Source organism: Jaculus jaculus, chromosome 14 (assembly GCF_020740685.1).
Source record: "Jaculus jaculus isolate mJacJac1 chromosome 14, mJacJac1.mat.Y.cur, whole genome shotgun sequence".
Classification (NCBI taxonomy): domain Eukaryota; kingdom Metazoa; phylum Chordata; class Mammalia; order Rodentia; family Dipodidae; genus Jaculus; species Jaculus jaculus.
In genome coordinates, this window is record NC_059115.1 from 19,586,718 (window position 1) to 19,656,153 (window position 69,436).

Here is a 69,436-nt window from a genome sequence, read left to right on the forward strand (position 1 = left end):
GCGCACACGTCTGGAATCCCAGAATTTAGGAGGCAGAAGCAGGAGGATAGCTGTGAGTTTGAGGCCAGTCTGGGACTACAAAGTAAGTTCTAGGTCAGCCTGGACTAGAGTGAGACTCCACCTCAAAAAAAAAAAGAGTAGGGCTGGAGAGATGGCTTAGCGGTTAAGCGCTTGCCTGTGAAGCCTAAGGACCCCGGTTCAAGGCTCGGTTCCCCAGGTCCCACGTTAGCCAGATGCACAAGGGGGCGCACGCGTCTGGAGTTCGTTTGCAGAGGCTGGAAGCCCTGGCGCGCCCATTCTCTCTCTATGTCTCCTGTTATCTGTCTTTCTCTCTGTGTCTGTCGCTCTCAAATAAATAAATAAAAAAAAAATAAAAAAAATAAAAAAAAAGAGTAAAAAATGTAAAAGAAAAAATGTGGAAAAGCAGGCAACAACAGAAAGGCATCTCTTACAGCTCTGGAGGCAAGGAGTCAGGAATGCAGCTGTCAGCTGGTCAGCTCCCACTGAGGACCCCCTTCTTGCCTCTCTCCACTCCCCAGTGGCTGAGACTCTCTGGCCATCCTTGTTTATCTCTGCCTTTGGCTCCCTTCAAATCTGAATCTCTCTGCCCCTCAGGTCCTCTCTCCATCTCTGAATTTGTCTTGACTTCGGAAGTCTTTCCCCTTTCCCCCCACCTCCTCAAATGCAGCTAGCTCTCTCCTTCCACCTCCGAGATCTTTAGATCTTCCTGTTACTCCCTTAATCTTCCCTCTTCTCGTAAGGATCATCCTGCTGGATTAAGGGCCCACCCTACTCCAGTGACCTCATGTTAAGTAATTATATCTGCAATGTCCCTATTTCTAATTTTTTTGTTTTTGGATTTTTGAGGTAGGGTCTCATTCTAGCCCAGGCTAACCTGGAATTCACTATGTAGTCTCAGGGTGGCCTCAAAGTCATGGTGATCCTCCTACCTATGCCTTCCAACTGCTGGGATTAAAGGCATGTGCCACCATGCCTGGCTCCTATTGCTAAATCTTAAAAATCCTATTCTGAGGTACTGGGGATGAGGACTTCAATTTTTCTGATGAGAAGATGCAGATAAACCCATGACGTATTTAAATTATGGCTGTGCTCCCCAGGACACAGTGCTGTATCCATAAAGCTGCAGGACACTTTTCGGCACCAACTCTCTGGGGTCAGAGAGATGGAACTGTCACTTTGGGAGTCAGATCCTTCTAAGGCTCAGAGAGGTTAAGTACCTTGTCCAAAGTTACACAGTTGAGGAATTCGTACTGATACTCCATGCCCCGCGTATGGCTTTTCCAGGATGCCTGTCAGTTCCCTACCTTGCCTCCAGGTGGCGCGAGAGAGCAGGGATTTATTCGGATCACTGGAATCTAACATGTCTCTCCCAGGATGTTCAGCGGGGACATCTCCCACTTGAACGTGCCTGAAATTTAAATTTGCATTTCTGAACGCTCCGGGCATGCTGGTTCAGCTTGGAGTAGCCAGGGCTTAAGTGGGATGAGCACAAACCTGCGCAGACAGCTTGGGGATGCCCAAGTGTTCACAGAAGCCTCAGAGGCTGCTGTTTTTACAAGTCTGTTGTGCGCCTGGCTCAGGGCGCCCTTTCAACCTGCAAGGCAGCAGAACCTTGCGCCCACAGCCCTGGGCAGCACTGGAAGCAGGGTAGTATGGGTCGCAGACAGTGTGTTTCATGGATTCTCCCTTAAGAAACAGACGCTGTCTATGGGGAACCCAGGCCAGCGCAAGGACGAGGTGGGCTTTTACAGGCTGCTGCTAAGCCAGTGATGGGAAAGCCAGACCTGGTCCACCTCCCTTAAGATTAACTCCTTTCTTCACCCTTCTCTTCTTTCCCCGTCCTTTCCTCCCTTCCTATCTCCCTCTCCAAAGCTGAGGTTTTCTTTAAAATCCCTTCAAATCTGAATCTCTCTGCCCCTCAGGTCCTCTCTCCATCTCTGAATTTGTCTTGACTTCGGAAGTCTTTCCCCTTTCTCCCCACCTCCTCAAATGCAGCTAGCTCTCTCCTTCCACCTCCGAGATCTTTAGATCTTCCTGTCACTCAGAAATCTCTCCTATACTCCTTCTCAACAGTCCCGCCCACCCGGTCACCTCATGTCTCCCTGGCCTTGGCCTGTTTGTTGAGGTTGGCTGAGCTCCTGCTGTGGTTCTGGGCCAGCTCCTGCCACTCCTCTTGATTCCAATCACAGCTCAGCCAACTACAGAAACTGAGCCGAACTCTTCCATCCTCCTGCCCCTTGGCCTCTGGCCCCTTAGCTTCCAACACCTTGTCCTCCAGCCACAAGGGTTCCAGTGACTTGAACTCCCCACCTTAGCCTCCCATCCCTCAATTGTCTGTCAGGATGAAGAGAGAGGAGGACTACATACTATGAATGCTGCCAGGTACCTGGCACCCTCAGTGGAAGCTGTTGCCACCATTGTCATTATTATTATTACTAATAAAAGATAATCCACAGCCAGCCTTGTAGCCAACAATTAGGTACTTATCTAGAGTGTGGAATTCCCGGGGAGTGCCGTCCCCACCTGTGAAATCAAGGCCCCTCCCCAGCCAGATCATCCACCCAAGAGCCAGAGGTGGAGGGCCCGGCTTTCAGAGCCACTTTTGAGAGCCACACCCCAGACTGACACCACGGGTCCTCATGGAGGCCTCTTGGGGTCCAGAGCTGATTTCTGTAGAGAGAGACGGAGAGACAGAGTCAGCCCAGAATCAACTACAGCATCTCACTTAACAAGTCAGGGACACAAACTAACACCTGAGGGTGACCACAGTGTGGAAGGACTCACAAAGCACACACTGTGTCCCAAGACTCACTGGAGGCAGGCGGGTGGCTTGCTGGAACAGTGTTCGCTTAGCATGCCAGAGGCCCTGGGTCTGATTCCTAGCACTGCCCCCACCAAAAGAATAAATAACATCATGGAAAATGCTAATAAAAATTAAAAAAAACCATGAAAATCAAAAAAAAAAAGAATAAGTAACAAGCAAATATATATCAGGAGAAAAGTAAGAAAAGAAGCAAGGAAGAAAGAAAAGAAATAAGAGGGGAACTAGATGTGGTGGCTCATGCCTGTAATCCCAACAGTTGGGAGGCTGAGGCAGGGGGATTTTCATGAACTAGAGACTAGTCTGGGCTTTGCAGTGTGAGATCCTGTCCCAAGAAGCCAGCAGTAAGGAAGGGAGGGAAAGAAGTTGGGAAGGAAGGAAGTTATAAAGGAAGGGAAGGAAGGGATGTAGGGAGGGAAGAAGGGAGGGAGGAAGGAAGAGTTCTCCATTGGCGGTTTCTAGACAGAGAGCCATGCCCTCACTTAAGATCTTGTCCTTAAAAAATCAGAAAGAGGGCTGGAGAGATGGCTTAGCGGTTAAGCACTTGCCTGTGAAGCCTAAGGACCCCAGTTCGAAGCTTGGCTCCCCAGGTCACACATTAGCCAGATGCACAAGGTGGCGCACGCGTCTGGAGTTCGTTTGCAGAGGCTGGAAGCCCTGGCGTGCCCATTCTCTCTCTCTTTCCCTCTATCTGTCTTTCTCTCTGTGTCTGTCGCTCTTAAATAAATACACAAAAAATAATTTTAAAAAAATCAGAAAGAAAGCTGGGCGTGGTGGCACACGCCTTTAGTCCCAGCACTTGGGAGGCAGAGGTAGGAGGATCGCCATGAGTTCGAGGCCACCCTGAGACTCTGTAGTGAATTCCAGGTCAGCCTGGGCTAGAGTGAGACCCCACCTCGAAAAACCAAAAAAAAAAAAAAAAAAAAGAATATTAAAAATAATAAAATGTAAGAAGAAACGCATTACTTTGTATGGTAACTTAAAAAATTAATTTAAAAAGTAAAGAAAGGCTGGAAACATGGCTTAGTGGTTAAGGTACTTTGCCTGCAAAGCCAAAGGACCAAGGTTCAATTCTCCAGTACCCACGTAAAGCCGGATGCACAAGGTGGCAGATGCATCTGGAGTTCATTTACGGTGGCTGAAAGCTCTGGCATGCCCCATTCTCTCTCTATTTGCCTCTCTTTCTCTCTCTCTAACAAATAAACTAAAATAAAAAACCAAAGAAAACCAATTTCCCCAGTGAAGCTGTGCCCCAGGCCGACAAATGCAGTGGGCATGGCTTTACAGTTTGACAAACTCACCTTTAAATAGCTTTCGATCTTCAGGGAGATTATCATGTTTGACATCATTGCCATCACTCCTTGGTAGATGTCTTCTTTTATTGTTTTCTTCTTCCCTCTTCATTGTCCCTCTCCTACCGCAGTCTTACACAGTGTAAATAGTTACTCTCAGATGTGCATCCTCTTAATGTTATTTTTTTTAATTTTTTTAAAGATTTTTATTGATTTATTTGAGAGTGACAGACAGAGAAAGAGGCAGATAGAGGGAGAGAGAGAGAATGGGCGCGCCAGGGCTTCCAGCCTCTGCAAACGAACTCCAGACGCGTGCGCCCCCTTGTGCATCTGGCTAACGTGGGTCCTGGGGAACCGAGCCTCGAACCGGGGTCCTTAGGCTTCACAGGCAAGCGCTTAACTGCTACGCCATCTCTCCAGCCCCCCTCTTAATGTTATTGTCATGGCGGGATGCATCTCATCCTCTTCCTCACTTTTCTAGGTTCTCAGGACCCATCCATGTGGATAGGTGTTTGCATATCTGTCCCCTGCAGCTCTCTGCTGCCCAAAACCTCCAGGTGGTGTAGTGACGGTCACTACATGTAGACAGCCATTCCATTGGTGATGGACACTTGTTGCCTTGTACGTGGGTGTGTGAGCCTTGCTTTGGGATGTGTAGCCAGGAGAGAAATTGTTGAGTCACGGGTGTGTGTTTGCTTGGTGTGAGGGCACCCAATGAGAGCCACCATGTAGGAATCTCCACGTTGATCCCTGTATAAGTTTAAAATAATTATTTTTACTTGTTTATTTGAGGTGGGGGGCAGATAGAGAGAATGGGTGCACCAGGGCCTCTAGCCACTGCAAACGAACTCCAGGTGCATGTGCCACCATGTGCATTTGGCTTTTCGTGGGTACTAAGGAATCAAACCTGGTTCCTTAGGCTTTGTAGGCAAGCACCTTAACCGCTGAGCCATCTCTCCAGCAACCCTTTATAACTTGAACATGCTAAAGCTGTGAGTCCCTGACATGACCCGTTCTTATTTTCACAGCGTAATTGGTAGAAAGTGACATCTCACAGATGTTTCCGGTGCAGGTTTTGACAGTGACAGAGCCTGTCTTAGCTCTGGTTGGGTTTAGTTTAGGGGTTAAAGTGCTGGACACTCAATGGTTACTAGAACTTTCCAAGCCACTGTCTGTGACTTGCAACGAATTGAGAAGTGCAGGGGCAGGTTGAGCAAAATTTTATTTTAGAAAAGAAAGTAAAGCAAAGAGTTTCCAAGCTGGGAGGAGTCCCGAGGGCATGACCCACTTGGTCACTTGGATCCGGGGTCCTTGTATACTTAAGGATGTAAAGTAGGCATCGAGTGAGGGTGGATTGGGCTGGCTGTTTGCTATTTTGAACATATGAGGGGGTTCTTGATAAGAAAGAAATAAGAACACAAGGGCTGGTGGTCAGTGGACATCTTGGTGAGTTGGGGCTTTTTGGGATTCAGTTCGTGGATTCTGTTCTCTTTCTTTTCTATATCTTATTTTTATTTATGAGAGAGAGAGAGGTGTGTGTGTGTGTGGGGGGGGGGGATGAGAATAGGCATGCCAGGGCCTCCAATCACTGCAAACAAATTCCAGACACATGTGCCCCCTTGTGCATCTGGCTTACATGAGTCATGGGGAATCGAACCTGTGTCCTTGGGCTTTACAGGCAAGCACCTTAACTGCTAAGCCATCCCTCCAGCCTGATTCTGTTCTCTGCACTCATCATTAGTAATATTCCTTATGGCCCTGTAACCCTAACTATCTACAAAATGGGGGCTACCTTACTCCTAATTCCTATAATTTCCACCCATGTTTTACTGACAGCTAATGAGTAGGAATGCCACCTCATGCATGTTAGCTTTTGGAATTCTGCTTCTGCCAGCTGCATGTTTTTACCCCTGGATTCACCATCCCATGAAGACCATTTTGTCTTACAAATTCTTTCATATGATACATATAATTGTTTTTAATATTTTAGCATATTTCTTTGAGAGGGAGACAGAAAGAGGCAGACAGAAAGGGTGAGTATAGATGGGTTAGGGCCTCCTGCCACTGCAAATAAACTCCAGATGCATGTGCCACGTTGTGCATTTGGCTTTATGTGGGTATTGAAGAGTGGAGCCCAGGCTGTCAGCGTGCACCAAATGTCTTCAACCACTGAGCAATTTTTCCAGCCCAGAATACATATTATTCTTTTGTCTACTTTAGATATTGCAAATAATCTTTCCCTCTTAAATACCTCATAGTCCAGCTTACCTTCCTTTAAAATAGAGCATTTAATCCGGATATAATCAAATTAACCAGTGTTTTGGATTTATGATTTGGTCTGGAAGACAAAGTAGTTCATATTTCAGAGTCAAACATATTTGCCTTGTTTTCTTAATATCTAAACTTTTTCTGTACCTGTTTTTCTTTTTAATTTTGTTACTGTATTAATTTGAGAGAGAGAGAAAGAGAAGAGAGAGGGAGAGAGAGAATGGGCTCACCTGGGCCTCCAGCCACTGCAAACGAACTCCAGACGCATGCCCCCCCTTCTGCATCTGGTTTACGTGGGTACTGGGAATCAAACCAGGTCCTTTGGCTTTGCAGGTAAACGCCTTAATCGGTAAGCCATCCTTCCAGCCCCTTTCTTTTTAGTTTTGTTTTTATTTGAGAGAGAGAAGAGGAGAGGAGAAGAGAAGAGAAAAGAGAAGAGAAGGGAAGGAGGAGGAAGAGGATGAGGAAGATACAGAATGGGCCCGCCAGGGACTTTCAGCTGTGAATGAACTCTAGACACGTGCGCCCCCTTGTGTGCATGTGCGACATTGCATGCTTGCCTCAGCGTCTGGCTATGCATGAGACCTAGAGATTCAAACGTGCATTCTTAGGCTTTGCAGGCAAGTTCCTAACTGCTAAGCCATCTCTTCAGCCCCTTTTAAATTTTTTCTTAGGGTCTCACTCTAACTCAGGCTGACCTCGAATACACTCTGTAGCCCAGTTTGGTCCCAAATTTATGGTGATCCTTTTATAAGTGTGCACCACCACGTTCAGCCCTGAGTGATCTTGATTTTTTTTTTTTTTTCAAGGTAGGGTTTCACTATAGTCTAGGCTGACCTGGAAGTCACTCTGTATTCTCAAGGTGGCCTCGAACTCTGCCTCCCGAGTGCTGGGATTAAAGGTGTGTGCCACCACGCCCAGCTTTGAATATTTTTTTTTCAAGGTAGGGTCTCTCTCTAGCCCAGGCTGACCTGGAATTTGCTATGTAGTCTTATGGTGGCCTCGAACTCATGGCGATCCACCTACCTCTGCCTCCTGAGTGCTGGGATTAAAGGCATGTGCCACCACACCCGGCTTGAATATTTTTTAAATGAGATGGAGTGTCATGTTGCCAAGGCTGGCCTCAAACTTGTTATATAGCCTGGATGACCTTTATCCTCCTATCTCCATTTCCCAAGTTCTGGGATGACTGGCGTGCACCACCACGCCTAGCTTCCTAGTGACTTATTTTGTTTTGTGTTCGGCACCATCTCCTATGTAGCCAAGGCTAGCATCAAACTCAAGATCCTCAGCCTCCTAAGTGCTGGGATGTCAGGTGTGTGCCGCCATCCCTGACCCTAATGGTCTTTAATCAATCTCAGTCCAGTGAGATCGTTGTGTGCGGAGTCAGACAGGAATAACCTGGGTTTGGTTTTCTGTACACAAAAAAGTGGCTTTCCTAACACACTGTTTATTATGCATTCATGTTGCTGACTTAGTATATATTAATTCCAACAGTCTCTTCCTGACAATTGTTCTTTTTCCTCACCAGCTCACTTGTCTGCTCTTGTATGAGCCTCAATCTTTGCTTGGAAGATTAGTCTTGTTTTGCGTCATGTCCTAACATCTTGCAGGGCAAGGAGCTTATTTCTTGCACCACTGTGGCCCCTATTCTTCTCACTTACATCACTTGGCAGGAAAGACAAGGATCTTCTCCACCCTTGATGTTAAGGGACTGTTTATAGACTTCTGTCTTCTTTTTCTGGAACCTGCTTCTGTATTGGGAAAGACACGATCCCTACCCAGGAAGAGAAAGTCAAGGCTGCTGGGAAAATGGGCCCAGTATGTCAGCTCAGCTTCTACCTTCTAGAAGCTTCATTTCCGGGCTGGAGAGATGGCTTAGCAGTTAAACGCTCGCCTGTGAAGCCTAAGGACCCCGGTTCGAGGCTCGGTTCCCCAGGTCCCACGTTAGCCAGATGCACAAGGGGGCGCACGCGTCTGGAGTTCGTTTGCAGAGGCTGGAAGCCCTGGCGCGCCCATTCTCTCTCTCTCCCTCTATCTGTCTTTCTCTCTGTGTCTGTCGCTCTCAAATAAATAAATAAAAAATGAACAAAAAATATTAAAAAAAAAAAAAGAAATAGAAGCTTCATTTCCCACATCGTCCACTCTCTATCAATGTAGACGTCTAGCAACTATATCCCAGAACTGTATCCCAGATTGTATTCTCTCTGAAGACAGAAGCCCTTCTATGCCTGGAGCAGGAAGGAAGTCTCCGAGAGTGTGGGCTGCATTTGGCTTCTTGCAATCCATCTTCATTCTGTGACTTTGATCTTTGTGGTACTAGATGTTTTGTTTACCTCTGGGCACTCACTTTCCAGAAGAGAGGCGGAGAGGTACAAACATGATTACCTCCTTTCCATGGTTTTTGTTTCTGTTTTGATTTTGAGATAGGGTCTCACTATGAAGATCAGGCTGGTCTTAAACTCATGACCTTCCTGCTGCAGCCTCCTGAGTGCTGAGATTACAACTGTACACAACTACATTCACCTTCTCTGTTCTTTTTTCCCTTTATATTAGTTCAGTACAAGATTGAACACAGAACCTTACACATACCAGGCAAATGCTCTACCACTGAGGCACGCCCCCCAGCCCTCATTGTGGATTTCAGGCAGAAACTCTACCTCTGAGCCACGCCCCCATTTCTCACTGTGGATTCTAGGCAGTAGTTCCATCTGAGCCACGACCCCAGGCCCTCAATGTAGATTCTAGGCAGGAGCTCTACCGCTGAGCCATGTCTTCAGCTGTACTTGTTTCCTACAAAAATTGTATAGGAGGCTTCGATCCATAGGTTTCCACTTACTGCTTGGAACTGGGTTGACTACTGCTCGGGTGCATCCAGTCATGTACCTGAAAGCCTTGGCCGCAGCGAAGACCAGATCAGACCAGATCAACAAAGCTAGTTCGGGTTTAGTGGCTCAGCTCTCCAGCGAGGCTCGCCAGTCTCGAGACGCGAGGCCAGGGAAGTTGCACCGAGACCTAATGGAGGCCTTCTGACGACCCCGGGTGGGGAAGATGACATGTTAGGTGAGAGCAGGTCTGTTTCCCTACATGGCCTTAACTAGCTCACGGGAGCAAGCTGAGGAATGTCAGCTCTGTAAGGGAGGCAGGGAGCGGAGTCCTGAGACTGCAGGCCCAGACCATGCCTGGGAATGTGGGGAATGGAGCTGTTGGGTCTTTATTCTGAGCAAGGCCACCTAACATTCCGACCTTTTTATGTTCGTGGGTGCAGACTCAAGTCCAGGGTACTTCAAGCTGGTTGGAGTTAATGTGGGGGGCGGAATGGGGGGGAGAGTCAGAAGTTGACCGAGCCATGTTCAAGGGAACCTATGACTGTAGGAGCATTTGGTTGACAGCATCCCTGGAAACTTCGCCGATGCACTCCTGGAGGAGGCCAGGGGATATCAGAAGAAGAAGACAGATCGTTATTACTGGGCTCATGAGTAGGGCAAGCAAAGGTAAAGGCGTGGACGGCCACCAGCGTGGGGACGATGCCTGGCCAGTGAAGCGGCGCTTGGGATCTTCACCCCGCCTCTGGGGTGTTTTTACTCGGGTCTCCACAAGGCCCGATTCATTTATATGGTAGCAGCACACTTCCCTGAGAAAGAGACACGCTCCCCTCTCTTCTGCAGTGAGTAGGTCTGGAGCCCTCCCGCTTTGGCGGGTTACCTGTGCCAGCGAGGACAGCCGGAGCCGTGGGGCTCTGTGGCCATTGCGGTGCTCTGCACCATGTCTGTGAGCCTTCCACTTAGGTCAGTTAGCTCTTGGGAAAAGTGTTGGGCTGTCAGCAGGCTGTGGCCTAGGCCTCTGGCCACCAGGCCTGACGCTGTGACTGATGTGATTAAGCTCACCCCAGCCAGTGCTGCCAGTGTGGCTCCTCATCTGCGTCTTTGCAGCAACCCTGGGTTAATTGAAAATCGTTGATAATATGATTCGAATTCTCCCTGAGTCTATACTGTTAGGCTGGGGATCAGGGTGACCAGGATGCATGGGGCTTCCCGCTGAGGGGAAGCACAGTGGTAGAGTGATGCGTTGCAGAGGAACAACATCTCGGGGGGCAGGGACAAGTCCAGACAAGGTTATGGATTTGTATGGCAGGGGGGCCATTGTATCCGTGCTGGAGCCCGGCACTCAGAGATATTGAGGTATGGGCATAGGACCAGTGAGGAAGAAAGGGGATGTCTTTGGCAACTACCTATGGGGTGACATTGGTCATTACCGGAAGGAAGAGGAACAAAGGCAGGTCCTTGGAGTGCATAACAAAGAAAACATGTCGTGGAGTTTGGGGACTTGTAGTTTAGTTAAGAGTCCCAGGGACACAGAGAAGATTGTTTCCTAAGAGTCGTGCAGGGAAGAGCAGAGGCACTATAAGGATAGGGAAATGCCACGGCCAGCCTGATTGAGACTGCCAAAGCGCTCTGAGCCCTGGACCATTGAAGGGTTCTGACTATTTCGATCTCACCCCTCCCATCTGACCCAGAAGAGTAGTAGAATCCAACTGCTGCTATGCGGCTCTGCCGGGCACTGAGGTTTCGTATGATCAAGGTGACATTTTTCCGTTGATCTTGCCACTGATTCCGGGTCAGGCTTTTTGGTTGTTCTAATGCAGGTATAGTGTATGCAACGTTATCTGGGAATAATGACACACGTGTGATAGGTTTCCAGTAACCCCCATAAATTCTTGGCATACTCCCCCTGACAGAGTGGTAACTGCAGGACCATGAGGGGCAGCCTTCCCACCCCTTGGGGTCTTGACGATTCGAGGAGACTTGATCCTGTTGAGAACAAAGGCATACGGGGCTCGCTTTCCGGGTTCCTTCACCGGAACATTGGTGGGGGCATGCAGTGACTGCATCAAAGGTTAAGTGGACGACTTCACTGCAGGAACTAAAAGGACACAAAGTGTACTTGACTAGGGTGTCTGTTGTCCCTTATTGTCTACAGGTCAAACCTGACATTGAAACTCACAGGGAGGAGAAGTGCAGACAGAAGCCCCGAGGGTAGGGCTGGGTTAAGTAAGCAGGATGGCTAGAGAATCTAAGGGAGGTAGGACCTGTTTGCGGTACAGACCAGTCATTTTGTCCTGGAGCTCATTTGAGCCCGGAGATAGGGTACCAGCAGGAGTGTCCCAGAAGTTTAGCTGCTGAGGAGGTGGCGAGGATCACAGTGTGGGGTCTGTCCCACCTGGGTTCCAGGGGTCTGGAGCTCAGCTACCTGAGAAAGACTTGATCCCCAGGTGAGATAGGCTCTGAGGTAGTAAGGGTCATTTCTGTTGTATCAGTGGTTACCAGAGCAGGCAGGGATCTATTTGCCTGTGAGCGGAGGGGAGGAGGGAGGAGAGAAAGGAGAGGGAGGGGAGGGAGTTAGCTAGTGGGGGGGGGGTTGGGCAGGAAAGTGATTAGAGAATAGAAACCGTCTGTCTCACATACAGTAACTTGAAAGGGCTGAGCCCGGTGGGGGAGTGAGGGGCAGCTCACAAGCAGGTTACAGTAACAGGGAAGGAAGGGCCAGGACAGCTTAAGCTCGATAAGAGTTTGGTGAGCTGCTGTTTGATAAGACTGTTGGCCCATTCTATTTTACCTGATGACTGAGGGCAATAAGGGATGTGTAGTTTCCACGATAGGTTGAGTGCCTGTGAGACTTGTGAGACAGTCTTAGAAGTGAAGGCCGGGCCACTGTCTGCCTAGATGGTCAACGGGGCCCCAAGTCTCAGTATGATGTGTTCTAGAAGTATCCGGGCCACGACATTGGCAGTCTCCTTGGAAGTTTGGAAAGTTTCTATCCATCCTGTAAAAGTATCAACTAGAGTAAAGAGATAAGGGATTTTTTTTGTAGGGCGGCATATGGGTAAAGTCTATCTGCCAGTCTTCGCCTGGTTGATGTCCCCGTAATTGGTACAGGGGCTGGTGGAGGTGTAGGCCCCCTGTGGATTGGCTTGAGCACATATCCTACAGGTGGACTGGACCTGTGAGATGTGTGTTTAGAGGCTGTTGGTGTCCAGCAGGGGTTCCAGGAACCTATAAAGGGCTTTGGGTCCAATGTGTAAAGTTTGGTGAATGTCACAGATAATTGTAGTGGCCTGTTTCTGGGGGAGAATTAGCCGGTTGTTTGTAAAAATCCAGCCATCCCTATATCATGTGGCCCCCTTTTTGAGGAATTCATTTTCTAGTTCTGGCAAATAATTGGGTTGGTATGCCGGGGGCAGGAGACCGATTCATCCTGTGTTGGGGGCAGGTGACAGGGCTGGTTTTCGTGCTACGGAGTCAGCCCTGGCATTGCCTTGGGCTACTGGGTCTCTAGAGGTCTGGTGTCCTTGGCAGTGGATAACAGCCACCTCTTCTGGGAGCTGGAGAGCCTGCAGAAGCTTGGCTATGAGGGGCCCATTAATGATTGGTGTATCTTTAGCAGTGAGGAATCCTCTCTCCTTCCAGAGGACTGAATGAGTGTGCGCGATAGAGAGGGCATATTTAGACTCTGTATAGATATTAGCTCTTAAGCCTTTTGAGATATGTAAGGCCCTAATTAGTGCGACTAGTTCAGCCTTTTGGGAGGTGGTGCCCATTGGCAGGCGAGCAGCCTCTAGGACATCAGTAAGCGTGACCACAGCATAGGCTGCTTGTCGATTTCCTGAACTGTCAACTGAGGAGCTTCCGTCTACAAAGAGGACTAACTGAGGTGATGTGAGGGGCATGTCATGGACCTGGCCAAGGGGAATGGAGGGCCTCTACTATTTTAGGGCATGAATGAGGGGGGGACCCTGGGGAGGGGGAAGAAGGGAGGAGCATTGCTGGATTGAGGGTGGAACAGGTTGCTAGAGAGATCTGAGGGTTGTCCAAGAAGAGCAGGTGGAAGGTCTGCACCCGTGAGGGCCCAAGCAGGGAAAAAGAGGAGTGGCTCAAGAGATCTACCAAGTGATGAGAGGAGAAGACCGTGATGGTTCAGGCAGTGTGATCTTGAGGGCCTGTCGAGTCAGCTCTGCCACAGCCGCCAGGGCACATAGGCAGGGCTGCCATCTGCATACTACGGCATCTAGTTGTTTGGACAAGAAAGCCACTGCCTGGTGTGTGGTTCCAAAAGGCTGGGTGAGGACACCTGTTGCCATTCCTGATCTTTCATCTGTAAAGAGGTGGTATGGGGGCTGGAGAGATGGCTTAGTGGTTAAGCGCTTGCCTGTGAAGCCTAAGGACCCCGGTTCGAGGCTCGATTCCCCAGGACCCACGTTAGCCAGATGCACAAGGGGGCGCACGCGTCTGGAGTTCGTTTGCAGTGGCTGGAAGCCCTGGAGCGCCCATTCTCAATCTCACTCTCTCTATCTGCCTCTTTCTCACTCTGTCACTCTCAAATAAGTGAATAAAAAAAAAAATGAACAAAAAAATTTAAAAAAAAAAGAGGTGGTATGGTCGGTGGGGGGGGGGTCTGGGAGAGCCAGAGCAGGGCTGTCAAGGGAGCCTCATGTAACAATGAGAAATGACGACGGACTACATTAGGGTGGGATGGGGGCCCTGTAGGAGTCTCTTTCGCTGCCCGATATAGCACTTTAGCTGTGACAATGAAGTTAGGAATCCAGTGGCAAAAAACAATCCCATGAGACCAAAGAAAGAGAGGATTTGATCTGCATTCTCGGGAGGCTGGAGGTCACGGAGAGCCCGGATTCTATCAACTGTTTAGGCCTTTGAGCGGGGATTGAGTTGGGCTCCCAAGTAGGTTACCATAGGAGAACAGAGTTGAGCTTTGGAGGAAGACACTCTATAGCCCTTAGAACCAAGGAAATTTAAGAGGGAGGGATGGGCTGCAGAGTGGAAGGTCGTCCACATACTGCAGGACAGTGTTAGGACAAGGCTGCGTGTGGACAGGTCCCTGGCCAAGTCTTGGCCAAAGAAGTGGGGACTGTCCTGGAAGCCTTGGGGGAGGACTGTCCAGGTAAGCTGCCTGGAGGACTGGGTGTCAGGATCTTCCCAGCTGGAAGCAAAAAGGTGGTATGGGTCAGGGTGGAGGGGGGCTGTAAAGAACGCACCTTTGAGGTCTAAGGCTGTAAAGTGGGTGCTGTTGGGTGGGATGTGAGACAGGAGGGTATAAAGGTCAGTTAATACCAGGTGAGTGGGGACAACTGCCTCGTTGATTAATCAGAGGTCTCGTACCAAGGGATAAGCGTCAGAGGGCTTGCGCACAGGGAGGATGGGAGCGTTACAGGGTGAGTTAGTAGGTATGAGGAGGCCTTGTGACATGAGACGGGTGATGATAAGTTTGAGCCCTCAGTGGTGTGTTTTGGAAATGGGAAACTTAGGTCGCGAAGGGAAAAAGGAAGGGTCCTTGAGACGGATAAGGACAGGTTGATGATGTGTGGCAATTATGGGAGTGGAGAAGTCCCCGACTCAGGGACCAACTATGTCTGGGAGGAAAGGAATAGGACAGTCGGGAGTGGAGGTTTGAGAAGCTATTAAAGGAAGAAGAAGAAGTGTTTCCAGAGAGGCGGAGGGGGCTAGTTAGAGTGTGGCCCCGAGGCGGCTGAGAATGTCTTGGCCTAATAGGGGTACTGGGCAGTCAGGCATATCTGGCCAATGAGCAGAGGTAGGGTTTTTAGCAGAAAGGAGGGAACCCCATTAACTCCCATAACGGAGATGGATGAAGGGATGGTGGGGCCCAAGTGGGCAGGCAAAACAGAAAAGGTAGCCCCCATGTCCACCAGGAAGGTGATGGACTTACCGGCTACCCGGAGCTTTACTCTGGGCTTGGCAAGGGTAATGGGAGTTTCCGATTCTGGGCATCATCAGACCTGTGCCAACCTGAGAAGCTCTAATGCCGGGAGAGTTTGGAAAGCCTCACTTTGTGGGGCTGGACCTCCACGGCCTGGCGTGGAGGATAAGCCCACACGTGGGCAGTCCAACTTCCAGTGACCTGGTGATTGACATATAGGACATGGCTTGGTGGGTGGTGTTGGATTAGGGCACTTATGGGCCCAGTGGCCTTCCTGGTTGCATGTGAAGCAGGCCCCTGGTGGGATGGACCATGACTGTGCCCCGGCGGGATGGGGCTTAGGAGCACGCCCTTGTCCCCTGTGAAGGAAGATTGATGGCCTCAGGGCAGCTATCAAGGCTTGGGCTTGTAGGGTCGCCTTCTGTTGCATCCAAGCCTGCTGGGAAGACTTGGCTGCCTCTTTTTGGGTGTTAAAGACCTTAAAAGCCACCTTCATCAGGTCCTGAATGGGAGACTGAGGTCCCTCTTCTGCCCTCTTTAGTATTTTTCTAATGTTGGGGGAGAACTGGGAAATTAAAGGGGTAGCCAGTACTGTGGCCCCTGCCTCCGAAGCTGCATCTAGGCAGGTGTATTGGAACATAGCGTCTTGTAATCTGTTTAGAAAAATAGCTGTGTTTTCATATGAGCCTTGAGTGATTCCCCTAAGTTTATCAAAATTAACCACTTTGTTAGATACTGTTTCCATACCCCTAACAAGACAAGTAACTATAATGTCCCTTTGTTCTTCACCTCCTCATACCTCCTGATAATTCCATCCTGGGTCTGCGTCCAGAACCGCCTGTGTCCCAGAGGGAAAAGTTTGGTTAGTTAAGTGAGTCTGGTCAGTGTATTGTTTAGCCGCTGTCTGTATCCATTCTCGTTCTTCTGGGGAAACAAGAAGAACATGTCATGTTAGGCTATAGGCCTGAGTGAGGTATCAGAATTCTTTTTTTATTTAAATATATTTATTTGAGAGTGACAGACAGAAAAAGAGGGAGAGAGAGAGAGAGAGAAAGAATGGGCGCGCCAGGGCTTCCAGCCACTGCAGACGAATTCCAGATGCGTGCACCCTCTTGTGCATCTGGCTAACGTGGGTCCTGGGGAATCGAGCCTCGAATCGGGGTCCTTAGGTGTCACAGGCAAGCGCTTAACCGCTAAGCTATCTCTCCAGCCCCAGAATTCTTTAAAATAGGAAGTTAGGTTGGCTGAAAAAGAGCCAAGGCATTTTCAACTTGGGATCGGTCCTGGAGAGAAGATGGAACAGGTACCCAGCACGCCTTCAGCCCCAGGCACTTCCCAGAGGGGGAGAGGCAGCCAGGAAGGGGCTGTCGGGACCGGGTATGGGGGGTGACTGGAGAGGGGTCAGCTGGGTTAGGAGTCTCAGGAGCTGAAGAAATGGGCAAGTGGGGGTCGGGAAGCATGGGGTAGAGAACCGGATGTGGCTTTGGGGGAAAGGCTGGAACAGGAGAGGAGGGAGGAGGGGAGTGGATGGAGCGAGGGAGTGGGGGAGGAGACTGAGCATGGCGGATAGGATGGAGGAGGGTCCGAGGGCCATAGAAGGGGGTGAGGGGATGTGACAGGGGAAAGGGGAGGGGAGTAAAGGCCTTGGGGGTTTGGAAGGGCGGCCGCGATTGAGGGGGGAGCAGGAGATAGGGAAGGAGGAACTGGAGCAGCAGGAGGGGAAGAAGAGGTGCAGAGGTCAGGACAGGTGGGGGTGGCGGCAGGAGAGGGAGCGAAGGAGAAGGCTGGGATTGCTGGGAGGCCGCGTGGTGGTGGGTGATGCAGACAGGTTCGCATTGCTGGCAGAAATCACCCAACCACGAGAAGCTTGTGGGAAAAAAAAAAAGAGGTTTATTTTGGCTTCTAGGCTCCAGGGGGAAGCTCCACAATGGCAGGGGAAAAGGACGACATGAGCAGAGAGGGTGGACATCACCCCCTGGCCAACATAAGGTGGAGCACAGCAACAGGGGAGTGTGCCAAACGCTGGCAAGGGGAAACTGGCTATAACACCCATAAGCCCACCCCCAACAATACACTCTCCCCAGGAGGCTTTAATTCCCAAATCTCCATCAGCTGGGAACCTAGCATTCAAGTTTATGGGGGACTCCTGAATCAAACCACTACACCTGGCTTGACCGAAGTGAAGAACCAGATCAGACCAGATCAACAAAGCTAGTTCGGGTTTAGTGGCACAGCTCTCCGGTGAGGTTTGCCAGTCTCGAGACCTGAGGCCAGGGAAGTTGCATCGAGACCTAATGGAGGCCTTTTGACAGCCCCGGGTGGGGAAGATGACATGTTAGGTGAGAGCAGGTCTGTCAGCGCTGTAAGGGAGGCAGGGAGCGGAGGCAGGGGAGTCCTGAGACTGCCAGCCCAGACCATGCTCGGGAATGTGGGGAATGGGGCTGCTGGGTGGCCATGTTGGGTCTTTGTTCTGAGCACGGCTGCCTAACAGTACCAGCCTGAGCAGTGTCTGGGCTTGGCTAGCCACATAGTAGGGAAATGATAAATATGACCCAGTGTACCCAGCTCACCTCGTGAGGAGTCATACAAGTTCACAGAACACCAGCCTCTCCCTGGTTCACATATCTGTCTTTGATACCCTGTTGGCTCTTGACCCTGAACCAGAGCTCTACTGCTAGCAAGAAGCAGGTTGGAGATGGGATCTGTTCTTTGGTGTGTAGACACTCAGTCACATTGATTCTTCTGGACTCTTTCACCATAGTTAGAATCAATGTTTCATCGACCCATGGACCTTACGACTATTACGGAAACTAGAAGGCATGCAAATTTATATCCATAGTAAGAGTGGATTAACATATTGTAGAACATTTATACAGGAGCATATCAGGAGGCAGTAGCAATTTGAACGAAGCATGTGGAGCCACAAACGAAAGTCTGTTCAGGCTCCACAAATAAAATATCAAACAATAGAAGCCAAGACAAAATAATACATGAGACCTGAGGAGATGGCTCAGTGGTTAAAGGCGCTTGTTTTCAGTTCTCCAGTACTCATGTAAAGCTAGATGCATAAAGTTGGCATAAGCATCTGGAGTTCATTTGCAGCAGCTAGAGGCCCTGGCACACCTCTCAAATAAATAATATTTTTAAATTAAAAAATAATATGTGGTATCATTTTATATACATAAGATTATATGTATTTTATTTAAGAATAATTATTTAGGGCTGGAGAGATGGCTTAGTGGTTAAGCAGTTGCCTGTGAAGCCTAAGGACCCCAGCTTAAGGCTTGATTCCCCAGGACCCATGTAAGCCAGATGCACAAGGTGGGGCATGCATCTGGAGTTTGTTTGCAGTGTCTGGTGGCCCTGGCGTACCCATTGTCTCCCTCTCTCTCTCTCTCTCCGCCTCTTTCTCTATCTGTCACTCTCAAATAAATGCACTTAAAAAATTTAAAAATAGAAAAAAGAATATTTATTTATTTATGTGTGTGTGTGTGTGTGAGAGAGAGCGAGAGTGATACTGGGTGCATCAGGACCACCTGCCTTGGTGTATCTGGCTTTACATGGGTCCTAGGAAATCAAAACTGGACCATCAGGCTTTGCAATCAAGCACCATGAGCCATCTCTAGAGCCCTATATTTCTGTAAATTTATTATGTAAATAAATTTATTTTATGTACATGTAGTTCATAAGTGGGAGAAACTAATTTGTGGAGCTAGAATTCATGAATCTAGCTGGGTGTATGTAATACTCCATACCTGTGATTCCAGCAACTGAGAGGTGGAGGCAGGAGAATCAGGAGTTCAAGGCCAGGCTCAAGTACACAATGAGTTCAGGGCCAGCCTGGGATACACAAGACCCTTTCTCAAAAAAGCTATTTTTAAAAATTTTTTCTTTTAGTGTTTTTTGAGGTAGGGTCTCGCTGTAGCCTAGGCTGATCTGGAATTCACTATGTAGTTTCAGGGTGGCCTTAAACTCATGGCAATTCTCCTAACTCTGCCTCTCAAGTCTTAGGGTTAAAGGTGTGCACCATCATCCCCAGCTTCAAAAAAAAAAATTAAAAAGTAAATCTAAAAAATAATGAAAAGCTGGGTGTGGTGACACATGCCTTTAATCCCAGCACTCGGAAGGCAGAGATAGGAGTATTGTCATGAGTTTGAGGCCAGCCTGAGACTCCATAGTGAATTCCAGGTCAGCCTGGGCTAGAGCGAGACCCTACCACAAAAAACCAAAAAAAAAAAAAAAAGAAAAAAAAATCCAAAAATATAAAAATAAAAAATGAAAGCTTATAGATTTGGGAGAGGGACAGGGACAGCAACAGGACTTTACTACAACTTCTAGGGAAGATTTCACGTTCTATTACTCCATCCAGCTTCAGGTTACAAGGATGGGTTCTGACTGTTAAAATTCACTGGCATTTATTATACTTATACGCTCACTGCTGTATTGAGTAAAGAGCCTGGGCTACATGGTAAGAGCCTGTCCAACAATGAAAGAAAGGAAACAAGCAAGCAAGAAAGGATTGAAAGAAAGAAGGAAAGGAGGAAGGAAGGAGAAAGGGAGAAAGAAAGGAAGGAGGAAGGCTGGTGAGATGGCTTAGCACTTTTAAGTGCTTGCCTATAAAGCCTAAGGACTCCTTTTTCTTTTTTTAAATTTTTTTGGTTTATTTTTATTTATTTGAGAGCGACAGACAGAGAAAGAGAGAGAGAGAGAGAGAGAGAGAGAGAGAGAGAGAGAGAATGGACGCGCCAGGGCTTCCAGCCTCTGCAAACGAACTCCAGACGCGTGCGCCCCCTTGTGCATCTGGCTAACGTGGGACCTGGGGAACCGAGCCTCGAACCGGGGTCCTTAGGCTTCACAGGCAAGCGCTTAACCACTAAGCCATCTCTCCAGCCCCCTAAGGACTCTTGTTCGACTCTCCACGGCTTATCCAAGCCGGATGCACAGTGACGCAAGTGCACAAGGCCACACAAAGGGGGCGCACGCGTCTGGAGTTCGAGTTCAGTGGCTGGGGATCCTGGCGTGCCCATTCTCTCTCTCTCTCTTTCTCACTGCCTCATAACAAAAAGGGCAGTATGTTGGGCTTGCCTGAAAAAAAGGAAAAGAAAGAAAGAAAGAAGGATGGAAAGGAGGAAGGAAAGAAGGAAGGAAGGAAAGGAAGAGACAAAAAGAAGGAAATGAGAAGAACAGGAAGGAGAAAGAAAGAAGGAAAGGAAGAAAGAGAAAGAAAAGAAAAAAAAAAGGAAAGAAAGCAGAAAGAAGGAATGAAAGGGAAAGAAAAGAGAAAGAAAAGAAAATCTGCTAAAAGGGCTCTGTTTGCTGACTCCCTCAGGGTCCTGTTTGCTGACCCCTTTACAACCTTTGAGCCATGTCCTCACAAACTGTTGTGAGGACTTGGACCAGGGTGGTGGTGGGTGGCGGTGGGGGTGGAGCTCTTGTTGGTAACAATTATTACTAGGTTGTGTTTGTAAGCTCTTTCTTTCTTTCTTTTTTCTTTTTTTAAATTTTTTATTTATTTATTTGAGAGCGACAGACACAGAGAGAAAGACAGGTAGAGGGAGAGAGAGAGAATGGGCGCGCCAGGGCTTCCAGCCTCTGCAAACAAACTCCAGACGTGTGCGCCCCCTTGTGCATCTGGCTAACGTGGGACCTGGGGAACCAAGCCTCGAACCGGGGTCCTTAGGCTTCACAGGCAAGCGCTTAACCACTAAGCCATCTCTCAAGCCCTCTTTCTTTCTTTCTTTCTTTCTTTCTTTCTTCCTTTCTTTCTTTCTTTCTTTCTTTCTTTCTCTCTTCTTTTTTTTTTTTTTTGAGGTAGGGTCTCACTAGCCCAGGCTAACCTGGAATTTACTCTGTAGTCTCAGGGTGGCCTGGAACTCTACGTGATCCTCTACCTCTGTGAGCGCTGGGTTTAAAGGCATGCACCACCATGCCTGGCTTTGCTTTGTTGTCTTATACCATATTTCCTAATGAAAAGAATTCTGGGGCTGGGGAGATGGCTCAGTGGTTTAAGATGCTTTCTTGTAAAGCCTGAAGGCCTGAGTTTGATTCCCCAGTATCCATGTAAATTCAGATGCACAGAGTGGTGTATGCATCTGGAATTGCAGTGGCCAGAGGCTCTACAGTGCCCATACTCTCTCTCTCTCTCTCTCTCTCTCTCTCAAATCAATAAAAACATTTTTGAAAAAGAATCCTGCCCTTGGAAGTTCTCCTTCCCATCTTTTGTGTTGACTTAACTTCCTTTCACCAGAATCTATCACTGAAAGGTCTTAGCAGCTCCCAATAACATAGTTGGCTGAGGGCCAGTCTTTTAATACACAAGTCTTTTGGGTAAACTTAAGACCCCCAACCATGTTATAAGCTCGAATATTGCTAGCTTAGCGAACTATTAAGATTCAACATTTGAAGCATAGTTTTTATTGAATATACATTGTGAATTAACCATGAGTTGAATCATTGTGAGGTGAAAACTAAGGTAAACACAGTCATAGGCTCTAGGAATTAGGGTGACCACCTATATGGGATACCGTTATTATGCTGTCTGCTACACTCATTGACCACAGAGAGCCTTTAAACCCAGTGTTCCTTCTCTTCCCTCAAGTCTGCCATCTCCCCAGCCTTCGGTCACTATTTGTGAAGATAAGAAAAAGTAATGAGGGCTGGAGAGATGGCTTAGCGGTTAAACGCTTGCCTGTGAAGCCTAAGGACCCTGGTTCGAGGCTCGGTTCCCCAGGTCCCACGTTAGCCAGATGCACAAGGGGGCGCACGCGTCTGGAGTTCGTTCGCGGAGGCTGGAAGCCCTGGCGTGCCCATTCTCTCTCTCTCCCTCTATCTGTCTTTCTCTCTGTGTCTGTTGCTCTCAAATAAATAAATAAAAATTAAAAAAAAAAAGAAAAAGTAATGAAACACTGCAGGAGACTGCTTTCTGGGTAGGTGGATTAGGAAAGAGTGCTTGGTAAATGAAGATGGCGAAGGCAATCGTTTCTCCTTCCTGGCTTGGAAAAATTTTTTTCAGGGCATGCACTGCCTTTGTGGATGGGCTTGACAGCTTCCTGAGACCTTCAGAAGTACAAGACAGGCAGAAAACCAAGCACCTCTCACCTTCACTCAAACCAACAGATCCCATTCAATAAAACTCCAGGGCTGGAGAGATGGCTTAGCAGTTAAGGTGTTTGCTTGCAAAGCCAAAGGACCTCGGTTCCATTCCCCAGTCAGATGTGCAAGGTGGTGCGTGTGTCTGGAGTTCATTTGCAGTGGCTGGAGGCTCTGGTGTGCCCATTCTCTCTCTCTCTCTCTCTCTCTCTCTCTCTGTGTGTGTGTTTGCTTCTTTCTCTTGCTCTCTCAAATAAATAAATAAATAAATAAAAATTTAAAATAATCTTTTTTTTTTTTTTTTTGGTTTTTCGAGGTAGGGTCTCACTCTGGTCCAGGCTGACCTGGAAGTAACTCTGTAGTCTCAGGGTGGCCTTGAACTCACGGTGATCCTCCTACCTCTGCCTCCCGAGTGCTAGGATTAAAGGTGTGCGCCACCACGCCCGGCTTTTTTTTTTTTTTTTTTTTTGAGGTAGGGTCTCACTCTAGCTCAGGCTGACCTAGAATTCACTCTGTAGTCTCAAGGTGGCCTTGAACTCACAGTGATCCTCCTACCTCTGCCTCCCAAGTGCTAGGATTAAAGGCATGCGCAACCATGCTCGGCTAAAAGAATCTATTTTTAAAAAGTCCAGTTCCCCATGGAAACTGTGGATTCTCTGAGCTCTGGAAGCCCCCTCCTCCCTGAAGAGCCTTTCTTTCCCTTTCTTCCCCTCTTCCCCTCAAATAAGCTTTATTTTTTTTTTATAAAAAATATTGTACTTTATTTATTTATTCATTATAGAGAGAGAAAGAGGCAGATAGAGAAGGAATTGGGAGCACCAAGGCCTTTAGCCATTAAGAAGGCACTCCAGATACATGTGCCACTTTGTGCATCTGGCTTATGTGGGTACTGGGGAATCGAACCTGGGTTCTTAGACTCTCAGGCAGGCACCTTAACTGCTAAGCCCAAGCTTTATTCTTTTAAAATATTTTTCTGCCTCTTAATTGTTTTTAAATTTTTTTCAAGTTTTTACTTATTTATTTGAGAGAGACATGTAGAGAAAAGGAGAATGGGTATTCCCGGGCCTCTAGCCATTGCAAATGAACTCCAGACACATGTGCCAGCTTGTGCATCTGGCTTACATGGGTCCTGGGGAATTGAATCTGGGACCTTTGGCTTTGCATGCAAGCACCTTAACTGCCAAGCCATCTCTCCAGCCTGCCTCTTTATTCTTAATTGGCTGAGAGTATGAACCCTGAATTCCCCTCGACACTCCCTAGACAGTATCAGTAAGTTGTTTTTTACAAATGACCCAATGGAGCTCCTGAGGGGTGCAGGTGGTGTGCACAGCGAGGAGACACCCAGAAACAGCTTCTCTTGTCATGTTTTATTTTGGGGATTAAGTTTGAGTCACAGCCACAGGGACAGTTGAACTCTAGGTATGAGGCAGATCCACAAGGGACAGTGAGTTGTAACCCCACCCTGGTCACTGTAGAAAGTGTCCCCAGCCTCTAGCTGAGAGTGTCAAGGCCAGTCCACTGTGAGGGAAAAGGGGTGGTCCTGATGTCAGGAGGCATCCATAGCAGCTTCTGGAGAGACGGGGTAGGGAACTGTCAAGTGCCCTGGGCCCTGGCATGACTCAGTTGCACTTGATGGTATCCTCGATCCAGTTCGTGAACAAGCAGAGATTCGTGTAGACTCCCGGCCTGTTGCGTTGCGCGCAGGGGTAGTCTCCCCAGGACACGAGGCCCTGCAGCTGGCTGTTGCAGACCACAGGCCCCCCAGAATCTCCCTGAAGGGGTTGAGTGGGGCACAGGCAGAGGAGGGGAGGTGGTGAGGCGAAGCAAGGTGACACAGGAGACCCAAAGCCGATGCAGGAAGACCAGGACACAGGAAACAGGTGGACATATGGTGTGAAGGCGCATAGAATAAGGTGCAAACACAGGTGAAAAAGAGCAAGACAACGGAGAGAAAACATTATCCTTAATTCAAGCCAGATCCAGCTTTTAGGAGCCCCATCTCTCCAGCCCCTAACCTCTCCCTCCAGCTTCCTCTCTCTCTCCAGCATTGCCATTTCCCACTTTCTTCTTCAGAGCATCCTTAGTCTATTTCCCCGCCTCCCCCATTTTGCCTCTGCCTCTGTTTGCCTCTCCTCCCCACACCTGATTTCCCCCTACCAAACACTCCTCCCTGCGTACCCATCTGGACTGCAAGCCAGCACTCACGAGTAGAGGCAGGAAGATCAGTTCAAGGTCATTCTAAGCCATATAGCGAGTTCTAGGCCAACCTAGGCTATATGAGACCCTGTCTCAAAAAAACAAACAAACAAAAACAGAAACAAAAAAAACCCGTAGGTCAAGCTGGGCGTGGTGGCTCAGGCCTTTAACCTCAGCACTGGGGAGGCAGAGGTAGGAGGATCGCTGTGAGAGTTCAAGGCCTCCCTGAGACTCCATAGTGAATTCCAGGTCAGCCTGGGCTAGAGTGAGACCCTACCTCAGAAAAAAAAAAAAAAAAAGAATAAGTCAATAAAAATGTAGGTGGTAACCCCACAATAAGGGTTTCTCAATTGGGCACCACTGACCTATGTAATGAGACCACTTTCTTCTGTTTCTAGGGCTGTCTCAGGCCTTGTGGGATGTCTGCCAGCATCCCTGAGTTCTACCCAGTAACTCACAGTGATGCCATTCCTCCATGCCTCAACCAAAAATGTCTCCATGTGGCTCCCCTGAGGGATAAAAGCACCTGTTTCCTTTTATTCTTTTATTCTCCACGGTTTCCTGTGATTACCCTCGAGAGATACTCCCTACTGCCCCTCCCCGCTTTCTCCCCTCTCCTTTCCCCACCCCCTTTTTAACACGCTTCTTTTGCCTTCTCTGTTTATAGAAGCAGGGGTAGCCCAGGCTGGCCTGGAACTCCTCAATCACTGGATGACAGGCTTGAGTGGTTTCTCACTGATTTTTGCTTAAATGTCTGCACTGATTTTCCTGTGACTTAACTGCTCTCAGCCTGTTTAAAAAAAAAAAAAAAGGCATATAGTAATGGTTGCCTGAGCCGATGACAGACCAACATAAATGACTCAAAATAGCAGGCAGACATTTATTCCTGCTGTTATTATACTAGCAACAGATTGCTGTTGTGATTATCATCATTTGTTTTGTCTTGTTTACTTCTATTGTAAGACAGTCTCATGTAGCCCAGGCTGGCCTGGAGCTTTGGATTGTCCTGCCTCCACCCCTTGGGGGAAGCTGAGATGACAGGCAGGCATCACCATGCCTGGCTAAGTTCTCGCTCTAAGCTTTTGCGGGTCACCTCCAGACCACAGGCTGGCATATGCCCAGTGCCTGGTACTGATCTCATCTCAGTGGTTTAAGACCCAGGCATTGGAATTAGATGTGCTTTCAGTGTTTGATGTAGATCCCTCGCCCATCCCTATATCCAGGTGCAGAGTGTCCGATGGAAACGGGAAGCCGAGGAGTGCTCAACGTCAAAATCGCTCACGACACTCATGTGCTCTGATGGGAGATGGCTGACTTGTCCCTGCAGAGTCCTCCGGAGCCCAAGTGCAGGCAAAGTCCTGCTTCTTTTTTTAGTACCTTAACTCTTTCCTATGTGGGTGTGTATGCATGTGTGTATATATGTATGTGGTGCGCATGTGTGTGCATATGTGTATTCATATGTTTGTGGATGCAGGTATGTATGCAAATAGAGGCCAGAGGTTGATGGTGGGTGTCCTCCTCGGTAATTCTCAGTCTTATCGTTTGAGGCAGAATCTCTAGCTGAACCTGGAGCTCACCAGCTTGTCGAGCTGGGCAGCCAGCCCTAGGGATCCTCCTGTCTCCACCTTCCCAGTGCTGGGAATATAGGTGTGTGTTTACAACCTGGCATTTCTTTTTTACTTTATTTATTTATTTGCAAGCAGGGAGAAAGAGAGAGAGAGGGAAAAAATGGGCTTGCCAGGGCCTCCAGCCACTGCAAAAGAACTCCAGATGCATGTGCTACCTTGTGCATCTGGCTTATGTGGGTCATGGGAAATCAAACCTAGGTCCTTTGGCTTTACAGGCAAGTGCCTTAACCTCTAAGCCATCTCTCCAGCCCACATCTGGCATTTTTACATGGGTGCTGGGTATCTGAACTCAGTCTTCATGCTTGCATGGCAAACACTTTACTCACTGAGCCCTCACGCCAGGCCCTGACAATTCAATTTTAATTTCTGGTCATTTCCATAAACAAAGCTGCCAGGGAAATACAGAGGAACTATTGGCACTCGCTCACCTGTCCAGCCACACCTCCTACTGTCCTTCTCCCACAACCTGTGTGCCCCCCAAATACTGATTTCTTTCCACCATTTGAACCAGCCAAATTCCTCCCAAGGCCTTTACAGATGCCATTTCTATGCCCTAACCTTTAATAGCCAGGCTCCTGGGTGTCTTTTTGTCTCTGCTTATATCCCCCTTCTCTAAGGCAACCCTCCTCACTATAAAGACTACTCCCTACTGGGCATGATGGCGCACGCCTTTAACCCCAGCCCTCAAGGGGCAGAGGTAGGAGGATCATTCTGAGTTCAAGGCCAGCCTGAGACTATGTAATGAATTCCAGGTCAGCCTGAGCTAGAGAAAGACCCTACCTCAAAACAAACAAAACCATGTTTTGTTTCCTGGAGAGCCCTGATCATTCTCTCAAATGGCCCCATCTGTACAGTTTCTGGACAGTAAGGTTTCTGGTGTTTTGTTTTTCATTTTGCTCTTTCTGCACGTCCAATAATGTAGCCTGTTTAAGTAGTCCGTTAAGCTGTGCCACACGGGTTTTCTCCTTTCCTTCTTCAAGACATTCTCGTAGTGCATGTTGGAAAACTGTCATCTTATCGATTGTGTTCCAGCAAGACACTTGTCACCTGTTGCATGACTGAAAACTTCCAAAGTAAGTGGACACAACTGTGGTGCTCATCATGTAAAGGGTGCTCCGTAGGTGTGGCACCTTTACGCAGTGACAAAGTGACACCTTCCCCACCCACAGAGAGCACCCTGGATGTCTCCTTCCAGACGCGCATTGTCTACTATGGTGGTCACTAACCCCACGTGACTGTGGAGCACCCGTAACCTGACAATGGAGCTGGGCTGGCACTGTGGCATGCAGACTGGCTCCAGAAAAGTGAACTGCTCACCGGCATATTACATTAACTACATTGGGAAATGGTGTCATTTGGAGTACATTAAATGAAATACATTATTACTGTAAGTTTCATTTGCTTATTTTTTTCACAGTAATATGGATGGAATCCAGGGCTTTGCATATGCTAGATAGGCTCTTTAGTGAGAAGCCACGCCCCCAGCCCTCACTGTGGATTCTAGGCAGGAGCTCTACATCTGAGCCACGCCCCCAGCCCTCACTGTGGATTCTAGACAGGAGCTCTACCTCTGAGCCACGCCCCCAGCCCTCACTGTGGATTCTAGGCAGGAGCTCTACCTCTGAGCCACGCCCCCAGTCCCTCACTGTGGATTCTAGGCAGGAGCTCTACATCTGAGCCATGTCCCCAGCCCTCACTGTGGATTCTAGGCAGGAGCTCTACCTCTGAGCCACGCCCCCAGCCCTCACTGTGGATTCTAGGCAGGAGCTCTACCTCTGAGCCACGTCCCCAGCCCTCACTGTGGATTCTAGGCAGGAGCTCTACCTCTGAGACACGCCCCCAGCCCTCACTGTGGATTCTAGGCAGGAGCTCTACCTCTGAGCCATGACCCCAGCCCTCACTGTGGATTCTAGGCAGGAGCTCTACCTCTGAGACACGCCCCCAGCCCTCACTGTGGATTCTAGACAGGAGCTCTACCTCTGAGCCACGCCCCCAGCCCTCACTGTGGATTCTAGGCAGGAGCTCTACCTCTGAGCCACTCCCCCAGCCCTCACTGTGGATTCTAGGCAGGAGCTCTACCTCTGAGCCACTCCCCCAGCCCTCACTGTGGATTCTAGACAGGAGCTCTACCCCTGAGCCACGCCCCCAGCCCTCACTGTGGATTCTAGACAGGAGCTCTACCTCTGAGCCATGCCCCCAGTCCCCTCACTGTGGATTCTAGACAGGAGCTCTACCTCTGAGCCACGCCCCCAGCCCTTACTGTGGATTCTAGGCAGGAGCTCTACCTCTCAGCCTCTAGAGTAGGTGATATGGTAAGTCTGTACCATTACTTCCAGCTTTCTTTTTACTTTTGTTTTTTACAGCCATGTACCACCATGCTCTTTTTGCTTTTTAAAGTGTTTCCAACTGGGCATGGTGGCACTCACCTTTAACCCCAGCACTTTGAAGGGAGAGGTAGGAGGATCGCTGTGAGTTTGAGGCCACCCTGAGACTACAGAGTGAATTCTAGGTCAGCCTGGGCTGGAGCAAGACCTTTACTTCAAAAAGCTAAAAATTAAAAAATGTGCCCGCATGAACACTGAACATGGTGTGTGCATAATGTACTGTGTGTTTACTGGGCAGTGCTGCTGTGGAGAATTAGCTGCATGTAAAGAGGCATCCCCTGGGCTGGAGAGATAGCTTAGCGGCTAAGGCACTTGCCTGTGAAGCCTAAAGACTGAGGTTCAACTCCCCAGAACCCACATAAGCCAGATGCACAAGGTGACGCATGCGCTCAAAGTGGTGCACGTGTCTGGAGTACGATTGCACTGACTGGAGGCCATGGCACACCAACTCCCTCTCTCTTGCTCTCTCTCTCTTTCTGTCTCATAAATAAATAAAAGAAGCATCCTGATTGTCTTGGGTCATTGCTGGATTCCCAGGACGTGGCTGAGTCTAGGTTGCCTCTTTGACGCTCTCAGTAAATGGAGATGAGCCGGGCATGGTGGCGCACACCTTTAACTCCAGCACTTGGGAGACAGAGGTAGGAGCGATCACTGTGAGTTCTAGGCCACCCTAAGACTACCTAGTGAATTCCAGGTCAGCCTGGGCTAGAGCAAGACCCAACCTTGAAAAACAAAACAATAAAAAAAGAGAAAAGGGCTGGAGAGATGGCTTAGCAGTTAAGCACTTGCCTGTGAAGCCTAAGGACCCCGGTTCGAGGCTCGGTTCCCCAGGTCCCACGTTAGCCAGATGCACAAGGGGGCGCACGCGTCTGGAGTTCCTTTGCAGAGGCTGGAAGCCCTGGCGCGCCCATTCTCTCTCTCTCTCCCTCTATCTGTCTTTCTCTCTGTGTCTGTCACTCTCAAATAAATAAAGAAATAAATGAACAAAAAATAAAAAAAGAGAAAAAAAACCCCAATAAATAAACAGAGACGCATCTAGTCCTTACCTGGCAGGAGTCCCTGCCCTCCTCATCGCCCGCGCAGAACATGGTCTCATCTATCTGGCCTGGGTACGCATCCCGGCACTTGTCTTTGTTCAGCACAGTGATGTTAAGGCACTGGAGGACCTTGGGGAAGTTATCTGTTGAACAAGACACAATGAATGAAGAAAGAGCGGGCTGCCAGCTGTGGTGGCGCATGATTGTCATCCATACACTAAGGAGGCTGAGACAGGAGGACTGCAAGTTTCAGGCCAGTCTGGGCTCCGTGACGAGCACAAGTGTGCGCACATGTGTGCCAGGACATAGGGGCGGATTAAAAGGAAGGACGTATTTGGTACTCACTGTGGGAGCTGCTGGTCGTTCCCCAGCCAGACACCATGCATTTGGTCCCTTCGGAGGGGCAGTTGGATGAGATGTTGATGGGTCTGACTGAGTGACTGTCTCTGATTTTCTTATTCAGTTTGATGAGCATGAGGTCATTGGAGTGGCCAGGGTGGGAATAGCCAGGGTGTGGGATGGATTTGATCCCCTGATACATCTGCTGTCCAGATTCATAGACGGGGGACGTGGAATGGTGGCCCAGGCGGACCCTGTACACTCTAAGGAAGACAGTGATGATCACTGCTGGGCTGAGCCTGTCTCCATATCCAACACCACCTCAACCCTAACTCCACACCCAGTGTCCATGCTCACCTCAGCTCCCAACCTATTCTCATCCGATCCTCAAACCCGATCCAATTCCTCCCCTTCCAGAAACCATCTGCATGTCCGTTTTCAACCCCAAATCTCATCAGTCCCCACTCCCAATCAAACCATTCCAGCTGGGAATGGTGGCACGTGCCTATAATCCCAGCACTCGAAGTAGAGGTAGGAAGATCAAGAGTTTAAGGCCAGACTGGAGAGGTGGCTTAGTGGTTAAGGTGCTTGCCTGCAAGACCAAAGGATCCCAGTTTGACTCTCCAGGACCCATGTAAGCCAGATGCACAAGGTGGTGCATGCATCTGGAGTTTGTTTATAGTGGCTAGAGGCCCTGGCGTGCCCATTCTCTCTCTCTCCCCCTCTTTCTCCTAAATTATATATATATGTTTTGTTTTGTTTTGTTTTTGTTTTTTTTTTTTCTAAGGTAGGGTCTCACTCTAGCTCAGGCTGACCTGGAATTTACTATGTATTCTCAGGGTGGCTTTGAACTCTCCACGATCCTCCTACCTCTGCCTCCCAAGTGCTGGGATTAAAGGCGTGCGCCAATAAAATATATTTTAAAATAAAGAGTTTAAGGAGGCAGAGGCAGGAGGATCATTGTAAGTTCGAGGCCAGTCTGAGACTAGATACTGAATTCCAGGTCAGCCTGGGCTAGAGAGAGACCCTACCTTGAAAAACCAAAATAACAACAACAACAAAGAAAACCAGAAACAGGAAGTCCATCCATCCCCGTTAACTAACCCAATTCCACTGTTATCTCCACACTGATCTCCAGCCTCTGCTCTGTCACTGTCTTTATCTCCATCCTTCTCACTACCTCCCAGCTCCAACTCTATTCCTTCTCACCCTAACCCAGCGACGTGTGTGCGTCCAACTCCAAACCCAACCCTGCTCACTACATTTCCAAGACCTACTGGCCACTCCCGTTTCTAAACCCAGCCAGGTCCAATCCCTTTTCTGACTTTGACCTCAACCCAGTCTCCAATTCCAACTCATGGCCAGACCCCATCTCAACCTTGTCTTCATCCTGACCACATCTCTGTGTGTGTGTGTGTGTGTGTGTGTGTGTGTTCATATGTGTGTGGGCACATGTGTGTCATTGGACCACCTCAGGTGCTGTTCCCCAGTCTCTCATTGCTCTCATTGGCCTGGAACTCGCCATGTAGTCTAGACTGGCTGGCCAGTGAGCTCCAAGGACCCTCCTGTCTCTACCTCCCCAGCCCTGGCATTACAGGTGTGTGTCTTGACTCCCAGAAATTTTATATGTGTTTGGGGGACTGAGCTCAGGTCCTCGTGCTTGCAAGACTAGCATTGTAACAACTGAGCTATCTATCTCCCCAGTGCATACCCTGAGTTTCAAGCCTATCCTAACACCTCTATTGAAAGCCTTTGAACACACACACACACACACACACACACACACACACACACTCCACCTGTCCCTAAGTCCATGTCCAACACAGCCCCTTCTCTGGCGTATCCTCACCCCATGATCTGGTACCATCCATCTATCCGTTCATCTGCAGTCCCCAGCCCAGCTCTGACCCTTCCTGTGCCCTGTCCCCAGCTCCCGTCTCCTCACTCACGGCTTTCTACAGTGCGCAGCAGTGAGCAACCACTGCGGGTTCACCAGCACCGCCCCACAGTACAGCTTGTTGGGCCCGAGCAGCAGTGCCCCCTGCCACGGCTGTGCGTCCTTCTTGCAGTCTGCTCCATTCACAATACGGCTGCTGCTGTCATCATCCGACCTGGAGTCCTCGCCAGCCTCTCTTCCGAGGTCTCTGTTGCTCCCAGAGGGCCCGGTGGCAGAGGGGTTGTCACAGGAAGAGGCATCAGTGGCTAGAACAGGCTCTGGGGACACAAGATGAGTGGGCCATTGGCCTAGGGTCAGGACTTGGACAGAGATAGGGCTTAGATGCAGGAGGCAAGTCTTAGATTTAGGACTTGGGACCCAGCCACAGGTTGTCAGAAGTGATCTCCAGGCCCCTAGGCTGGTGGTGGGGGTCCAGGTTCCAGGGGCAGAGCCAGTAGTGGCTGGGCCAAGACTGGATAGGTGGGTCCTGGACTATAGGGATCTGGCTGGAGGCTGGGGGGAAAGGGGGTGGGTCGGAGCTGTGGAGGTGAGGTGTGCAGGGGTGGAGCCGGGACTACATGGGGGCTCAGGGCTGAGTGAGCGGAATTAGAGCTGTGGGCCCAGTGATGGCCGCAGGGGCTGGGCTCTGTGCTGTAGGGGCGGGGCCAGCTCTGCAGAGGTGGGGTCAGGACCCAAGGATTGGAGCTGAAACTAAGAAGGGGTGTCTGCAGAATAAAGGTGAAATCCCAGCTTGGCCAGTGAAGTCTGTATTCTAGGAGAAACTCCACGTTCGGGTGGGGTCCCTGGACTTCGTGGACCTCAGGAATTCTCTAGGAGTTGCCTGAAGCTCAGTGGGTAAGACCAGGGGAGACTACAATGGGTAGACTACAGTGGACATCCTCAAAGACACAGGCCGGCTTGAACTTTGGGGTCTAGTCTTGGGAAGTGGGGTCAGGAACCTACAGGCACAAACTGGTCATTCCACTTACTTGGGAGGCTGAGGCAAGAGGAGGTCAAGTTCAAAGCCCATGACTGAGGGGATTGGAATCTGTTTGGAGGCAAGTGTCTTAACCACCAAGCTATCTCCTCAGCCCCAGGAATCAGTTTGGAAAGAGGCAAGGCCAAGGTCACTTGGGGACTGTGGGAGAGTCCGAGGTCTTGGGTGGAGGTAGAGTTGGGGGAAGAAGGACTGGAAAAGGACTCCGCTTCGGGAATCCGGGTGGAGAGACAGAGCAGAACTGGCTTTATGAGTTCTCAGGCACAAATGAATCTTGTGACTGGTCCCCAGCGCCCACCTCGTCCCACACAGACCTGCAGGCCACAGGGACTTGCTCTGTCATTGTCCATGCACGCCACAGGCCATTCACCATCAGTGTCCATGCTGATGGCCCAGAGAAGGAAGGCCTCGGTGCCACCCATATCATGGGCACACTCCAAGAAACGTGCATGGTACGTCACAGACAATGGCCCACACACCCCCAAGGGCACAGCTGTGTGGTAGCACACGCTCCCCAGGCACACAGCACCAGGCTGCCTCACAGGACCTCAGCATCTGACATGGGCACAAGATTACAAGTGGATGCACGCCCACCTACTCTCAGCAAGGTACAGCACGAGACAGTCACTTAACAGTCACCAGCCACCAGATCCCTGGCTCCCCGCTTCCCTGTAGCTGATGGGGGGCGGCTGGGACCCGCCCTTGTGGCATGGAAGAGAGCACAGGGAGAGCAAGAATAGATCAATGCATCAAGAAGAGAGAATCGACTGTCTACCAGGAGATGGGTCACCTCCACCTCATCTGCCCGGGGTCCCAGAAGTCTTCATAAGGGAAGTGGTGAGAGAAATGCTGCTCTCACAGCTAGCCTGAAAACCGGTTCTAGGGAAATGGTGGCAGACACTGTGGTCACTCAAACCTCATAAGAGCAGAGACCCAGAGTCTACAGAGAAAGCAACACTAAATCAGATCCCTCTCTTGCCCACCAAGGCTCAGGGAGCGTCGTGGAAGAGGGGCTAGAAAGATTGTAAGAAGCTGGGTGTGGTGGAGCACACCTTTAATCCTAGCGCTTGGGAGGCAGAGGTAGGAGGATCACCGTGAGTTCGAGGCCACCCTGAGAATACAGAGTGAATTCCAGGTCAGCCTGGGCTAGAGTGACACCCTATCTCGAAAAACCAAAAAAAAAAAAAAAGAAAGAAAGAAAGATCGTAAGAGCCTCAGGGTGGGTGGGGCGGGTATAGCCTGAGACACCATGTTTCCTCCATCCCTGAAGAGACTGAGGCTTCTTGGTCTCCACAATGAATACCAATAACCCCACTGAAGTCCCTCAGCAGAATTAAGGTGGGGGAGAGGGGCATCTATGTGTGCAACCTTTTCATTAAAAACAAAAGTCAAGCCGGGCATAGTGGCACAGGCCTTTAATCCCAGCACTCGGGAGGCAGAGGTAGGAGGATCACCGTGAGTTCGAGGCTACTTTGAGACTACATAGAGAATTTCAGGTAAGCCTGAGCTAAAATGAGACCCTACCTCAAAAAACAAAAACAACAACAACAAAAATCAGTAAATTTGGGCTGGAAGACGGCTTAGCAGCTCAGGTACTTGCCTGCAAAGCCTAAGGACTCAAGTTCGATTCCCCAGTGCCCAAGTAAGCCAGATGCACATGGTGCTGAATGCACCAGGAGTTTGTCTGCAGTGGCTGGAGGCCCTGGCACGCCCATTGCCTCCTTCCCTCCCTCTCTCCCAACCTTAAAAATAAATAAATAAATAAATGAAACCAAGTTTAAACGTTGCCATCCCACAACCCCTTTGGCCCATTCACTCTCTTGAGGGAATCCAGACACACGGCCGCACTAACGCATACACAGCTGCGCTCACAGCCCCCACCCGCACCGTCACAGTCACCTGCACATACACTCTCATCCGTCACATCACCAGAAACACGGGCACCTGGGCACACCTGCCCATATGCAAGTCGCCACGTACGGTCGCACATTTTCCCGGTGACCGCCATTTGTGGCACTTCATCCTGTGACGGAGGGCAAGGACACAGACCCGGGCACCTCAGATGTCCGCAGTCATGTTCCAAGCCAAGGAGCAGTACACGGCCAAACAGGAGCACTCACGGGGCATTAGGCATGCGCCCTATGTAGAGCTGGACGAGAGCTGAAACGCACACACTCTCAACCATGGAGCCTGGACCAAGTCAGGACCGCCTGCTACACACAGTCCTTTGATATGGGAAAAGGCAGAGCTGGGAAAACGGCTCATCAGTTAAAAGCACTTGCTGGCTTTGGTCAAAGGCCCTCCGTGACCTGAGCATGGTGGAACGCACATATGTAATTTTAGTACATGGGAAGCAGAAGCAGGAGTTTGAGGCTAGTCTAGGTTTCAGAGTGAGATGCTGTTATGTAAAAAAGAAAAGAAGGGGCTAAAGAGATGGCTTGGTGGTTAAGGCACTTGCCTGCAAAGCCTGATGACCTGGGTTTGATTCTCCAGTACCCACGTAAAGCCAGATGTACAAAGAGGTGCATGCGTCTGGAGTTCATTTGCAGTGGCTGGAGGCCCTGGTGTGCCTATTCTGTCTCTTTCTCTCTCTCTCTCTTTCTTTCTCTCTCTCCCTCCCTCTGCTTGCAAATAAAATATTTCTTAAATATATTCTTATTTATTTATTTGAGAGTGACAGACAGAGAGAGAAAGAGGCAGAGAGAGAGAGAGAAGAGAGAGAGAATGGGCGTGCCAGGGCCTCCAGCCACTGCAAATGAACTCCAGATGCATGCACCCTCTTGTGCATCTGGCTAACGTGGGTCCTGGAGAATCGAGCCTTGAACCAGGGTCCTTAGGCTTCTCAGGCAAGCGCTTAACCGCTAAGCCATCTCTCCAGCCCGCAAATAAAATATTTTAAAAAGAAAAAAAGAGAATGAAAGAAAGATAGAAAAGAAAGAAAGAAGGAGGGGAGGAAGGAAGGAAAGGAGGAAAAGAGAGAGTGAAAGAAAACAAGCGTGGCATGATCGTGCCTGCCTGCAATCCCAGCACTCAAAAGGGAGAGGCAGGGGCTGGAGAGATGGCTCAGAGGTTAAGGCGTTTGCCTGCAAAGCTTAATGACCCAGGTTTGATTCCCCAGCACTCATTTAAAGCCAGATGTACAAAAAGGCACATGCATTTGCAGTGGTTGGAGGCCCTGCTGCACCCATTCTCTCTGTCTCTTTATTCCTCTCTGCTTGCAGATAAATAAATAAAAAAAATATATTTTTTAAGGCAAAAGACAGGAGGCTTGCTGGGAATTTGAGGTCAGATTGAATTACTATGTAGTTGTAGGTCAGCCAGGGTTGCATGGTAATGAGAACCTGTCTCAAAAAACTCAACAGAGGAGCTGGGTGTGGTGGTGCTTGTCTTTAATCCCAGCACTCAGGAGGCAGAGACTCCATAGTGAATTCCAGGTCAGCCTGAGCTAGACTGAGACCCTACCTCAAACAAGCAAAAACAAAAAACAAAACAAACAAACAAAACAACAACAAAGAGGACTGGGAATGTAGCTCAGTTGGTAGAGTGTTTGCCTAGCATGCACAAAGCCCTGGGTGCAAGACTGCCATCCTAGCAATGGGGAGGTAGAGGCAGGGGAGTTCAGAAGGTCAAGGTCAGTTTTGCTATACAGTGCATTTGAGACCAGATTGGGCTACATGAGACTCTGTCTAAAAAACAAAAGACCGGGCTGGAGAGATGGCTTAGCGGTTAAGCGCTTGCCTATGAAGCCTAAGGACCCTGGTTCGAGGCTTGGTTCCCCAGGTCCCACGTTAGCCAGATGCACAAGGGGGTGCTCCCATCTGGAGTTCGCTTGCAGAGGCTGGAAGCCCTGGCGCGCCCATTCTCTCTCTCTTTCCCTCTATCGGTCTTTCTCTCTGTGTCTGTCGCTCTCAAATAAATAAATTAAAAAAAAAATTAAAAAACAAAAGACCCCACCCCACTTAAACGCACACACTAGAACAGTCACACAACCACACACAGCTGCACAGCCACACATTCACCCAGATATAGAGACAAGCCCATGGCCCCCAACCCCTCAGACACAGCTAGTCCCGTACACACACAGGGGCCCTGGTTACCTGAGACCCCTAGAATCAGGGCTGTGATCACGGTGGCCAGCATCCACTTCCTGGGGGGTCCTGCCCTAGCCATGACCGCTGCACCTAGGGGACCAGAGGATGGAGAGGCTCAAGTGACCCACTGCTCCTGCCTCCCCTACCCTAGCAGAGATAGACCATGGGACACGGAGCCCTCCAACATCAGCACCAAGTGGGTGGGATTCAGCAGGGGAGAGCAGGGATGTCTCAGGAGGCAGGACAGAATCCTACCAAAGCCAGATGGGGTGGGTGGGGGATTTTCTCTCTTTCCCTTCTTGCTGAGCCCCCTCCCCAGGCCTCACCTGTCATATCCCCTGTCCCCAGGTGGTGGGTGGGGGCCTGGCTCCCGGCTCGGCCGCAGACTTCTCAGGCTGGCCCTCCTCACCTTCCTGCCGCCGCCGCCTCCTGGACTCAGGCACCGGCTGTGTTTTAACCACCCACTGGTCCCCGGGGCACATTCTCGGGTAGTGAGGTGCCTTGTCAGTCCAGGCCCCAGCGCTAACTCCTCCTGCCTCCCCTCCCCTCCACCCCCGAGCACCCCCCCACCCAGTGCCTAGTGCCACTCCCTCTCTCACTGGCCCTGAGGATGGGGAGGGGGGGGTCCCCAAGTCAGACCAGGTCCTCCCGTGTCTCCCCAAGCAGTGGGTCTCTCACCAGCTTTGGGGTGCTATTCAGACACAAGGATTCCTGGTCCTGTTCCTCATTCATCACTTCTGTCTGTCTCCCTCTTCACTTCTCTTTCCATCTTTGTGTCTGCTTTTGAAACTACCTCCTCATGGGGTGTGGTGGTGCACGCCTTTAATCCCGCCATGAGGGAGGCTAAGGTAAAAGGATTACAATGAGTTCCTGGTCCAGCTGGGCTGGAGTGAGACCCTGCTTAAAAAATAAAAAAAGTAAATAAAATAAATCTACCTTTTCATCTGTCTTTCCCCATTGAATCTTCCAGCTTATCAACATTTGATACCCAAGTCTCCATCTCCCTCAGCCTGACTCAGCGTCTCTCTATCTCTCTCAGTCTCTAGCTCTCTGTCTTTATGTCTCTCTCTGTCTCTGTCCCGTCTGTCTTTATGTCTGTCTCTCTTCCTTTCCCATTTGCACTATCTTTCTGTCTTGGCTGTGAATATTGGATTTCTTGCATCTTTCTCTCTTGCCCTGATTTTTACAGGAAGGAAGTCCCAGGCTATTTGCAACTGAACCCCAAGAGCCCCCTCCTGTCCCAGGGCCAGCACAGGTCAGGAGGGACTTGGGTAGGGCTCAGGTGCTTTAGACCAGGCGTGGGTGGCACAGTTGGCTGGGCACCTGTTGATGGAAAACGAGGGCAAGAGCCAGAACAGGGGTTGGGTGGCTCCTGGTACTTTAGAAATGGGGCACTGGGTGGGGAGCTGGAGGGCGGTGCCACCCTGCCCGGTCTCAGCCATTGGGCCACCTCTCCTGATCTCTTCTTTCAGTCTGTCCCCAACTCTGAGTCCCAAGTCTTTGTCCCCACAAGGTGGCAGGAGCCAAACATTCTTCAGCCGGGTGCCAAGCACAGATCTGTTTCACATGAAAAGATAAAGTGTGGAGGAGAGAAGCTGCATTCGCTTGGTCTTTCCTGTCCTGAGGGCAGGAGCCCAAGGCCTGGACAGTGGGAGATTTTAGCACCCCAAGGCTGGCATTACTGCATCTGGGGAAGAAAAGAAAAACAAACAAAAGACAAATAACAAAACCCCTGTCTGAGGTTTAGTGTGACTCCTGAGGACAAATGTTTCACGCATTGAAGTGACAAAACTAGAAATGTTTCACGCATTGAAGTGACAAAACTAGTAGCCCGGGCTGGAGAGATGGCTTAGCGGTTAAGCGCTTGCCTGTGAAGCCTAAGGACCCCGGTTCGAGGCTCGGTTCCCCAGGTCCCACGTTAGCCAGATGCACAAGGGGGCACACGCGTCTGGAGTTCATTTGCAGAGGCTGGAAGCCCTGGCGCGCCCATTCTCTCTCCCTCTATCTGTCTTTCTCTCTGTGTCTGTCGCTCTCAAATAAATAAATTTAAAAAATTAAAAAAAAAAACTAGTAGCCCATTTTCTTTCTTTCTTTCTTTCTTTCTTTCTTTCTTTCTTTCTTTCTTTCTTTCTTTCTTTTCTCTCTCTCTCTCTCTCTCTTTTTTTTTTTTTTTTTTTGGTTTTTCGAGGTAGGGTCTCACTCTGGTCCAGGCTGACCTGGAATTCAGTATGTAGTCTCAGGGTAGCCTTGAACTCATGGCGATCCTCCTACCTCTGCCTCCCGAGTGCTGGGATTAAAGGTGTGTGCCACCATGCCCGGCATCCATTTTCTTTCTTGATAAATTTCCCGCTTTCATAATTTTTTTGTGTGTGTTTGTATATTAATTAAAGTACTTAGTTTCTTTTTGTGGTGTGTGAGTAAGGGCACACACATGCCAGGACCCACTTGTGGAAGTCAGAGGCCCCCTTTCAGGTATGGGTCCTTGGCTACCACACCTCCTTAGAGTCAAAGTCTCTCACTGGTCACTACTCTTTTCATCAGCCTAGCTGGCCCAAGAGCTTCTGGGGAACTCTCCTGTCTCTGCCTCCCCATCGAGGCTTTAGAAGCCCACCACAACTTTCAGCTTTGATGTGGGGCCTGGGGCTCTGAACTCAGGTGCTCATGCTTGTGCCTCAGACACTGTATTCACCCTCCAAACCCACTTCCATGGTTTTACTTTTTTTTTTTTTAAGCTCAGCTTATAAGTGTTGTTTTGGTTTAATTAAATTAATTAATTAATTTTGAGGTAGGGTATTATTCTGGGCCAGGCTGACCTGGAATTCACTATGTAGTCTCAGGATGGCCTGCAACTCACAGTGATCCCCCTTACCTCAGCCTCCTGAGTGCTGGGATTAAAGGGGTGCACCACCACGTCTGGCGTAGAGAGGTGGTGGGCAGGGGTGAATGGATGAGCCTCCAGCCACTGCAAATGAACTCTAGACACACGCACCACTTTGTGCATCTGGCTCTATGTGGGTACTGGGGAATCGAACTTGGGTCCTTTGGCTTTGGTGGCAAGCACCTTAACTGCTAGTCCATCTCTCCAGCCCTTATTTTATGTTTTGAAGCAGGGTATCACTGTTTAGTGTACCTAGCCTGGAATTCATTCTGTAAACTGGTTCATTTTGCAGCTGGTGGCAATCCTCCTGCCTCAGTGTCCCAAGTGCTGGGATTTCAACTGTGAGGGATTGTTGCAAGTTTTCATACTGCCGAGTTGTCTGTCCCATGGTCACGAAAAATTAGGCACATGGATGACAAGACTTGTGTAAGGCAAAAGGGGATTTTTTTTGAGGTAGGGTCTCACTCTAGCCCAGGGTGACCTGGAATTCACTGCATAGTCTCAGGGTGGCCTTCAATTCATAGCGACCCTCCTACCTCTGCCTCCCAAGTACTGGAATTAAAGGTGTGAGCCACCATGCCTGGCAAAAAGAGGATTTCTAAAATATCTATTTACTTATTTGAGAGAGAGGGGGAGAGAGAGAGAGAGGGGGGGGGGGAACGGACACATCAGGGCCTCTAGCCAAACAAACTCCAGATGCATGTGCCACCTTGTGCATCTGGGTTTACATGGGTATGGGGGAATCGAACCTGGGTCCTAAGTCTTCCCAGGCAAGCACCTTAACTGCTAAGCCATCTCTCCAGCCCCCAAAGAGGATTTTTGAGAAGAAAGTGGGAAAGCCCCCAAATGTCAGGGCAAGCAAGCTTAGGATTTCAAGGAGCACACAAAGAAGGGAAGGGCAAAAGCAGAAGTCACACTTCGTGAGCTTGAGCTCAGAGGCACAGGCTGACTCAGCAGTGAGAACTGACGAGCCGCTGTGATGAGGCAGGGGCGACTGGGTCACAGCACACTGTCTCACGGAAGAGATAACCGTCCCTCCCACCTCCCTAGCATGTCTTTAGGAGGAGAGGTGTCATTGTCCCATGGGTGATTAACAGGCTCACTCCATTGGATTGATTTACTCTTAAGGGAGGGAACAGTAGTCTTTATCCAGAAGCAGGACATTTTGTTCTGGTGAGGAAGAAGTGGCCCCTCCCTTTTGTGTGGTATTTTATTCTTTTAAAATATTTTATTTATTTATTTATGAGAAAGAGACGGACAGAGAGAAAGAGAGAATGGGTGTGCCAGGGCCTCCAGCCACTGCATAGGAACACCAGACAATGAGCCCCCTTGTACATCTGGCTTACGTGGGTCCTGGGGAATCGAACTGGGGTCCTTAGGCTTTGCAGGCAACTGCCTTAACTGCTAAGCCATTTCCCCAGCCCCCCTTGTATGATATTTTAAACTCTATATAGGGGGAAATTGTGATGTTTCTCTTTCTTTCTTTTAAATGTTTTATCTATTATTTATTTAAAGACAGAAGAGAGAGGGAGAATGGACATGCCAGGGCCTCTGGCCACTGCAATCGAACTCCAGATGTGTGCGCCACTTGATGCAACTGGCTTCACGAGGGTGCTGGGGAAGTGAACCTGGGCCACAAGGTATTGTAAGCAAGCTCCATTAACAGCTGAACCTTCTTTCCAGTCCTGATGGTCCCCTTTCTAATGTCACCAGGGAACCAGAACACCTTTTCCTGACTCCACGCCTAATATCTAACTACCTGTCAGGACCACACCTACAAAGGTTTTAATTCAGGAGTTAAGTTAACAGACACTTTTATGGGGTCTTCACTATAATGTTTAGTCCTGTTCACAAACAAAAGTTAATTAGCTGCCTTCCACATTTTTAATCACATTCTTAAAAGTAACACATCCAGTCAGACGTACATTTTTAATCCCAGCAATTAGGAGGCACTGCTGTGGGATCAGCCTGGGACTGTAGAGTGAGTTCCAAGTCAGCCTAGGCTAGAGTCAGACCCTACCTTTAAAACAACAACCAAAGAATAAGGAGGAGGAGGAGGAGAGGAAGAAATGTAACACATCCAATGTAGAAGCCCTTCAGTCTTTAGACCAAAAGTCCAGAGGATTTCATAAAGTTATACTTCAAATATGACCAATTTTGCATTCTCTCAAATACCTAAATATTACATATAAACTTAGTATAGCTTCAACTCAAATGTCTTAGGGAGCCAGGTGTGGTGGCCCACATCTTTAATACCAGCACTTGGGAAGTAGAGGTAGGAGGATTGCTGTGAGTTTGAGGTCAACCTGGGACTACAGAGTGACTTCCAGGTCAGCCTGGGCTAAAAAAATTCATATGAAGAGACAAACTACAGAATTCCAGGTAAGCATGGGCTAGAAAAAAAAAAAAAGGCTGGAGATATGGCTCAGCGGTTAAGACACTTGCCTGCAAACCCTAAGGACTCATGTTTGATTCCCCAGTAACCATGTAAGCCAGATGCACAAGTTGGCTCATGAGTCTGGAGTTTGTTTGCAGTGGCTGTAGGCCCTGGCATGTTCATTCCCTCTCTCTACATAAATAAATAAATAAATAAATAAATAAATAAATAAATAAATAAATAAATATTTTTTTAAAAAATTCACATGAAGAGACAGACTAGGCCATATTATGTGCACGTCTAAAACATGCTGGAGCTCATGTTGGGAAGTTTCAGTGGGGAAGGCTAGTTGGGACACTAACGTGTGTCATCAGTACATTGGTATTTAAATTCTGACACAGTCACTTATCAGCTGTGAGGCTTTGGACACACTGTGGATGTACTCTGTGCCTCAGTTTCTCTAGCACCTACCACACAGGCTTGCTCTGGGAATCAAATGAATTAATCCAGTAAAGCACTTAGATTCCTGCCTGGTGTGTAACTGAGAGGTGCTGTAAAATGGTTCTTACTGTGGTTTGTATGGTCATGAATGCTATCAATTTATTTTTATTTTTTGAGGTAGGGTCTTGCTGTAGCCCAGGCTGACCTGGAATTCACTATGTACTCTCAGGTTGGCCTTGAACTTACAGCAATCCTCCTACTTCTGCCTCCTGAGTGCTGAGATTAAAGGTGTGTACCATCATGCCTGGCTTGCTATCAATTTTCTGTGTGTGTCTGCACATGTGTGAGTGTGGGCATGGCCATGCTAAGGCATACGTGTGTGTGGAGGTCAGAGGACAGCCCTGGTGTCGGTCCTCTCCTTCTTGTTTTGAGGCAGTTTTTTTTGTTTTTTTTTTTTTTGCTGAACAGTGAACACCCAGCTGGCTGGCCAGAGAGGTTTTGGGATTCTTCTTTTGTCTCACTGTAGGAGTGACGGATTATAGACACTCATTATTGCATCCAGCCCTATGTGGAGTGTGGGGATCTCAACCTAAGTACTCATATTATAACTAGGAACATCCTTGAACCCCAAACCCTACGTTCATATCTAACTTTAATCAAATAATTGAATAGAATAAGACTGAGAAGGATAATTATTACCTTATTATATTTATTTAGGGAAATACAGAACCAAGGAAAGACACCCACAAGGCTTGAAAGCTCATGTGGTGGGTCTGGAAAACCCATGCAGAGGTCAGAAGAGAAAGCACAGTGCTGGAGAGATGGCTTAGCAGTTAAGACACTTGCCTGTGAAGCCAAAGGACCCAAGTTCGATTCGCCAAGTCCCACGTAAGCCAGATAGATGCACATGGTGGTACATGCATCTGGAGTTCGTTTGCAGTGGCTAAAAGGCCCTGGTGCACCCATTCTCTCTCTTTCTTTCTCCTTCTCTCTGTCTCAAATAAATAAATAAATAATATTTTAAAAAAGTGTGTTACCATGCCTGACTACTTTTTTTTTTTTTTAAAGAAACTACAAAGGACTCTCGCCATGTGGAGAAGAGGAGTGTATAAAAGGAGCCCATGTGGAAAGTAGGGGCTAGGGACTATGGGGCTGGCCCAGCTGGACCTGGGCTGAGCCGAGAGGAAACTCACCAGAAGCTGGAGGTTCAGAAGTGGTCAGGCAGCCCAGAGACCTTGCCCTCCCTGCAAATGTACTTATAACCTTATGGTGGTGGGTCCCACCTTCCAGCACAGGTGAGTCAGAAGGACAGATGATTGGTTAGGGCTAGGGCCTATCTTAGGAATAGGCCAGCCATGACTTCAGGTTCTGGGGTCTAAGTTTGACCAGCTATGTGAGGATTAGATTTAAATCCTAGGAGAGACCTCTTTCCTAGGAGGGACCCAGGTTTTTTTGTGGAAAAATTGATCTAGGTAAGAGATAAGAAGTCAGATTATATTTGATCTCTAGCGGAGTGGAGACTGCTTGGATAGGCTCAAAGACATTCCTGCTTTTTTACTTTCAGGGGCCCAGTCACCCTAACTGCCTACTCCCTCTCAATACTTGTGTGGCAAGCGTTTTATTGCCTGAGCCATCTGTCCAGGACACTATCATTCTGTGTGTGTGTGGTGCTTGGGATAGAATTAAGTGCCTAGCATATTCTAGGTAAGCCCTCAAGTGCTGAGCCACACCCAGGACCTTCAAATGGAGTTTAGAAAGGCTCTTTATTACTGAGCCACGGCCCCAGCCCTCACTGTGGATTTTAGACAGGAGCTCTGCCTCTGAGCCATGACCCCAGCCCTCACTGTGGATTCTAGACAGGAGCTCTGCCTCTGAGCCAGGCCCCCAGCCCTCACTGTGGATTCTAGACAGGAGCTCTGCCTCTGAGCCACTCCCCCAGCCCTCACTGTGGATTCTAGACAGGAGCTCTACCTCTGAGCCACGCCCCCAGCCCTCACTGTGGATTCTAGACAGGAGCTCTACCTCTGAGCCACGCTCCCAGCCCTCACTGTGGATTCTAGGCAGGAGCTCTACCTCTGAGCCACGCCCCCAGCGCTCACTGTGGATTGTAGGCAGGAGCACTCCCTTTGAACCATGTCCTAGCCCCTCACAGTGGATTCTAGGTAGGAGCTTAGCCTGGTGGTACACAACTGTCATTCTAGCAGATGCGGAAGCTGAGGCAGGAGGATTGCGAGGCCAAAGCTAGCTTGTGCTACTGAGTGAGTTTAACGCCAGCCTGGTGTTGTAGTCAGGTTTGCATTGCTTGCAGAAATCACCCAACCAAGAGCAGCTTGTGGGAAAAAGAAAAGTTTTATTTTGGCTTACAGACTCAAGGGGAAGTTCTATACCTCTAGCCACATTTTTTGTGGGTTTTGAGAGCTTTCTTGGTTGTGGACAGGCTTAGCTGGGGTATTAGAGCGCCAGACACTCAACGCTCACTGAAACTCCACAAGCCAGTGGCTCTTGAATTCTTTGTGTCCTGGTCATGTAGAATGGTGATTGAGGTCAGAAAGAGGATACACAAAGAAGGGTCTGCAAGGGAGATTTATTGGAACAGGGGATCAAAAAGGGTCATCAACCCCCATGCAGGGACCATGTGTCACCTTTATAATCAAAGAACTAGTCATGTTGTTCTTGGTGGTGTTTGGGCTGAGGATGGGGGATGCTTAGCACACACTTGTCTCTTTTTTTTTTTTTTTAGGTAGGTTCTTGCTGTAGTCCAGGCTGACCTGGAATTCACTATGTAGTCTCAGGGTGGCCTTGAACTCATGACCATCTTCCTACTTCTGCCACTCCAGTGCTGGGGTAAAAGGTGTGTTCACCACGCCCAGCTAAGCACACACTTGTAAGCTTTGCAAAGGAGAAGCAGAACAGAACCAAGGATATAAAAACAGTCCCATTGCTACAAGCCTTATATTTGGCCAGCCAGGCCAAATGAGGCAACCAGTGCAATAGTGGCACATCTGTTATGGGGGAAACCAACTGCTCTCTAATTGGACTGGAGGCCCACTCTATGGGAGGGAATACATCCCTGATACTGAAAACCTACAACAGGAGTAGTCATAAGCCCTAGGGGTGTAACATCTGCTAATGTCTGGCTAAAAGTATATACTATGCTCAGCAAATTGCCCAGTAAGCACTTCTATTAATGTTTATACCCATATATTAATGTTACTCTCACTTTTGGTTAGAGCACCTTCTCTCTTCAGATAGCAGTGACCTTGGGATGACTCAGAAGGCACCATGGTGCTGAGAAGAAGTGACAGATAGTGCTCAGCAGTACAATATCACTATCACACCTTCCATAGCTCAGGGTCCATTGTGGAAGAGGTAACAGAAAGAATGTAAGAGCCAAAGGAAGGGTAGGACTCCTTACAACGTGCTCCTCCAGACACAAAATGGCCTGGATATTCATGATCTTCACAGTGCCTGACACTACCTACAAGACCATCATAATAGGAAGAAAAGATGATGACATCAAAATAACAGAGAGACTGGTTGAGAGGGGGAAGGGATATGATGGAGAGTGGAGTTTCAAAGGGGAAAGTGGGGGGAGGTAGGGAATTACCATGGGATATTGTTTACAATTACGGAAGTTGTCAATAAAAATATATATCTATTTAAAAAATAAAAACAAAACAACAACAACAAAAAAACAGCCCCATTGTCAGGGCCACAGCGCCTTCTCAAGGGGGATTTCATGAGGATGGCAAGAGGCTGCCAAGACTAGCTTTGTTATATTTTAATTCAGAATCACATCAGTCCTAGCTCTGCCTCCCAAATTCTGGGATTAAGGACATGCACCACCATGCCCGGCTCAGCTTCACAGTTTTAACCCTAATATTTCACCATTATATTCCCAAGTCCACAGCCAAAGGCAAAACTGCTACCAAGGAGAATCTGAGCTACAGCCAGGAGCACGGAGCAAGGTTGCTGACTCTCAAGGGCGCCCCTCCCAACCAGCTAATTTCTTCCTCCTGCTCTCATCAGTATTTCCCAAGGGCACACAGAGAAGAAGCTGCACTAGGACTCCATCTGGGACCCAAACCCACAGGTAAGACTGTTGCCACACTCCCTCTCCCCAGAATGCAAGGATGGGGCTGGGGTAAAACGAGGAATGAGCTTGTGCTCCATGTGAGTACCTTTATTAAGTATCAAGGGCCAGACCTGGGCAACAAAGGGACTTGGGAGGGCCAAGGTCTTGGGGTGTACCATTCTGTAGCCAGAGAGTGAGACCATAGGTCAAGAGTTCAGTGTCCTACATCAGGGTTACTTGGATCGAATGGTGTTTCTAATCCAGCCACGGTATCTGCAGACATCGGTGTAGACCCCCGGCTTCTTCTCAGATCCACAGGGGATGTTACCCCATGATACAATGCCTCGGAGGCGACCACCACATAACAGGGGACCCCCAGAATCACCCTATGGGGAAAAGAAAGAATGTCAGACACATACAGAGGGAGAGGGAGGGAAGGAGGTAGGGAGGGCGAGAGAGACACTAGACTGGGAGAATTAGAGGCATTCAAAGATGGAGGGGGGAAAGCTAGGTGTGGCAGTGTGTGCCTGTAAGCCAGATATTCAGGAGGCTAGGGAAGGAGGAATGCAAGTCTGAAGCTAGCCTAGGCTATGTAAAGAGACCCTGTCTCCAAACAATTAAAAGAGGGCTACAGATGTAGCACTAGTAACACACTTGCCCAGCGTACTTGAGGACCTTGGGTTCAACCCCCAGTACTATTTATGAGGAGGAGGAGGAAGAGAAGGAAAAAGAGGAAAAAGAAAGAAGAAAAAAAAAGGAGGAAGGGGAGGGGAGCAAGAGATAAAGGGAATGAAAAACAAGGGGAGTGTTAGAAGCATGGCTGCAAAGACAGGTGTGGTTGGAGACACAATGTAATAAGACCCAGGGGAGAGACACCATGCATACTGATCTCCACCTCTTGTCCCTAGACCAGCCAGTTATTTGTTTCTAAATCACTACTTGTCACTTTCTCTGTTCCCCCCATCTTGTTCTCTCAGAGGATCTGTCCTCGCCCTTGCATCTACAGCAGTCATTTACAGAGAAGAGACTGGATGGATGCTAGGGAGGGAAGGTAAAGTTAAAGGTATTGAGGAATAGACATGGATGTGTTGGCTCATGCCCATGATCCCAGCACCCGAGAGCCCGAGGGAAGAGGACTGCCATGAGTTGGAGACCAACCTGGGTTACATAGTGAGTTCCAGGCCAGCCTGGGCTACAGAGTGATGACACCCTATCTCAAACAAAAAGGTATTAAGGCATAGCATATTACCCATCTCTCTGTAGCTGGGGTCCCCCTCCTCCTGAACTTGGTCATTTCTAAGCAGTTCTCATGGTAGTAGCTCTGGCTCTCTTTTACCTTCTGTTTTCTTATAGTATCTCTCTGGCTCTTAGTGTCTTCTCCATCCTTGTCTGCATCTCTCTCTCTCTCTCTCTCTCTCTTCTCTTCTCTTCCTCTGTGTGGGAGACAGGGTCTCTTTCCTACTCCTGCCTTGGCGCCCTTCTAGCCTGACTTTTATCAGTCTCTGTTCCATTCTGCTTTAGTCTGTATGTCTCTCCCTGTCTCCAGGGGGGTTTTGGTGAGGCTGGTATGCCACCATTTTACCCAGAAGTCTGGTTTGGCCTCTCTCCTCATTCTCACCTGGCAGGAGTCCATCCCCTCTTTCTCATCGCCTGCGCACACCATGTTCCAGGTGATATGGCCAGGGTAGGCACGCTCACATTCACTGTGGGACACCAGTTTTACGTTGGCACACTGGATGGTGTCAGGCAAGTCACCTTGGAGGAGAGAGAATGGACAAGTGGCGCATAGGCCCTGACCCTCCCATGCCCTCCCCAGCCATTCCCACCTCACTGATTTCCATTGGTTCCCTTCATCCTGCTTCTCAAGCTTTGAGTTGATTTCCATTGTCACTGACTCTTGATTGGTCCCTACATCATCCATACCTCCATTGGCCTAACTTCCTCATTAGTTACCTCTCTCTGGCCCCTCTTTTTTTTCAAGGAAGGATCTGGCTCTGGCCCAGGGTGACCTGGAATTCACTCTGTATTCTCAGGGTGAGCTCAAACTTATGGTGACCCTCCTGCCTCTGCCTCCTGAGTGCTGGAATTGCAGGCATACACTGCCACACCTTGCTGCTGGTTATCTCTTTCACTTACATCGCACCTCTGTTTGAGGGAAGAAGCTTCCAGTTCCAGACCAGTCAGGCTATATTAGCCAGACCCTATTTTGTTGGTCTCACCTTCCTTAAGTAGTTCCAGTTGATATCTAGGACACTCCTCCTCTCATGTTTTCCTCCTTGGCATTAGCTTGCCCTTCTTGCCAGTTGGTTCATTCTAATTAGTCACCTTGTGACTATTGGTCTTTTCCCAATCTACCCTGCATTTCTCCATTGGTTCTTCATTCCTATTGGACCTCCACCCAGTGGTCCAACATTTTTTGTTGTTGTTTTTTAGAGATAGACAGAGGGAGAGAGAGAATTGGTGTGCCAGGGCCTCAGCCACTGATGTCAAATTCCAGATGCATCTGCCACCTAGTGGGCATGTGAGAACTTGCACTTGCCTCACCTTTGTAGGTCTGGCTTAAGTGGGATCTGGAGAATCAAACATGGGTCCTTAGGCTTTGCAGGCAAGCGCCTTAACTACTGAGCCATCTCTCCAGCCTCAGTGGTCCAACTTATAAAAAAATTAGCCAAGTGTGGTGGCAAATGCCTTTAATCCCAACACTTGGGAGGCAGAAGTAGGCAGACTACTGTGAGTTTGAGGCCACCCTGAGACTACATAGTAAATTCCAGGTCAGTCTGGACTAGAGGGAGACCCTACCTCAAAAAACCCCCCCAAAATAATAATAATGATAATTATTATTATTTGCAAGCAGAGAAAGAGAGGATACAGATAGACAGAATGGGCATGCCAGGGCCTCCAGCTTCTGCAAACAAACTCCAGATGCATGTGTCACTTTGTGCATTTGGCTTGATGTGGGCATTGAGGAACTGAACTCTGGATGTTACGCTCTGCTGTGCCATCTTTCCAGCCCTGGTCTAACTCATTTTTTTTAAAAGTATTTATTTATTTGAGAGAGAGAGAGAGAGAGAAAGAGAGAGAGAGAGAATGTGCATGCCAGTGCTTCTAGCCACAGCAAATGAACTCCAGATGCATGCACCACCATGTGCATCTGGCTTATGTTGGTTTTGAGGAGTAGAACCTAGGTCCTTAGGCTATGCAGGCAAGTGCCTTAACTGCTAAGCCATCTCTCTAGACATCAAGTTTTTTCTTTTTAATTAATTATTTATTTATTTGAGAGCGACAGACACAGAGAGAAAGACAGATAGAGGGAGAGAGAGAGAATGGGCGTGCCAGGGCTTCCAGCCTCTGCAAACAAACTCCAGATGCATGCGCCCCCTTGTGCATCTGGCTAACGTGGGACCTGGGGAACCAAGCCTCGAACCAGTGTCCTTAGGCTTCACAGGCAAGCGCTTAACCGCTAAGCCATCTCTCCAGCCCAAGTTTTTTTTTAATTGTCTCCATTTACAAGCCTGCCTGTCTTCAGTGGTTCCTGCTGATCTATTATACTAGTTCTTCCTTTGCCATCTCTTCTCGACTATGGACTCTTTTCTACTTGCTTCCTTTCCCTTTAGCTATTTTTTTTCTTGTATGTGTTTATTTGTGTGCCACTTGTACTTGCAAGTGTACATGTTTATATGCAGGTGTGCAGGTGTGTGTGCATGTGCAAGCCAATAGTCAGTGTTTGGTGAATTCATCAATTACTTTCCCCTGTGCTTATTTATTTATTTATTTTTGTTTTTCTAGGTAGGGTCTTACTCTAGCCTAGGCTGACCTGGAATTCACTTGTCTCAGGGTGGCCTCAAACTCACACTGATATTCCTACCTTTGCCTCCAAAGTGCTGAGATTAAAGGTGTGCACCACCACATCCGGCTCTGCTGTACTTTAAAAAAATATTTATGGGAGCCGGGCGTGGTGGCGCACGCCTTTAATCCCAGCACTCGGGAGGCAGAGGTAGGAGGATCACCGAGAGTTCGAGGCCACCCTGAGACTCCATGGCGAATTCCAGGTCAGCCTGAGCCAGAGTGAGACCCTACCTCGAAAAACCAAAAAAAAAAAAAAAAAAAATTTATGGGGCTAGAGAGATGGCTAAGTGGTTAAGGCACATGCTTGTGAAGCATAAGGACCCCGGTTTGATTCTCCAGATCCCACGTAATCTAGATGCACAAAGTGTTGCATAGGTCTGGAGTTCGTTTGCAGTGGCTAGTGGCCTTGGCATGCCCATTCTCACTATCTCTCTCTTTCTCTCTCATTCTCTCTCCCTCTCTCTGTCTCTAATAGATAAATAAATAAAAATAAAATTAAGAAAAAACAAAAAAATTTATTTGAGAGAGAGGGACAGAGAGACAGAATGGGCATACCAGGCCCTTTAAGCCACTGCAAATGAACTCCAGGTGCATGTGCCATCTTGTGCATCTGGCTTACGTGGGTACTGGGGAATGGAACCTGGGTCCTTGGGCTTCACAGGCAAGCACTGTAACCGCTAAGCCATCTCTCCAGCACCCTCCCCCGTACTTTTAAAAGAATGTATTTATGTATTTATTTGCAAGGAAAGAGGGGGGGCATGCCAGGGCCCCTTGCTACTGCAAATGAACTCCAGATGCATGTGCCACTTTGTGCATCTGGATTTACATGGGTACTGGAGAATCAAAGCCAAGCCAGCAGGCTTTGCAAACAATTGTCTTTAACCACTAAGCCATCTCCTCAGCCCCTCCCGTATACTTTTAGAGACAGGGTCTCTCACTGAACCTCAAGCTCTTAGATTTGGCTAGACTAGCTAGCCAGCAAGCCCCAGGGATCCTCCAATCTCTGCCTCTTCAGTACTGGGATGACTGGCACGCACCACTACACCCGATCTCTGCGTGAGTGTCAGGGGTCTGAACTCAGGACATCCTACTTGTTTGCAAACACTTTACCCACTGAGCTCTCTCCTCAGCATCCTCACCTGCCTCGTGAAACCTCTTCCATTTGGCCCCCCTCCTCCGTCAGCCTGCTACACCATCTGTCTTCTCTCACTCACCATTTTCCATCTTGCCCCAGCCCAGGATGCTGCAGCTGGAGTCCTCAGCTGTGCAGTTCCTGCTTAACGGGAGGGGATGGATCTTTTCAGAAAGTTTCACTGGAACTTCCAGCTGCACCATCATGATGTCGTTGTCGTGGGAGGCAGGGTCATAGCGGGGGTGGATCACAGTGTGGGCCACGGAGATCTGCTGCTGGGAAGCCTCTCTCTGTTGTAGGTTGTGCTTCCCCAGGTAGACCTGCAGATTCCTGGGAGAGAGACAGCTGGAACTCACCCACAGCCCTGGGCTGCAGCTGAGTACTCTGCTTCTTTCAAGATCTTCCCCAGCTCACTGAAAGGCAAGCCTGTCCTTGTAGAATGTCACCTCTTTTTAGCTCTGCTATAATACTTGATGCACTCAACCTCCTGTAAGTTCCACACCCACAGATCCAACCAATCGCAGGTCAAAAATACTGAGGAAAAAAGTTGTTTGTACTGAACACATTTTCCTGGTCTTTCCCAAACAACACAGTGTAATAACCATATACATAGCATTTACATTGTTTAAGGTATTACACATGATCTAAAGATAATTTTTATTTGTTTATTTTATTTTGGGGAAAGTGAGCAAGAGAGACAGAGAGAGGGAGAGAGAGAGAGAGAGGAAATTGGCATTACAGGGGCCTTAGCCACTGAAATTGAACTCCAGATGCTTGTGCTACCTAGTGGGCATGTGCAACCTTGTGCTTGCCTCACCTTTGTGCTTCTAGCTTATGTGGTATCTGGAGAGTTGAACATGGGTCCCTTAGGCTTCTCAGGCAAGCGCCTTAGCTACTAAGCCGTATCTCCAGCCCAACATAATTTTTTTAATTTTAATTTTTATTATTTGTGTGTGTGTGTGTGTGTGCATGCATGGGCACATGTGTGCGTGTGTGTGTAAGAGCATGTTCATGCCATCACATGCATGTAGAGGTCAGAGGACAACCTCGGGGTGTCAGTCCTCATCCTCTACTTTGTTTGAAACAGGATCTCTCTTGTTTGCCTCTATGAAGGTCAGTTTAGCTCTCCAGCAAACTTCAAGATTCTCCCATTGCTGTGGGTGTATTGGGATTAAAGATTAGTGCAGCATTGCACACCCGGGCTTTATGGAAGTGCTGGGGATTTGAATCCTGGTGGTCAGACTGTGGAGCAAGCACCATTAGCCACAGAACCAGCCCCTATGTTTTTTGAGGTAGGGTCTCACTCCAGCCCAGGCTGATGTGATCACTATGTAGTCTTGGACTGGTCTTGAACTTACAGCCATCCTCCTATTTCGGCCTCTGGAGTGCTAAGATGAAAGGCATGTGCCCCTACATCTGGCTAACCCCAATGCTTATACTTATTTATTTTTGCTTTTTTGAAACAAAGTCTTGCACAACCCAGGCTGGCCTCTCACTTGCTTTGTAGCCAAGAATGACCTTGGATTTCTAATCCTCCTGTCTCCACCTCCCATGTCACAATGGCGGACATGCACAACTTCTCCTGGTAATGTGGCGCTGGGGATAGAACCCAGGACCTCCCCCATTCTAGGCAAGCACTCTAGCAACCGAGCGACATCCCTAGTCCCTCTAGAGATAATCCAAAGATATGAGGGGACAGGTATAGGTTACATGCAACTGCTACTCTACTTTTTTTCTTTTTCATTTTTCGAGGTAGGTTTTCACTGTAGCTGACCTGGAATTCACTCTGTAGCCTCAGGATGGCCTCGGGCTCACGGCGATCCTCCCACCTCGGCCTCCGGTACACCACCACAGCAGGCTAAAGCTACTCGACTTTTTTAAAGGACTTCAGTACCTATGTACAAATCTCAGTATCCTTCCAGGGGTTCTAGAACCAATTCCCCATAGATACCTAGAGTTGACTGCTCTATTAAATCCTGGCAGAATGAAGCTGGTTATGGGATGGTAAGTACTTATGTCTGCCTCCCACCTGAAATCCCCAAGACACCTTCAAGGTCTCCTTTATGCATTCCTCCTCTGAGGACGAGACACTCACGGTTTTTTGCAGTGGGCAGCTGTAAGCACCCATGAGGGATGAATGAGAACCCCGCCACAGAGCAAGTGACCCGAGTTGTAGAGAGCCGCTTGGAAAGGATGGGAATCGCTGTCACAGGGGCCACCGTGCACCACCTTATCCTGCTCCTCGGCCCGGGCTGAGGGTGAGAGGCTCTGAGGTCAGGTAAGGAGACTCCAGACCCATCCACTGAGATGAAACCAGCCAAGGCAGAACCGTTCCCTCCCACCCTCCAACGTCGCCCTCATCTCCAGTCTTACCTCCCATCCTTTTCCCATCGGGCATCTCCATCCCCAACCCAAACTCACCCCAGCCAGACTCCCTTCCTCATCCCCGTTCCCATCCTTAGCCAGCGGCCCCCTTCAACATCTTCCTCACATCAAAGCCACTCGGTCTTATCTCAATTGTTTTGTACATCTCACCAGCATCCTTTCAACAACCCCCAGCCCAGCCACCAACTTCCCGCATCTACATTCCTTTCTTCTTACCTGTGACAAGAAGCAGCCATACGGCCAGTGCTCTCGTGGCTAGCGTCTTCGTGGCCGGCATCTTCACGGTTGTTCCGAGGAAGGTAAGTCAATGGTCCGGCCTTTACGCAGACTCTCACCTTGCTGCCTCCTCACCCTCTCCTTCTCTGCCCTAGCCCTTGCCTGATCTCTCTGCCCATTCTTCTCCCTCCCTCCCTTTCTCCTTCCCTCTCCTCCCCTTCCTCCTGATTTTTCATTTCTCTACGTCTTGAATCTGAGGGTCCCATGAGGGCAGGTGCTGGACAGAAACCAGACCATATCTATGGGTCCCTGGGACAAAAAGTACAAACCGCCTAGCCCAGGGTTTGTCTAAGGTTCGTCCTCTCTGTGGGAGTTTCTCCCCGTGCCTCCGCTCTGTTCTCAGCTGTCACTCACCACCACCACCACCCTTGCAGCTCGGCCATGCATGCGGGCTTACCTGCACGTGGCCAGCGGCTTTCTGGCTGGCTCTCGTGTGGGAACACAGGCGGACAGTGCCTATCAGATAGGAAGGCAGAGAAAGTGGGCCAAGCCCAGAGCTGTGTGAGGGAAGGATGGGGAGAGGACACCTGGGGGGAAAGGAGCTGCAGAGAGTCCCAGATGCGCTGAGGTGCGCGCTGCTCCTGGTGCAGGATTTCTTCCCAGAAGCCCTTCCAGCCCTCTGGCCTCGCAGGAAGAGTCTGACTCCGGCCCCAGACAGCCCCAGCGCTTCCTTTTAACCCCTCTCTACCCTAGCCTCAGAGCTAGGAGGCAAGCCACGCCCTTTTTCTTCTCCCAGGCCTCCCACATACATTCTTCCTGCTCCCACAGTTCTGCTCCTGTTGACCCCTGACCCAACAGGATGACGGCACTGTGCGCTGGCCCAGGTGACTCTCCACTTCCAGGTCTGAGGGAGGAGGCCTATGTGTGAATCCTGCGTCTGAGGAAGAGGGCCTGGGCTTGGACCCCTGGGTCTGAGCCAGGAGGACTGGTGTCTGGAGCCCTGTGTCTGAGGGAGGAGGGCTGGAGTACGGAATCTTTTTTAAAAAATATTTTATTTTGGGCTGGAGAGATGGCTTAGCGGTTAAGCGCTTGCCTGTGAAGCCTAAGGACCCCGGTTCGAGGCTCGGTTCCCCAGGTCCCACGTTAGCCAGATGCACAAGGGGGCGCACGCATCTGGAGTTCGTTTGCAGAGGCTGGAAGCCCTGGAGCGCCCATTCTCTCTCTCTCCCTCTATCTGTCTTTCTCTCTGTGTCTGTTGCTCTCAAATAAATAAGTAAAAAATGTTTAAAAAAAACTGTTTAAAAATATTTTATTTTATTTATGAGCATGAGAGAAAGAGAATGTGTGCCAGGGCCTTTAGCTGTTGCAAATGAACTCCAGACACATGCATCATCTTGTGCATCTGACCTACGTGGGTCCTGGGGAACTGAACCTGTGTCGTTTGGTGTTGCAGGTAAGCACCTTAACCACTGAACCATCCCTCCGGCCCGCATATGGACTCTTGAGTCTAAGGGAAGAGGGCTGGGCCTGGACTCCTGGGTCTGAGGGAGAAGGGAGATGGAAGCTTGTCTTAGTTTTAGTGTTTTGAGTCAGAATCGGATGGAGGACTCAATGCCAGGCTTCCACCCTGCAGGAGACCCATCCTTGCATGCTCATGGGTCTGCAGACCCTCCACTTTGGGTCTGTGGCATTGGATCCAGCTGCCTGGGTTCAGTGGGGTCAGGATGACTCACCTGCCCATCAGTCCCTCTGTGGGTGCTGACGACCTCCCTGTCCCCAGAAGTGTGCAAGCAACCGGCTAGCTAGTTAGAAAGGGTGTGTCACCAAGCTGGCCCCCGCCCCTCACCCAGGCTGGGAAGCCGGACTGGGCACTATGGGGAAAGAGCCGTCAAACAATCAGGCTTTGTCCATCTTGGCTTCCCAGTACCAAGCTCCCAGCAGCTCCGTGTCTCAACCCCTTCCAGGCAGGAGGACAAAAGCCTTCAATGACTTCCTTTTGTGCCTGCAGACTAACAGCCCTGCGGTCCCTCTCCTCCACATCTCCCATCTTTAGGGGCTCTGGCTCTCTCTCTTTCTCTCTGTGTTTGCCTGTGTCAGTCTTTCTCTTCTCAGTGTATTTTTGTTTTCTTCAAACTAGTGTCTCCCTGTAGCCCAGGCTGACCTGGAACTCATTCTGTAGCCCACGCTGTCCTCAAATTCATGGGTTCTGCTACCTCAGCCTCCTGAGTGCTGGATTAAAGGCATGTGGCACCACATCTGGCCCAGTATTTGTCTCTTTCATTTGCTTCTGTCTCTGTCTTTATCTCTGCTTCATCTCTCTCCAGACATGTGCCACTTTATGCATCTGGGTACTGGAAATTCAAACCCAGACCATCAGGACTTTGCAAGCAAACATGTTAGCCACTGAAGCATCTCTCCAGCCCTTCCCCTCTTAAAAAAATTAATTTATTTATGCATATGTAGGGGGGTGTGTTTGTGAGATAAAATGGGTGTACCAGCGTCTCTTGGTGCTATTAATGAATACTAGATGCTTACACCACTTTTTTGTGTGCTTGGCTGTACATGGGTGCTGGGGAATGGAAGCCCAACTGACAGGCTTTGAGAGCAAGAGCTTTTAAACACGGAGCCATCTCCCTAGACACCTCTCCTTCTTCTGTGCCTGTGTTGTAAATCTCTCTTTGACTCTGTACATACCTCCCTGTTGATCTCTGTCTCCATGTTTCTATCTCATCCTCAGTCTCTGTGTGCCTCTCTGTCTCTGTGCTTGTTTCTCTGTAGCTCAGTCTCTGCATGTGTCTTTAAAAAATATTTTATTTATTGATTTATTTTAGAGAGTGTGAGAGAAAGGGAGAGACAGAGAGGGAGAGAGAGAGAGAATGGGTGCACCAAGGCCTCCAGCCACTGCAAAGGAACACCAGATGCATGCACCAACTTGTGCATTGGCTTAAAGTGGGTATAGGGTATCGAACTCTGCTCTTTAGGCTTTTCAGGCTAGCACCTTAACCTCCAGCCCCTCTTATGTGTCTCTCTAACTCTTTGTGTATGTTTAACTCTCTCCTTCTCATCTCTGTCTTTCCATCTTTATATTTGTATGTGTGTCTGTCTCTTTGTCTGTCTGTCCTCTGGATTCTCTGGCTCTTCTGTTTTCCCTCTTCCGGCTCTCCCCTTAGGCTTCCTGGGGAAATACGTGTGTGCACCCAGTGTGCAGCGGGGTTCCAGAGATGATGGAAGGGGTGGTACAGGAGGGATGGGAAAGTTAGTGGGGCGACGGTTTTGCAGACTTGCTGCTGAGATTTGGACACACAGGCAGAGAGTGGCCAGGATGCAGACACCAGGGAGCGAAACCAGAGTCTAAGTGAGGCCGCCAGGAGGAAGACATGGGAGTGTTATGGGGCAGCACCTGTGAACCTGGGTCTGAGAAAACATGACAAGAGTCAGAGAGCAGGAGATGGTGTGAAAATACTGTGGGCATGTGTAGGCACAGCACGTTGCGGTCAGTGTGGGAAGGCTGAGGGTGAGGGGAAGTGTGGCTGGGTGGAGGGACCTGAGGAAGGCGTGTGCCAAAGAAGGAAGATGGGGGCTTGCCGGGAAGCCATTGGGCAATGAGAACAACATGTGTGAATAATGTGTGCCTCAGCACCTGCTTGGGCATGGCACCTCAGGTGAACTTTGTTAACTTCCATTAACTCTAGCTGTCACCTTTTAAAAAATTTTTGTTGTTGTTGTTTATTTATTTATTTGAGAGAGACAGACACAGAAAGAGGCAGAGAGAGAGAGAGAGAGAGAGGGAGAGAGAATGGGCACGCCAGGGCCTCCAGCCACTGCAAACGAACTCCAGACATATGCACCCCTTGTGCATCTGGCTAACGTGAGTCCTGGGGAACCAAGCCTTGAACTGGGGTCCTTAGGCTTCACAGGCAAGTGCTTAACCGCTAAGCCATCTCTCCAGTCCTCTAGTTGTCACCTTTAAGCTCTCAGTCCCTGTCACCCTTGGGATGAAGACTCAGTTGATATTGGGTGTACTCTGTGGGTGCTGCATGCTAAGTCCTTGCTGAATTTAACATCTTTATCTTAGGTCTCACCGTCTCCTCAGATGCAGAGCCAGCCCCTCCCATAGCCCACTGATTCCCCCAAATCTGCCCCACTGCTTCCCTCTCTAAGGGATGCTCTCCTCTCTCTCCCCATGCTCCTGGCTCCAGTTCAACCTGCTCCTATCCTGATTGAGGGCTCCCAATTCTCTGTATCACTTGCCAGACCAGAGAGATGGGTTTTATTGTACCTTCCCTGGGTTAACCCTGCCACCTACTTCTCTCAGCTCTACTTTGACTCCTTCCTCCCTCAGCACAAAAGACCACTGGACCTGAGACTGGAGAGTTGCTAGCATTTAGAGAAGCCAGAGCACCTGCACACATGCATGTTATGATAGCCATAACGTGTTTAACAGTAGAAAGAGGGCTGGGGCCATGCCTCAGAGGTAGAGCTCCTGCCTAGAATCCACAGTGAGGGCTGGGGGCATGGCTCAGAGGTAGAGCTCCTGTCTAGAGTCCACAGTGAGGGCTGGGGGCGTGGCTCAGAGGTAGAGTTCCTGTCTAGAATCCACAGTGAGGGCTGGGGGCATGGCTCAGAGGTAGAGCTCCTGTCTAGATCCACAGTGAGGGCTGGGGGCATGGCTCAGAGGTAGAGCTCCTGTCTAGAATCCACAGTGAGGGCTGGGGGCATGGCTCAGAGGTAGAGCTCCTGTCTAGAATCCACAGTGAGGGCTGGGGGCATGGCTCAGAGGTAGAGCTCCTGTCTAGAGTCCACAGTGAGGGCTGGGGGCGTGGCTCAGAGGTAGAGTTCCTGTCTAGAATCCACAGTGAGGGCTGGGGGCATGGCTCAGAGGTAGAGCTCCTGTCTAGATCCACAGTGAGGGCTGGGGGCGTGGCTCAGAGGTAGAGCTCCTGTCTAGAATCCACAGTGAGGGCTGGGGGCATGGCTCAGAGGTAGAGCTCCTGTCTAGAATCCACAGTGAGGGCTGGGGGCATGGCTCAGAGGTAGAGCTCCTGTCTAGAGTCCACAGTGAGGGCTGGGGGCGTGGCTCAGAGGTAGAGTTCCTGTCTAGAATCCACAGTGAGGGCTGGGGGCATGGCTCAGAGGTAGAGCTCCTGTCTAGATCCACAGTGAGGGCTGGGGGCGTGGCTCAGAGGTAGAGCTCCTGTCTAGAATCCACAGTGAGGGCTGGGGGCATGGCTCAGAGGTAGAGCTCCTGTCTAGAATCCACAATGAGGGCTGGGGGCATGGCTCAGAGGTAGAGCTCCTGTCTAGAATCCACAGTGAGGGCTGGGGGCGTGGCTCAGAGGTAGAGCTCCTGTCTAGAATCCACAGTGAGGGGATGGGGAAGTGGCTCAGAGGTGGGGGGCCTGTCTAGAATTCATAGTGAGGGCCTAGGGGTGTGGCTCAGAGGTAGAGCTGTTGCCTAGAATCCACAGTGAGGGGCTGTGAGCGTGGCTCAGATGTAGAGCTGCTACCTAGAATCCACAGTGAGGGGATGGGGGCATAGCTTAGAGGTGGAGCTCCTGTCTGGAATCCACAGTGTTGGCTGGTAGTGAGGCTTACCACTACCAAAGGAAAAGAAAGATGGAAGGGAGAGAGGGTAATAAGGTCTTAAATGTCTTTTTAAATAAAATTTATTCATTTTCATGTGTGTGCATACATGTACATGCCAGTGTCTCTTGCTGCTGTAAATGAACACCCATCTGGCTTTATGTGGGTGGTTGGGTAATTGAACCCAGGCTATCAGGTTTTGCAAGAAAGTGCCTTTAACCACTGGGCCCAGCCCCCAGGTGCTCTGCTTTTAAGTGCTCTTATCACAAAAATAACTATGTGAAACTATGCATGTGTTAATACATTGGCGTATCTATTTCAAAACGTATGTGTTTATGTATTTTTTTTTTTTTGAGGTAGGGTCTCACTCTAGCCCAGGCTGACCTGGACTTCACTATGTAGTCCCAGGGTGGCCTCAAATTCATGGCAAATCTTCCTATCTCTGCCTCCCAAGCACTGGGATTCAAGGCATGTGCCACCATGCCTGGCTCTACATACATTTGTTGAAACATCATTAGCATACATAAACACACATGGTTTTTTGTTGTCTTTTAAAAGTAAATTTAAGAAACAGGAGGGCTGGAAAGATGGCTTAGCGGTAAGGTGCTTGCCTGCAAAACCAAAGGACCTCAGTTAGGTGTCCCAGATGCACAAGATGGTGCATATATCTGGAGTTCGTTTGCAGTGGCTGTAAGCCCTGGTGCACCCATGCTCTCCCCCCCTCTCTCTCAGCCTCTTTCAAATAAATAAATACTTTAAAAAAGAAGAAGGAGGAGGAGGAGGAGGAGGAGGAGGAGGAGGAGGAGGAGAAGAAGAAGGAGAAACAGGAGTCAACTGGACCTGATGGTCCAGACCTGTCATTCCACCTGCTGGGGAGGCTAAGGCAGGAAGATCACAAGTTAAAGGCCAGCCTGGGCTACAGAGTGAGACTTGGTCTCAAAAATAAAAGGTGAAAATTGGGCTGGGCTTATAGCTTAGTGGTAGAGCACTGGCCTGGCTGTGTGGGACTCTGCCTTCAATCTTCAGAAGAACCAAACAAAGCCAAAAGGCTGGGAAGATGGCTCAGTTGTTAGAGGCACTTGCTTGTAAAGACTGCCAGCCTGGTTTGGCCTAGGGTCAATTCCCCAATACTCTTGTAAAGCCAGGTGCACAAAATGGTGCATGCATCTAGAGTTTGTTTGCAGCAGCAGGAAGCCCTGGCATACCCATTCATTCATAATTCTCTTTCTGCTTGTAAATTACTTAATTAAGTAAGTAAGTAAGTAAATAAATCAATGTTAAAACAAACATAGCAAAAGCAAGGCTTATTCCATGCTTTTATTTGACTTAAGATACTCAAGGAGTTATCATTTCAACATGATCGTACAATATAAAAATTAGCAGAGGATCCATTTGCTTTATTTCCTGGCATACCAAGTGCTTGGAATCTGATGACACTTCTATTTACACTTACAATTCATCTCACTGGAACTCATCTTTCCTCCTTTCCCGCCATCAGAGACCACGGGCACCCTGGCTACCCACAGCATGGCCCAGTCCTGCCCACTTCAGTATGCTCCAGCCTTGGAGAACACATCCAGTGTCCTTGAACAATAGCATACCCTTTTGCCTCTGAGTCTTCACTCTTGCTGTTTCCTCTTTGACCCATTCTTTCTCCATCTTTTCCCACCCCTTCTTCCTGTCATTGCCTGAACATCACCTTCTGAAGCAAGCCTTCACTGGACACCATCCAACGGCACCTGCTGAGGCTGAGTTAGTCACTCTTGTGTGGGCTCCCACAGCAGGTGTCTTCTTCTAGTCACCCTGGACCAGAGCCACTTGGTCCATCTCCCCCAATGGACCTTGAGCTCCTTGAGGGCAGGCACTGGGGCTGACTCACTTGCATCCTGAGTGCCTGCATGGTGACCTTAGGGAATGTTGACCCAATGGCTAAATGACTTCATTACACCCACTCCCATTGCAGATAGGAAAACCGAGGCACAGAGTGGAGAAGTTAATTGCTCAACCCCCTATACCCAGGAATGGTAGAGCTTGAATTAGAATTCAACTTTCAACATGATGGTCTTCCAATATGGTCATGCTCAAATATGGCGGTGTTCCAGCATAGAGTAGTCCAAACCAACAGATGTTCAATGTGGTGTGTTTCAATATGCTATGTTCCACAATAGCGTATTCCAACATGATCGTGTTTCAACATGGTGGTGTTCCAACATGGCCAATTCCAAGATGATGGCATTCCAACATGCAGTATTCCAAGATGGTATATTCCAACATGGTGGTGTTCAATGTGGCATATTCCAACATGAGGTATTCCAAAGCAGTGTGTTTCAACATGGTGGTGTTTCAATGTGGCAAAGTCTAATATTCCAACATGACATGTTCCAATATGGTGTTGTTTCAACATAGCATGTTCCAACATGGCAGTGTTCCAACGTGGTTTATTTCAACAAGGCGGTGTTCCTACGTGACATGTTTGATGTGGAGGTGTTTCAACATGGTGGTGATGTGGCCCATTTCTGGGGCTGCTTTAGTGCAATACGAGGTAGATGGACATGGGAGAAGTTCAGAACCATGTTGGAAAGAAAGGAAGGAGGGGCTGGAGAGATGGCGTAGCAGCTAAGCGCTTGCCTGTGAAGCCTAAGGACCCCGGTTCGAGGCTCAATTCTCCAGGACCCACGTTAGCCAGATGCACAAGGGGGCGCACGCGTCTGGAGTTCGTTTGCAGAGGCTGGAAGCCCTGGCGCGCCCATTCTCTCTCTCTGCCTCTATCTGTCTTTCTCTCTGTGTCTGTCGCTCTCAAATAAATAAATAAAAATTTAAAAAAAAAAAAAAAGAAAGGAAGGGGGCACAGGCACAGCTCTGTTCTACCTCCCTCCCTCCCTCTCTCTCTCTCTCTCTCTCTCTCGTCTCTCTCTCTCTCTCTGATGTCCACACCTCTCCGACTCCATGTTGCCGAGGGAGTAGAGGAGCTTCTGAGAGAATGAAGCCTTCACTGTCACACACTTGCCACTGACATTCACTGTGGTCAGGTCACAGGCCCCGCATGTTTATTACCTGGATATTTATCTTGAAATTACCTGGAAATTTATCCTTGGCTTCCTTTGCCAGTTTTCAATACAGACATTGTTTGATTAGGAATTTTCATGAGAATATATGCATGAAAAACTTGCCCAAAGTCATTAACAATGAAACACTTGTTGATGACTAATGTTGTATCACATCGTTCCAGCGATGGTGGATTGTATGTATATTAGCCTACATAATCCTCATGGGACTGTGAAGGGGTGCTCTCCACCCCCACTTTTTTGAGGTAGAGATTTTTACTCTAGCCCAGATTGACCTGGAATTCACTATGTAGTCTCAGGCTAGCCTCAAACAGCGATCCTCCTATCTCTGCCTCCCAAGTGCTGGGATTAAAGACATGAACCACCATGCCTGGCCTCCTCCCCTTTAAAAAAATATTTTATTTATCTGAGAGAGAGAAAGACGCAGGTAGAGAGATAATGGGCACACCAGGGCCTCTAGCCACTGAAAATGAACTCCAGATGCATGCACTGCGTTGTACATCTGGCTTTACATGGGTACTGGGGAATTGAACCTGGGTCATTAGACTTTGCAGGTAAGCACCTTAACCTGAGCTATTTCTCCAGCCTCCGTTCCTTTTCTTTCTTTCTTTCTTTCTTTCTTTCTTTCTGTAATATATACGTGCAAGTGCCCATTTACTTGTGTGCATGTGCACATCTATGGAGCCTACAAGACAAACTCAGGTGTTCCTCAGGAATGCCATGCACATGTTTATTCCAAGTATTTTGATTTATTTGCAAACAAGAGAGAGAGAGAGAGAATGGGCATGCCAGAGCCTCTTGCCAGTGCAAACTCCAGACACATGCGCCACTTTGTGCATTTGGCTTTACGTGGGTACTGGGGAATTAAACTCAGGCTGGCAGGTTTTGCAAACAAGTGCCTTTAACCACTGAGCAATCTCCCCAGCCCCTCATGCAGATTTTTTGAGACAAGGTCTCTCATTGGCCTGGAGCTCATCAGTGGGTCTAGACTAGCTGTCCAACAATGCTCCAGTGATCCAGCTGTCTCCACCTCTCCAGCTGTGGGAACTCAGGTCCTCTGCTTGTGAGGCAAGCATTTTATCCACTGAGCAATCTCTCCTGTCCTTCTTCCTCCCGTTTCCAGGATAGGGGGAAAGACTGGCAAGAGAATGTTCAAAGCAACTGATAGGCTAGAGTCTGGTTCAGTGCAAGCATGAGGCATGAGATACTGGAGGAGGGAGGAAAGAAGGAAGAGAGGGAGGAAGGGAGAGAGAGCGAGCGGTGGGGGGGGGATATAATAGCTTGTAGGTGTCACAAGTGGGATCTGAGTTCAAGAAGCCAGGTTCTGGAAACTACTGTTATAACTACTATAAGGATACTGTCCAACCAAAGAAAAATGAAGCTGTTTTCAAAACACTGGCCATGGGTAGCACCACGAAGTCATTGGAAACCATTCCCACTTTGGCTGCAAACAGGAACAAAGGGTCAGGAGTTCCAATGAGACTGTGATGCTGGGTTACTTAAAATTAATACAGTGCATGAAGGCATGGGTTATGATAGCAGAAAAATAAGAGTAGATGGAACTGCGTGGATGGATTACCAATCTGGATGGATTACCAATGTGGCATGCCTTACTTGTAATACAGGCCCAGAGAAAAAGGCTGGACTCCAAGATTAGACAGAGGACAACCAGGGCCTGGGCCTCTAAATCTGAGGAGGAGGGCTGGAATCTGGATCCCTGGGTATGAGGAGGAGGACTAGAGTCTGCACCCCTGGATCTGAGGGAGGAGGACTGGGATCTGGATCCTTAGGTCTGAGGGAGGACAATCGGGATGTGGACTCTTGGGTCTGAGGGAGGAGGGCTGGGGTCTGCATCCTTGGGTCTGAGAGAGGAGGACTAGAATCTGGGCCCTTGGGCTTGAGGGAGGAGGGCTGGGGTCTGGACCTTTGGTTCTGAGGGGCCGGCTGTACTTGTCTAGTTGTCACTGTCTTATATGCAGAGCATGGGTGGCTGTAGCATTTCTGGGGTGATGGGCTGAGAGGTATGTGGAGACTCTAAAGAAGACAGAGTGGATAGACCCTGAGGGACACTGGTCCTTAAGGAATTGTAGGAAGCAGGAAGCACAGGCTGAAGGGATAGGTGCTGGACTGAGCATGCATGCCTTTGTCAGCAGAGTCTGAGTTGTGATTGCTCAGAGATCTGGTGGCAGGTTGCAGGATGTGGCCAGGCTCTGAGTCACTGAGTACTCCTCCCTCCCATAAATCCCTGTCCTGCCTTTTGGGAGCAGACTCTCATGTGCCTAGGTCCCCAGTCACCATCTCCCTTCAAACCCTCTGGTTGGTCACTGTTGCAAACCCTTGGGGAACCCCGGTACCTATCACCTGACGTCCCCATCCCTTCCTGAAGACTGCCCCCTCGTTTGTCCCCTATGAGAAAATTTTCCCACTGGGCATGGTGGCGCACGCCTTTAATCGCAGCATTCGGGAGGCCGAGGTAGGAGAATTGCTGTGAGTTCGAGGCCACCCTAGAATGCAGAGTGAATTCCAGGTCAGCCTGAGCTAGAGTGAGACCCTACCAGCTCCATTTTCTCTGTGGTGACCCTCCGTCATGGGTTTCCTCCCTAAAATCATAATCCTCAGAGCTCTCCCACCTTTATTTTCCAAGCTATGAATGTGCACATCCATACTTCTCAGAATTTATTCTGTGACTATTTCACTTTACATGGCTACAATCACATAAAATTGCCGTCGTTTCCTTTTCCCATTTAACATCATTTAACACAATCACCCTTGCATAACTAATAATTCTGCTTAATAATTTTTAATAACTTTGTAATATCCTGGGAGAAACTTACTGTATAAATAATCCACTACTTTGGTACAGGTTTAGAGTTTCCACTGTCTTGCTAGAACAGTGATGAATTCAAACTTGGCTCCATGTTTTATTTATTTTTGGTTTTTCGAGGTAGGGTTTCATACTAACCCAGGCTGACCTGGAACTCACTTTGTAGTCTCAGGATGGCCTAGAACTCAGGGCGATCCTCCTACCTCTGCCTCCTGAGCGCTGGGATTAAAGGCGTGCGCCACCACGACCGGCCATTTTTATTTTATTTTTTCCCCTCTAGAATTAGAGTCCAGGTCAAAGGCAGTGAATGGGTATCTTCATTCATGTTACCAAACACTTTCCATGACTGTAGGAATTCACAGCTTGAGGGTGCCAATGCCATTCCATTTTCCACAGCACCACGAATTTTTTGTATTACTAATGTATTTATTTATTCGTTATTTCTTTGATATGGTTTGGAGCTTTGGTATTTTGGCTGCTTTATAAACACGAGGCCTAAGTCTTTATAGTCCCCTGATTTCCTTAGCTCTCAGTATTGGGCGGGATGCACACAGCTTGACTCTCGGTAGCATGTTATTAATTCATCTTCATGGTATGGTTTACCCAGTTGATATACTTGCACACTTGGGTGTAGACTCCTGGGTCATTGGGCTGGCCACAAGGGTAAGTGCCCCAGGACACTAGACCTTGTAGGGTATCATTGCACACCAACGGTCCGCCGGAGTCACCCTGTGAGGAAGACAGGAAGAGGTTTGTTTTGGCTTCAGATCAAAGTTTCCTAGCCCCAGTGGCTTTCATGGATTTCCGGTTTCCGTCTTTGCCCTGAGAGATTACGGACTTCCACTTTGGCCAATGAGAAGAGACTCATTGTCTCTGGGACCCAATGGGAGAGTGGGAATCAGTCCAATGTTGGCACGCCTTGCCAAGTGGAACCAATCACAAGGAAGGGGTGGAGTTTCTGGGGATTCACGCGCCGTTTACTTCCCGACAAAGTCTTGGGTGAGGGCTCTACTTTAATTTAAGCCCTTGAGAAAGAATCGATTGTATGCCTCTTTGTATGCCAAGGAGGACCAAGGCAGGATTGGAAACCGGGGCCAGAAGCTTCTACACTGTTTAAGTCCAGGGCTCTTACCAAAATGAAAATGTCAGGCTTCATGTCCAAACAATACCAAGGGTTTCAAAGACAGCAACAGGAGGACACTAAATGCATCAGGGGAGCTTTCCTAGCACGGGAATGGGTCACTGAGGGGCCAGTGCATTGACCAGGGGAGAGGGCAATGTCCAGGTTCTCAGGGACAGTCCGGTCTCCCCCACCACTCCTTCCTCAGTACACACTTCCCAGCACCTGCTGTGGAGCTGGGAGGATAAAAGACACAGGGTCTGAGCGGGGCAGGGATGAGGAGACGGAGAGAGGCCAGTCCAGAGCAGAGACACAGCAAACAGGAAAAAGAAGGAAATGAAATTAGACGATTAAGCATTGCCTAAAGACGGAGCAGAGGGGCCACCTGTAAAGAATTGCCAGGAAGTTGGGTGTGAAGGCGCACGCCTTTAATCCCAGCACTCAGGAGGCTGAGAGAGGAGGATCGCTGTGGGTTCAAGGCAACCCTGGGACCCCAAAGAGAGGAGTCAGCTTGGGGGAGAGCAAGACCCTACCTCCAAAAACAAAAGTGAATTGCCAGGGCTAGGGAGATAGCTCCGTCATAAGCATTATAAGCATAACAACCTGAGTTCAATCCCTAGAACCCGTGTAAAAAGGCTGGGGATGCTAGCACATGCCTGTAACCCCAGAGCTGTGGAGGTGGAGGCCGGAGGATCCTCGGGGCTCCCTGGCTAGCCAGTCTAGCCTACTTAGTAAACTCCAGGCCAGTGAGAGACACCATCTCAAAAGAGAGTGATGGCATTCCTGAGGACAACACCCAAGGTTGTCCTCTGGCTTCTGCACATATGTGCCACATGAACATGCGTGGGTATACTTACATGCAATGAATAAATAAATAATTGCAGACACAGAGAAGCAAGAGAGAGAGAGTTCTTTTCCTAGGACCTACATCAACGTCAGGTAAGTCAGGCAATAGAATTAAGAAGAAAATCTCAGTGGTCACGATTAAAAAAAAAAAAAAGCTTTAAAAATCAAACACAAGGACTGGAGAGATGTCTCAGTGGTTAAAAGTGCTTGTTTGCAAAACCTAGTGGCTCAGGTTCAATTCCCCAGTACCCACATAAGGCCAGATACGCAAAAGTGGTACAGGCATCTAGAGTTGGTTTGTATTGGCAAGAAGCCCTGATGTGCCCATTCCCCCCCCTCTCTTCTTGCAAATAACAAAAATGAAAACAACAACAACAACAAAAAACAAAAACATCAAACTTGGACTGGAGAGATGGCTTAGCAGTTAAGGCACTTGCCTGCAAAGGCAATGAACCTAAGTTCGATTCCCCAGGACTCACATAAACTAGATGCACAAGGTGGTACATGTGTATGGAGTTCGTTTGCAGTGGCTGGAGGCTCTGGTGTGCCCATTCTCTCTCTAGCTGCCTCTCTCTCTCTCTGCTTCTTTCTCTCCCTCTCAACTGAATAAATAAAAAAAAACTACTAAAAAAGATTTAAAAAAAACCAAACATAAACTAGGCATGGTGGCCCATGCCTATAATCCCAGTACACAAGAGATAAGAGGCAGAAACATCAGAAGTTCCAGGTCATCCTAGATTACATAGCAAGTTTCAGGTCAGCATGGGCTACAGAGGAAGACCCTGTACATAGTCTTACAACATGAGTTACCTTAATCACAGGGTTTTTGCAGTTTGCAGTAGAAGCAACTTCCGTGGATGTCCCTTAGGCTTTCCCACTTAACTATGGGCCTCATACCAGGGCCACATCAGCCCGTGCATAGGCTCTGGCTGCTGCCCAGCAGACAATGAGAGAGCTCAAGTACCTGGGCCCAGGGTCATGGCCTGGGTAGGCACTGGAGGAGGGAGACAGCAGTTACGGCCAGACAGGAGCGGAGCTTACATTGCATGTGTTGGTCTTGGAGTCGGGAATGCCAGCACACAGCATGGTTTTCCCCAGCAGGTCTTTGTAAACCTTCTTGCAGTCCTTGGAGGAAATGAGCTTCACATCAGAGCACATGAGATCCGTGGGAAAGGTCACTGCGGGGGAGGAGGGAGGGAGCCTGTCAGCCTTAGGCTGGAAACTAGATGGCTAAGGGGCTGAACCAGGATCCTGGGCCTGAAGAAGCAGGGTTGGGGCCTGCACTCCTGCGTCTGAGGGAGTAGGGCTGAGGCCTGGACCCCTGGCTCTGAAATCTAGACCCTTGATGCTGAGGGAGGAGGGCTGAGATCTGTACTTCTGGGCCTGAGGGGGGGGGGGCTGGGCCTGGCACCCTACCCCTTGGGGTAGCCTCACCATCTGGGCTTGTCGTGGTTCCCCATCCAGAGACGGTACATGAGGTCCCTGGGGGCTCACAGTGGGAGGGCAGCTTGACTTTCTGCACTTTTGACGACAGCTTGACCGGGTGATCCATTTTCACAAGCATGATGTCATTGACATGGGTCTTCGTGGAGTAGCCGGGGTGGCGGAAGGACTTCGTGGCCTTGACGATCTGAGCGTTCTTATCACCTAACTTATCACTGCCCACCTGCACGTTGTACTTGCTACAAGAAGAGAACGGCATTCAGAAACTGATGGGGGTTGGGGCAGAGACCCAGAGAGAGAGAGAGAAAGAGGGACAGAGACAAAGACACATACACACACACAGAAACCCAGACAGGGACAGAAACCAAAAGAGCTC

At 49.1% G+C, this 69,436-nt stretch overlaps 3 protein-coding genes across 4 annotated transcripts in view; all 3 read right to left on the reverse strand.

The window, feature by feature from the left end:
• Positions 1 to 23,840: 23,840 nt before the first annotated feature.
• Positions 23,841 to 36,908, reverse strand: Klk5 (kallikrein related peptidase 5). The gene is made up of 5 exons (XM_004672578.2): positions 36,836 to 36,908; positions 31,755 to 32,019; positions 29,812 to 30,068; positions 29,476 to 29,609; positions 23,841 to 23,993 (listed from the first exon to the last, which is right to left on the reverse strand). Exons 1-5 carry the CDS (start codon positions 36,906 to 36,908, stop codon positions 23,841 to 23,843), a joined length of 882 nt encoding a protein of 293 aa, XP_004672635.2.
• Positions 36,909 to 46,693: 9,785 nt separating this feature from the next.
• On the reverse strand, positions 46,694 to 54,874 carry Klk6 (kallikrein related peptidase 6). Of its 2 annotated transcripts, XM_045134176.1 has the most exons (6): positions 54,637 to 54,874; positions 54,180 to 54,240; positions 53,674 to 53,830; positions 51,661 to 51,908; positions 48,219 to 48,355; positions 46,694 to 46,986 (listed from the first exon to the last, which is right to left on the reverse strand). In XM_045134176.1, the coding sequence occupies exons 2-6, from the start codon at positions 54,238 to 54,240 to the stop codon at positions 46,834 to 46,836; spliced, it is 756 nt and encodes a 251-aa protein (XP_044990111.1). In that variant the 5' UTR covers positions 54,637 to 54,874; the 3' UTR covers positions 46,694 to 46,833. The 2 variants fall into 2 exon arrangements, with proteins under 2 accessions (XP_044990111.1, XP_044990112.1); XM_045134177.1 differs by lacking the exons at positions 53,674 to 53,830; positions 54,180 to 54,240; positions 54,637 to 54,874 and adding an exon at positions 53,353 to 53,407.
• Positions 54,875 to 66,207: 11,333 nt separating this feature from the next.
• Positions 66,208 to 69,436, reverse strand: part of Klk7 (kallikrein related peptidase 7) — a 3,864-nt gene continuing 635 nt past the window's right edge. Inside the window, exons 3-5 of the mRNA XM_012952226.2 lie at positions 69,052 to 69,299; positions 68,659 to 68,795; positions 66,208 to 66,380 (exon numbers count right to left, since the gene is read on the reverse strand). Of these exons, the coding sequence (XP_012807680.2) occupies positions 66,228 to 66,380; positions 68,659 to 68,795; positions 69,052 to 69,299 (538 nt within the window). The 3' untranslated portion in view covers positions 66,208 to 66,227. The remainder of the gene's footprint in view (positions 66,381 to 68,658; positions 68,796 to 69,051; positions 69,300 to 69,436) is intronic.

What these genes read in the sequence shown, in the direction of transcription:
- Klk5 (XM_004672578.2), bottom strand. Translation starts at nt 36,908, where the DNA reads ATGGCTAGGGCAGGACCCCCCAGGAAGTGGATGCTGGCCACCGTGATC. An exon ending in AACGACCAGCAGCTCCCACA is followed by an intron (nt 29,610 to 29,811) that starts GTGAGTACCAAA and finishes CTTGTTCAACAG; the next exon opens with ATAACTTCCCCAAGGTCCTC. An exon ending in AGGGCAGGGACTCCTGCCAG is followed by an intron (nt 23,994 to 29,475) that starts GTAAGGACTAGA and finishes CAACCCCTTCAG; the next exon opens with GGAGATTCTGGGGGGCCTGT.
- Klk6 (XM_045134176.1), bottom strand. Translation starts at nt 54,240, where the DNA reads ATGCCGGCCACGAAGACGCTAGCCACGAGAGCACTGGCCGTATGGCTG. An exon ending in ATGGCTGCTTCTTGTCACAG is followed by an intron (nt 53,831 to 54,179) that starts GTAAGAAGAAAG and finishes TCTCACCCTCAG; the next exon opens with CCCGGGCCGAGGAGCAGGAT. An exon ending in AGGGGATGGACTCCTGCCAG is followed by an intron (nt 46,987 to 48,218) that starts GTGAGAATGAGG and finishes TTTTCCCCATAG; the next exon opens with GGTGATTCTGGGGGTCCCCT.